Genomic DNA, 71,658 nt, shown 5'->3' with positions numbered 1-71,658 from the left:
CGTCACTTCCGGTCCTCACCGGAAGTGGAGTCGGCGCCATTTTGGAGAAGACCACCGCGGGGAGAAGAAGCCTGCGCTCAGCCGCCTTTCCACGCACGCCTCCAACTCCGGATCGGAGGCGTGCCGGAGTCCGCCCGCACCCACAGACTGCGCTGCACCTCGCTGCATTCACCTTTCCACCGCCGCCGAGTGACCACCCTCCAGTAAGCCTCGGCGGGGGACCTGTGCAGCCACCTGGGGGTACCTGGGACTCCCATTCCCCCCTTTCACCGCGACTCCTGAGCCTCACCGAGACTCACTGGATCCCCCGTCAGGGACAGGAAACCACTGAAGGAGGTGGGGCGTACCGCAAGATTTGAAGTCTGGGTTTCCTGTCCCTGGAGGCGGATCCCTCTCTCTGGTTGGGTGCTGTCGTGGTGAGAGGGGGAAATATGTATTACAACGTAAATCAGGTAAACCTTTCAAAAAGGGAACCCATCTGTGATGTGTCTCGTCAGGTATAGGATAAAATAGGAAGGGAGGCATCAAAGTGCACTATAACGTGTGTCAATGAGAATGAGTATCATTTGAGGCAAGCATGAGCTCCTCCATATGTTGAAGATGAAAGAGTTCCTTGAACCAGACACTGAGGAGGTACTGGGGGACTTCAACTTTAGATTCAAAGCCGAATAAGGCAAGTGAAGGTAGTTGGACAGGAGTGTACCTCTAAAACGAATGGACATGGCACTGACAGATGGTAGCACAGGACAACCAGAGTGCCGGAGGTGGTAAGAATTTTTTTATTTTTTTTTTTAAGGGGGGGGGGGGGCTGTTACCGTCTCGAGCTTGTTGCTAGAAGATCTACCCAAGGACGTATCAAGGAGAGGGTACACCTGGTGATTAAGATCCCTGCAAAGTATCAAGGAGCCTTCAAAAGAAGAAATAGGTCATCTAGGGTACAGACAAAAAAAAAAAAAAAAAAAAAAAAAAGGGCTGTTGAAGTAGGTGTGAAGGGCATAAAAAAAAAAAACTGGCAACTGAAGGGAACAGTTCCAACTTCCCATCTCAGTTGTATCTAGCGTTCGGTTCCAAAACCTTAAAATGTGTAAAGATTTGTAGCTGAAAATAGAGCAACCTTTGGGTTTTAAAGAAAAATAAATAAGGATTTGTAAAACACAATGTTGCTACAGGAACAGAGGTTCACCTATTGTGGGGGGAGAGGAATGAAAGTAATAGCCCTATACTGTGAGCAGAGCTGTGGCCAAATAATGGTTATAGTAGTAGTAAGTGGTAACACAGTTTGAGTAGAGGTTATTGGCCAATGATAGAGCGTGCCTGAAGGCAATGAAAATACTGATATGGGGACTTTAGTATAAAAAAAAAAAAAAAAAAAAAAAAAAAGGCTAAGCCTAGAGGTTAAGTACGCACCAGGAGTCATCTATATAGTTGCGGTCTAGGTATATTAAAAGATTGTACACAAACTCAATGAGAGTAGGGTGTAATACGTAGGGGGATGAAAGAGTCAAGTTCACATATCTAGCAATAAACATATGGGCAGTGCAGCAACATCGATGGGAATATGCTACACCGCCAAATTAGGTATAGTGGGGCATCATTTGTGGTCAAACACTATAGTGCTTATGCCAAAAAGGATACCATTGTATTATAGAGAGTTAGAGCATTCTCTTGTGTGCGACTACTGGGAAAGACCAACACCTGACTGACGCCTTTTAGAAGTAGACAAAATTTCAGGACAAACCTGATTTTAGTATGGATTTGCACCAAGCGTAAAACCATGTTCATGACAATTCCAATAAATAATTTTACAGTTCGTAACCATGGAAGTCTGTATTGCAGCCCTTTACATAAGAGGTGTGCCTGTAAATAGCCACTTGTGGTTTCCAGGTGACAGAATACCAAAAACATAAATGCAACAAAGACAAATCAAATGCTAGAATTTAACTTTTATTTAGATTGCAGTAAATATTAGATACAAATTTATTAACAGATTAATTTATTTTATTTAGACAATCCTTGAATAAATATTAGAAGTTAAATGTCTCCTTCTGCACATTTGGGGCTTGGAACGTGTAGGAGTCTTTAGTAGCTTCTGGTACCAGTACAGCCATGTCATCTACGTCCTGATAAAGGGAAAACAAGCATTTACCATCAAGAACTGCATTCCTATTCTTAAGATAGCAGACAAATCAGCTGTTGCAGGACTGGCATTTCTGACCCAACTAAAAACAGAGCCCCACAAATCCTGTCCAGCATCTTGTTGCATTCGCAAACCATTGATGATAATGACATTTGTGCCCCCTAGGTCAAAATTCAGGGGTTTTAATCACTGCAGCCCAAAGTTGACATGCATTAGACCTAGTACTCCTGTGTTGAGACAGGATCAGAATGTATTTACTGTAAATGTAACGACTTTAAAAGTAGATTTTGGTGCAGAAAACCCAAATACGTTGCTTTGTATTTTTAATTATTAGGGTACAAAAGTTTGGCACGTACCAAGTAGCGTTAAGTTTTATTACATACCTCAACTGAGAAGTATTTCTCAATAAGTGCCAGAGCAGCATGATAAACCATATGGTTGTCATGAGTCTGTAGAGCTTCAATTTTTTCCAGTCCTCCCAACTCCTCTACAACTAGACACAGTTTGTCCAACTCAAGTAGTTTTTCAGCAGCCTGCAATATAAATTTGTTGGTATAAATGAGCAGCAAGTGAAAGTGTGTAAATGCCTCTTGGCAGGTAGAGTATGCCAGTATACTACTAGTTTGTACAAGTCAGAGGATCTCATTAACTTTACATACAACCTTGTTACAACAGCCCACATCAGTCTTGCCAAGTTTGTTTTGGCTCAAGTTCCCGCCACCGTTTTAATCTCTTCAATGATCAGTTATACAATTTTAAATTTAGACTTACCAGAAATATGTTGGAGATGGCATCTAAGATTACCAAGATTGTTTTGCTGTCCTTAACGGTTAGTAGGTTAAGAAGTGGTTCCAGCACTCCACAATGCACCAGCTGTACTACCTGCTCCACAGTGCCCCCACTGGTGTAATTGGTTACTGCCCATACAGCCTCTTTCTGGGCCTTAAAGTCACCCTAAGAACAGAAAACGTCATATAAAACTTTAAATACATTACATTGATGTTCAGTTCTACAAATGTGACCAAACAGCACAGCAGTGTGTGCGCATGTGACAGTCCAGATGCATTACAGTTGATCAAGTAAGGAGTTTCAAGTTTCTATAGTATTCAGGTCACTCTTCACCTTATTAAGAAGTTCCACCAGTGGTGGCAGGAGGCCACAGGTAATAAGTTGTTGAATCTGTGCAGCTGGACCTGCTGCAATGTTACTAAGTGCCCAGGCAGCTTCTCTTTGAACACTTGGCTTTGGATGGCGTAGTAGCTGTGGCAGGATAGAAAGGACTCCGGCATCTATGGCTACCTGGGTCTGTTTGTCTGTTCCAGTGACAATGTTCCCAACAGTACGTAGAGCTGGTGTCTGAGGAGAGTTATGGGAAAAGTAGAGACTCCACTAAAATATGTAATCTTATTCTGCATTGAACTCTACAATGTCTAGAGAAATAAACTGAGCTGTGGCAGTTTGTTAAGGTTGATGCAAATGCAACTAACCCCTCTAACAAATAAGCACAAACCACATGTTAGGACTTGCGAGTCAACATTTTTAAGAACCTAGTAACAAACCTGAGTGATACACTGATCACCGAAATGATGCTGATAAGTATGCATGGGCCATGGGGAGAAGTTACTTGCGGTCTTTAGATTCACTACTACAATTGTGTAGTTCTGTTGCAGTTTTGTCATATTTTTTACTATGCCAAAGCCCTCAATTGTTTAAATGACTAAGTGGACTTGGTATTCACTCACCAAAATGCTGAGCTCTTGACTTTGCATCAATTGTATTAGTCTATCCACAGCTCCAGTCTTTACCACAACATCAATTCTATCATTGGCTCCATCAGTAAGATACGACATTGCCCAACATGTATCTGATAAGATGTCCTTGTCTTCATGGTGCAAGAGCTGTGTAAGTGTTGGCAGGATTTGAAGAACAGCTTGCATAGGTGGGTATGGATTTTTGTTTCGACACAAGTTAGACAGGGTCCATGTGATGTTTCTGAGAAAGCCAATCTGAAATGTGGCAAGAAGTTACTGTAGATTAGAACTAGAGTTCAGATAATAAAAATAAATGGAAATAGTTATGTACAATAAAAGAGGGGGGTGTACCGGAGTTTGTGGTGAAACAAGGGATAAAAGTGGTGGAATCACATTGCAGTTGATCAGTGCATCTCTGTACATGGGACCATCACCTGGAGGGAAAAAAAAAAAAAAAAAAAAAGCAATGATCTACCATCCATATCATGCATGCATGCTAAAACAAAGGGCACTTACTTGTAGATCCAGGCACAGTGAACAAACATTTAAATTTGTCATCTATGGCTTCCTTCCAAAATCAACTCTTAAAGTTACACTAATGAGCCCGAAGGGCTACTGGGGTGGTTCCCATTTCATTTCACAGGCCGTTACACTGTCACCCTTCCCCTCTGCATAACGCAATCTCACTGCAGAGAACGTTTCGGTACGCAGTGGGAAGGGGGTGGCGTCCTTACATATTGTAACAGCCTGTTAATCTATAGCACAGAGGTCTCTGGGAACCACCCTAGTTGGCTTTCAAGCTCATTAGCACAATTCTAAAAGTTGATTTTAGAAGGAGGGAGGCCTTGGATAACAATTAAACTATAAAATCATGACCAAGTCTTAGCCAGATACATTACTCTAGACAAATATTGAGAACCTGATAGTCACATTAATACAATGTTAACTTATTTGTACAAACATGTGAAGTTTATTTTGCTAGCAAGACACCGGAAATACTATGTATATGGTTATGCAGGTACCATGTGGGCCAGGCATTGGTTTTGCCTGGGGAACATATTCAGTTATGTATAAAGCACATTGGTCACAGTTCTTGGTAGAATAATGGACACATTGGAGCATGCTGTTAGCATCACAAAATGGACATGATTCTTCGGTTGGGGTGCTAATGTGCACCTCATGGGAGCAACTATATAGTTTGGCAAACTATATCAAAGAAAAATCAGCCGGTTGCAGTCCTGGTTTTGTCCTACAAATTGGGGCCTTAGGTCAATAGAAATTCAAAAAAAATTTCAGTGGTTTCCTACACCCAACTGAGCAGTGACCAAAGCGTGTGGTAGCTAAACTACTGAAATCCAAATCCATTAACAACAAGGACCGAGCCCTTAGAGGTCTTACTCATCAACTGTACAATTTTGCAACACATTTAGAAAGATTTTGTTTGTAATAAAGGGAAACTACAGGAAAACACACGGTGTACTTTTTCACTAGAGACATTTCAGGTCAAGTCTTACCAGCAATGTTTCCTAAAGCCCATACTGCCTGTTCACTGATCTGCATGTGTGGGGAGGAAATCAGAGAGATGAAGGCAGGAATGGCTCCTCCATCAACCACAGCTTTTGTCTGTTCAGAGGTGCCTGAAGCAATATTAGTTAGTGCCCAAGCAGCTTCAAACTGCAAAGTACTGTTATCATGGTAGCCCAAGAAATCCACCAGCTTGGGTATCAGTCCAGCTTCAATAATGTCATTTAATGGAGGATTCCTTTCCCGAGACAGCATTTTCCTGCAAAATGATAGAAGTCAGACTTTCTAGAGCATTATACAACCACCAAGTTCTTTGCATGTGCATTGATCAAACCAGGACAGATTTATCCTAGCAGACTAAATTTGGATAAAGGACTTTTGCACAGCTTGACCCCCAAGTTTGGCCAATTTTAAGCCTACATATATCCCCCAATATCTAACTGGTAGAGGAAAAAAAAAAAAAACCACACATTTTGTTACCTTGCAGCTTGTGTACATTTTAGTTCAAAATCAGGGTTTCCAGAATTAATTCCTTCTACTATTTCATCCAAAGAAAGAGATGGCAACTGGAAAAAAAAAATATATCCTTATATAGTTATACCAACAACTATTGGTATTAAATAGCAAATAAAGCAAAGCATTGTCACAATTGAAGAGGCGCAACCCTTTTCTTCATAGCTGCCATAGTGCCACCATAAGACCCCAGCTGCTTATTGAGATGAAACCTTGTCGATTGGTTTTTGTACAAATCCACGAAAGAGTGTGCACCCACCCCCAATACCATGTTCATACTAGTGGTCATAACCTCCAATAATGGATGGACTAGTCAATCAATCTCTGGTTCTGCTTGTCACTTTCTAAAGGATTTAGTTTTAACACAAGCCGGTTGTAAGAGGGCTTCTAATCAAAATTCAGTTTTGCAATGTATTCAGAAAAAGGGAAGCTCAAATTTGAACTGGGAAAGTTTTCAAGCAAAGCAGTCTGTGGTATAACAGGAAAAAAAAAAAAACACACACACAAAAACACCACACAATTTAACCACCTGTTGACATCTCTGTTCAGGTGAGAGCGCCTCATCTTCGGGAAATGAAGTCACATTCCTTCGCTTAAGAATCTGCTCATCTTTCTTTGCTTTCCTGAGTTCCACACTGACTTCCACTCTCCGCCGCCTTAGTTCCTGCAACAAAGAGCAAGGAAGTAGAGTTACCAGTGGAAAGAAAAAAAAAAAAAAAAAAATATGTATACTGTGCACAACAGTTGCTAAATTTTTCAGCATGGACTAAAAGGACAGGTCTAGAGATGGTATAATGTCAAAAGGAAATTACAACACATGCCAATACAGTTTAAGTAACCTAGAAAACAGACACACATTTTTTAAAGCAAAAACCTAGAGTGGATTATAAAATAGCCTGCAAGGTCAGGTGGTACTCTTTATTCTCACTACCCCTCTGCGTTTTCACTGTGTTTAAAAGCAGTCCAAGAATGCACCATGTGAAAGCACCCTAATAAGTGTCAGAAAAAGGGGCACAGGGGCTTCTTTGGGTCAAATGTGCCCAAATAGGATTTCTTAGTAGCCTTAGATAATGAGTGTTGGAACAGCATTGAGCTACTTACTGCAGTGTCTTTGCCTTTGTTCTTGAATTTTTTCATGCGATCATCAGCTTCATTTGCAGGAGGCATCTTTATCAGAAAATTGTGCTGAAAAGGAATGTATCAAATCAGAATTTACAAACCAGTTAACTTTGTCAATAAATTAAACTCTAAATTTTGTCACACTTAGCCGAGAATCTGGCCTATACACATCAACCATGTGCAGTTTAAGGAAAAATCATGAGCAGATTGGGAGGGGGAGGGAAGGACAGTTATTTATACCTCTCATCATGGCTTTAAAAAACTGAATGCATAAGGCCTGTGGCACACGTGGCGCTTTGAACCCGTTTTTGGGCCACTTTTAAGCAGTCGTTAAAAAAAAACGCACGCGGTTTTTGAAAACGCATCCGTTTTTGAATGTTTGCAAGCGCAGACAAAGCCGCACCCACCGGGGCGGCCCGCAGCCTGATCGCATCGGAGACAAACCACCGGTGTTTTGTGTTAATTGACTGCAAAACACAGACGGCTCGTTTCCGATCGCAGGCGTTTCCATAAAAACGCCGATGCGATCGGGCCGCAGCCCACCCCGGTGGGTGCGGCTTTGTCTGCGTTTGCAAACGCAGACAAAGCGGCACGTGTGGCATCACCCTAATTGTACCAGAAGGCATATGCGTTTCTATGGGTCTCGCCTTATGTTTCCAAATGTGTGAATGCAGTGGCCTAATGGTTGTATTACACAAGCATTGTACACCACTGCCAACCCTTTTATAATACCAGTTTTTTTGAGTCAAAAAAGTACACTACGATATGGGGGACGCATGTATGGGAGCTTGCGGCCGTACAAACGCCCCACCCTCCCCCATAGATGGCAATGGCTGCACATGCGAAGAAGATAGGACATGTCTTATCTTTCCCCGTGTTACGGCCCATACGCAATTCATTGGGATGGGGGGGTGGAGGGGTTCATTGTACGGCTACAACCGGTCATATGTCATTGTGAATGCAGCATAAGGCCAACACCACCCCAGACATAACCACTGCTCAAGTCCGCAGTAGATATTCCAAAGTTATTCAAGCTAAAACAGACAGGTTTGAAATAAAACTATTAGTTCAAAATCCACAGCACGCATTTTAAACTGCAGGGGATTTTTTTTTTTAGCAACCCATCCAAAATACTCTGAAAACAGAGTATGAATAGCCTCTTGATGATATGCTCTCACTCATGAGGCACACCTGCTATTGACTTCAAAAACTGCATCCGTGGGGACGCATTACATAGAAATGTGACTAAAGGATGTGCCCATACAGCCATTCCAGAACTGTACGGCCAGCAGAGCCGAGAAAACGTCTGCATTACGTTTCTATATAATGCAGGAACTCCCATCCTCTGCACTGTGTGCAGCCCATGGAATTGTGGCACCATACAACACGTAGACAGAGGGTCACATGCAAAAGCCCTTGTCACTGCAGGGTAGTGGCCAACAACTTTTGTAGCTAAGGCGGCACACGTGGCCTTTTGAACCAGTTTTTTTAAGCAGGCCGTTAAAAAACCACATGCATTACAAAACGCGTGCTTTTTTTGAAAACGCATCCGGTTTTGACCCATTTTCATTAAGATAATTGGTTAAACCAGAAGTCGTTTAATGCATGTGTTTAAACTGCTTAAAAACGGCACATGTGCCGCCGGCCTAACCCACCATCTTCAATCTCCTAACAAATCAATATAATACACACTACGTATACATAAACCATCAGGTGACAAGATACAACGCATAACTTATAAACCTGGATTTCTAATTAATGATTCCACAAGTCAGAAAACAAATAGTAAAACATTTTATAGCAATTCAAATAACATTTATTAAAGAAATTCAAAGCTTAATTCCTAATACTATACTTGGCCACAACACATCTTCCAAAATTTGTAGGATAGCTCCCTTACCTACACAGCACAACAGAACTTCGACCAGCAAAAAAAACAAAACAAACCCACAACCTAGCACACCTACCTGGGCCTACGCCTTATATCACCGGGAGGGGTGTGGTTACTGCTCCATGAAAAGAGAGACAAAAAGCTCTGCCAGATATTTCTAGATGTACAATGTGATTCAAATGTACAGTAAAACTCCTATATCCACATCATATTTGCTGTGATGGCATTATTTTATCTTCTTGTAGAAAGTTCTACCTTAACTCTCAGGCTGCATTCACACATTGCAGTTGGATTGTGTTTTGTAAACAATTCAAAACAACGGATGATGGATACCGATCACATGCATTTTGCATACGGTGGCCGCGGTCACACTTTCCGCAAGACTTCCGTTCATAACACAACGCTAGCGACAGGGGGCGGTAGTCGGCCCGAACGCACAAAGTTTCCAGGGAAATGCATGCGATTGGCTTATCAATTGCTAGCGTCGCGTTATGAACGGACGCTTGCGGAACATAGGGCGAGGTCACACGGTGCTTTTTGGTTGTGTTTTCATTGCGTTTTGAAACGCATTACAACGACTGAGATGAGCTGATTTGCCTTAATACATTACTGTTAACATTTGCGTTTACAAAACGCAGTGTAATAGCAATGTTAACACATGCGTTAACAATGCATTTATGTTAGTTTTTGTTAACAAATACATTTACACTGGGGGACATTTACTATGGCGTTTCCGCCAGTTTTGTGGCGCTCTCACCACATGTTCTGCTCTCAGACCTATTTATTAGCTGTCGGGGACAGACAAAATGACTTTTTCCGTCTGCTCCGACTCTTCTCCGAAAAGGGGCGTGGCTTTGGCGGAGTGGAAACTCAGACAGAATTAATATGTGTCACAGCCATTTTTGGGCGCTGTAAACTGGCGGAAAGTAGACCAAAAGAAAACTGGTCTAGCAGGGACTGTTGGACACATTTCTGGTGCTTGGGACAGATTTTGGTCCCAGGGACAGAAAATGGGCTCGGGGACAGAAAATGGTTTCGGGGACAGAAATGTCTCTGCACAGCTCTACAATATTAAATGTGTATCTTCTTTCCGAGAGCAGGTCGGTAACAAAGCCAATGCAGACACCGACACTCTAAGTAAATGTCCCCCACTGTGTTTTGTAAACACACTTGTTAACAGTAATGTAATTAGGCAAATCACCTCATCTCAGCTGTTTAAAAATGCAATGAAAACGCAACCAAAATGCACCTTGTGACCATGACCACAGGGTGCGGTCACATGTCGCGTTTAACGCATGCGTTTAAAAACGCATTGCAACAGCTGAAGAGAGATTTGCCTAATTAAACAACTGTTTTTGATCCGTTTTAATTAAGATAATTGGTAAAATTGGTAAAAAATGCATGCTTTTTTTTAACGGACTGCTTAAAAACAGCCCAAAAACGGGTTGAGAGCGCCATGTGTGGCTTTTGGGTTGGGTTTTAAATGCCTTTTGAAACACATTGCAACAGCTAAAGAGAGGTGATTTGCCTAATTACATTCAGGGCACATTCACACGATGCGTTGCGCTGATCGTTGCGTTTTTGATGCATTCCACTGGCTTCAGCCTTGATTACATGGTAAGGTTACATTGCGTTTCCACTGCATCTGCTAAAACGTGAGGCCGCGGTCACACGATCCGCTAGGCGTCCGTTCATAACGCGACGCTAGCGCACAGGGGGCGGTCCTCGGCCCGAACGCACATGCGTTAACAGGGAAACGCATGCGATCGCCTTATCAATCGCATGCGTTTCCCTGTAAACGCATGTGCGGTCGGGCCGAGGACCGCCCCCTGTGCGCTAGCGTCGCGTTATGAACGGACGCCTAGCGGATCGTGTGACCGCGGCCTAATGTAACCTTTGCTCGTGATCAAGGCTGAAGCCAGTGCAATGCGTCAAAAACGCAATGCACAATGCGACGCAACGTATCGTGTGAATGCGCCCTCAAGCATGCGATGTTAACATTGCGTTTACAATGTTGGCAAATCACCTCTCCTCAGCTGTTAGAATGCGTTTCAAAATGCAATGAAAACACATTGGGGGACATTTGCTATGGTGTTTCCGACAGTTTTGTGGCGCTTTCACCACATGTTCTGCTCTCCGACCTATTTAGTAGCTGGCGGCGCTAGAAAAAATGGCTTCTTCCGGGTGCTCCGACTCTTCTCCGAAAAGGGCTGTGGCTTTGGCGGAGTGGAAACTCAGACACAATTAATTTGTGTCGCAGCCATTTATGGGCGCTGTAAACTGCCGGAAAGTAGACCAAAATAAATTTGGTCTAGCAGGAACACAAAACTGTGATATTGCACTGTTGCCTGTTCTCCCATTGTTGGACACTTTTCTGGTGCTCGGGACAGATTTTGGTCCCAGGGACAGAAAATGGTCTTGGCGCCAAAAATGTATCTGCACCGCTCCACTATATTAAACGTGTATCTTGTTTCCAAGAGCAGGTCGGTAACAAAGCCAATGCAGACACCGACACTTTATGTAAATGTCCCCCAATGTGTGAACGCAGCATAACATGTGAACGAGGCATATGCCCATTCCCATGTGCATTTTGGATGCATTTAAAAACGTCATGTAGTAACACAGCCGCCAGCAACTGCATCAGATTCACTGTCTTGCATGCCAGTCTGACACCAGTGACACACATGACGTTTAGTCCCCCAGACGAAGCCGTTTCCTGGCGAAACACGTGTTGAGGTTGCTGCACAGTACCGACGGTCTGCATGTTATATGCATTGAATATGGTTTCCCTTTATCTATTGTATTATCTTTTGTACTTTGATGCCATAGTAATGCCCTGAACATTTTCAGTGGCATTAATTATATGCCTTACCTTGGGTTGCTTATTACCATTGTTATTTCATAATTACTGAATGTATTTTTTGTGGCACTAGTATGTTATCCTAGGGCAGTGATGGCGAACCTATGGCACGGGTGCCAGAGGTGGCACTCAGAGCCATTTCTGTGGACACTCAGACCATTGCCCCAGGCCAGAGTTCACCAAATAGGACCAAATCCACCAAACCTTCCTGCAGTACCAGGCAACTTAAGAGATGCTGCTTTCAGCACTGTTTTAAAGCGACACTTCATTGTCTGTTTGAAAATGCAGGAAAAGTGAGAAGGTATTAACAGAACTCCATTATCCTTAGAGGTCCTCCTGTTACACCCACCATTCTTCCTCTACAGAGAGACCCTGGAGAGAAGCTGCAAAGAGAGTCTGAATTTGCCCTTCTTATTTCAACTGTATTGGTGGCCTCAGGGGGGCGATATGATTGAAAGATGTAGAAGAACAGGTAGCAATAAGTTACTGCTTAAAATGCCATGTTGGCACTTCACGGTAAATAAGTGGATTTTGGTTGTAGTTTGGGCACTCTGTCTCCAAAAGGTTCGCCATCACTGTCCTAGGGAACCTCTGCTGCTATACCTTCTAGTTAACATTGGGCATTGTGCAATTTTCCTGTGTGTTGCTCCAAATGTTTGTCATTGAATATGTATAAAATAATAAAATGAATTCATGAGGGGGCAGGACTATGAGGCAGCACACTGACATACTAGTATGTGTCCCCTCGGGCAGGATCATTTTAACCACAAAATTTTTTAACCACAAGGTTGTTTACATCAATTACTGGCTTTTGCTTGCATTTTATAGGTGTAGTTTTTGTTGACAAAGACAAAAAAAGTTAAAAAAATTGGGAAAGATGTTCCTGTTCCTCTTCCATTTAAATGCATGTCTTTTCGGTGCAGTCTCGATTTTGTGTTTTTGCTTTAGATTTTTACCATTTTAGAAAATGCACGCACTTTTGATTGTGTTGCATTTTGTGATGCATGTCTCTTTGCATTTCCCTTAAATTTTTCATCAAAGTCCCAACCTTTAAGGCGCGTTCACACGATGCGTTGCGTCACGTTTTTCGATGCGTTTGGCCGGCGCCACGCGTGGCGCTTTTGTCTGCGCTTGCAAACGCAAACGCAGACAAAGTCGCGCCCACTGGGGCGTGCCTCGGCCCGATCGCATCGGCGTTTCTATGGAAACGCCTGCGATCGGGAACGAGCCGCCGGTGTTTCGCGTTAACGCGAAACACCGGCGGCTCGTTCCCGATCGCAGGCGTTTTTGAAAAGACACTCCTGTTCCTGTTACATTGCAAAGCATGTCTTTGCGTTGTCTATGTCTCTATGATGCGTTTTTTGCATTGCGTTGCGTTTTTGTAACACACTGTAACTTATTATTGATGCGTTCTACGTCGCATTTCTCGTTTTGCTGTAAAGCAGAGTGCGGTGGGGACGGAAGTGATTGGCTTCTTTTTGCGGCACTTTAGCCCACAGGATTTGACTTTGATATTTGGAATGTGTGTATGTTCCCTTCTCTGGTGCTGATAAAAATGTCGCCAGCAGCGGCTATGGTAAGTGGGAAAAGGGGTTTTCCCACAAATTAAGTTAGGCCCGATCCACAGGATAGGGCCTAACTTGCTGTTGGTGGTGGTCTCAGTGATGAGACCCCCACAGATCACGAAATCAAGGGGTCCGATGGGGTCCCATGTTGCTCAGTCAGTCTATGAGTGTAATGGAGCAGATGGCTGCGCATGACCATTCTGCACCGTTCATCTTAATGGAGCTGACAGAAATTGCTGAGCACAGCGCTTGGCAATCTCCGTCTGCTCCATATATTGCGGGTGTTTAACCCGTTAAATGCAACGGTAAGTGCAACAGTGGCATTTAAACTGCCCGTAAGGGGTCTCTGACCCACAAAAATGGAGGACAGGTGGCCACAGTATTAGGATGTATTACAGAAGGTCAGGATATGAGGGGGATGGAAAACAAGAGGCCACAATATGTGGGGGGTGAAGGTCAGGGGCCACACCATGTAAGGAGGGGTGGGTGTATGAGTACAGATAGTATTATATATAAGTTTGGGGAGATAAATAAAAGTGGAAAACCAAATGTAAAGGAAGGATAAAATTAAAGAGGGAGTAATATATGGCTCCATAGGAAGGTTGGCCACAGTAAGGATCCTTAAACTATGTGGGAGCCATTAAGATCGATGCTATGCTATGCTTGTGGGTGGGGAAATTGACGAGCAATGGGCATGGTTTAGAAAAAAAGAGAGAGTGACGTTTGGCCCTCTTTCTCTTGCCCAAAAGTTGTGAGGTATGATACTTGAGGCTGGCTAGCTATATACTGGAGCAAGGGTTGGCTATATACTGGGGGCTGGTTGGATGGCTATACAGTGGGGACTGGCTATATAATGGGGCAGCGGCTGCCTATATAATGGGGCAGGGGTGATACTGGGTGATTTTTGTGGGGGATTTTTTACATTTTTATTTTAGACTTTTTTGACTATTGTTTTGTTTTTAATAAAACTTTTTTTTTTGTACATTTCACTTTGTTCCTGCAAGGGGGCACTGACTAAGATCATTTAATCTCTTGTATAATGAACTGCAGTGCAGGCATCTATTAGACCAGGCTGGCGGCTAGTCCTAGGCAACCCTGGGGTCCTTCATTGGACCCTGGGCTGCCTGATACCAGCGACACCCTGCGACCATTGCTGGAGGGTCCCAATTGGTGACATGTTTCGTGTTCAACTGCGGTGTCTAAGGGTGATGACACACATTGGTAAAACGTCAAAGATGTAATCGATTCTTTTTACAGTGTAGACCTGCCAATAGTTTTTCCAATATGTGTACCTTTTGTGGGTTCCGGTAGACACACACCAAAGGATGCTTGGGTAATATACTTTATGAAACAAAATAGATGTCACACAGCAGGATATACCCAATGACCACCAATACAACTTAACTTTTAATATACAGGCAGTCTCCGACTCAGAAATAAACCCTAGTTACAGACGGACCTCTCTGCCCACTGTGACCTCTGGTGAAGCTCTCTGAATGCTTTACTTTAGTCCCAGGCTACAATGATTAGCTGGAAGGTGTCTGTAATGGAGCTTTATTGATAACCCTTGTTCCCATGACAGAACATTTTTTAAAATCTGGCACAAAAAATAATTTTGTGTAGAGCTACAATTATAAAATATACCAGTTCTGACTCATCTACAAATCAATTGTAGCTTTAGCTGGCATTGAGCAAGGGGCGTCCATCCATTGTCACAGCAGTGGGGAGTCTCTGTAAGACTCCCAGACCGGTCATTTAGCCCCATCTTTTACAGGTAAGTACATCAGTTATGCTGATTTCTTGTCACTGAATTCCAAGCATTTATGTTTCTGTTCAGGAGCCCAGGCTTTTGAATTTTTCTTTTCTTACATAACGCACAACTCCCTGAGCAGTAGCTGCTACCGTAGTAGCTATCACAGTGACATACACTATCGCAACACCTTCCTATTACTTGCGCATAGTCTTTAAACCACTGCCGAGCATGCGCAGAAGGTCGCCCTTCTGGGCACACTGCCCCGCCCGGCGTGACGCATGCGCAGTGCTTCTCTCTCATTCTCGACAGTCTCCATTCCATTGCTTGGTTCGCGTTGACTGACCAGAGTCCGCGAATCCTATTCGCCCTGGTAAGTGGCAGAGCGGGCACCGGCACCCGGGGGGACACGGCGGAGGCTGCGGGGGAGTGGTCGCTACAATGATACAAAGCCTGTGCTAATAACTGAGGAGGAGGAAGGGCCGCGGCGGAGCCCATTTCCGGGTTCTTTCAAAATGGACCTGTCATATTATAATCAAGGCAGATGCTGGGGCATAGAATCTTACTGTGGCGGTACCGCAGGTGTGTGTGAAGGAGTGGAGGCGTGGGCCTGGTGATAACGCAATGTACATACAGTATAGAGAGGGCGGGAGTTCTGAGCCTTGTAGTCCTCCAGCCCCTCACCATGATGTATCAGAGGTTTCCTCCTCCATTCCCCATCCTCTATGTCACAGGGGTCTGATATATTCTTCAATGTAAAGGTAAAAGCAGCGCAATACATAAACCGCACGGCCTGAGGGGATCTGCACATTCCTCCTGTGTCTGTACTAGTGGGAGAGCTGACTGTCTGCCCTGTGTGACCACAGCCCAAGGGAACAATCCCTGCCACACACACTGAACGGGCCAGCAATGCTCCATTCATTTTGGGTTCAAGGGACCCCTCATTTCTGCCGTTGGTACCCCATAGCAAGGTATCCCCTATCCTTTGGATAACTTATAAAAAGGGTATTCCAGTCTCATTAAATTAAGTAATCTCTCTACTATGAGCAGCATATAATGTGCCGGGCTTCTTACATCTGCTTCTACATTTATGAACAAATTTGACAACTGGTCATAACCCATGGTCTTATCAGCAGGGAGTGTCCCAACGCTGTGGTTATTGTCTGAAGTAAATGCAAACCGCCAGGATTTACAGGGGGTTTTTTTCCCGTTAACACCAGCCCCATGCCAAGTGGATGTGGAGGGGTGTGAAGAGTGTCAGAGTTAGAGGGTGGAAAACTGGGCATTTATCCAGGGCCCCCTGTCCTAAGGGCCCCCTTACAAATGCACTTTTGTGGGCAGAGGATGTATTGTTCTTTAAATACCCCTTGGTTGATGCTTATCATCTATCTCCTGTCTATATATCTATCTCCTATAATTTGTCTATTTATTATGTATCTATCTCCTATCTATTATCTATCCATCTTCTATCTCGCTATCTATATATAATCTACTTTAGGTTTATGCATCTATAAAACTATCATCTATCTATAAATTTATATTATTTTTCATATTTATCTTCTATCATCAATCCACCTCTCATCTGTCTATCTCCTATAAAGTTCTCATACAGCCCCATATTACAGATACTTACCTACTACGGTTTTTAAAACTACAAAGTGTTATCATTGTGCAGGACTAAAGGAGCCTCTTACTGACTGTGACTGTTCATAAAATAGTTTTATTTTGGTGGCCCACTTTTAGTTTTGCCCAGGAGCAGAAGGGAGTGTTCTTGCCCTGTATCTGCACAATTCTGAGCCAGGCACAGTGATTAGGACAGATAGTGCATCACCTCTACACAGCAGCCTGTAATGCAATGATGATGCCAGCTTATTGACCTTGATCATAGGGGGTGGGGTAACTACAGGGGCTACTGGGCCCAACAGATCCAAAACAGCTTTGCAAATATTCTTATCATTCTAATAGAAAGCAACATACTGCACAGCCGCATAGCAATAACTTCATAGAAATCCTATTTATACGTACCAGTAATTTCACATATACATGGGGTGTGCCTGATAAAACATCTATTTTTATGTCTTTAGTTTTGTAGGTTTCCCCATAGGAAGAAATAAACCAGAATGTCTCTGCACCAGTTCCTGCTTGAACCCATCAGCTGCCATGCTTGGAATAAAGATCGTACTCGTAAGCTGCATCCTCTTGCTTTCTTTCCATGCTTGATGTCTGGAACCATCACCGTGGATTTATATTGCATGAGATTGTATCTGATTTTATGAAGTATTCTGCATGAAAAAGCAAAATGTCTCATAGCATGTTTGGGGGCTTTGTTGAGTATTTTAATATTGTGCATAATAAATTAGTTGGAAACATGCAAGTAGGTAACAAGCATTTATAGGACATGGTAATGTATGTTGCAAGAAGATTACAGTTCAGCGCTGCTGTTCCAGGTAGAAGAAGGGGAGTATGGAGAGGGCTCACAGTCTGGATGCTTTCTTCCATTTTGCAGAGCACCAACCCGTTCAATGCCGGCGACAAAGCTGCCAGAAGCATTTAAATCCTGGTGGTGCATAGGAGCCGCCATCTTCAGATCGCCATCTGATCGTTGTGCCCCATGACTCCAGGGCCTGTCATTTTGTAGAGATCTGTAACCATCTTTACAAAATTGCCTTATACTGCAGTATTGAACTATATGGCAGGGGATGATTAGAACCTCTAAAGTAATGCCTGAAAAAAAAAAAAACCTACAAGTTTGGATCGCCACACTTTTCCTAAAATTTATACAAAAAAATGGGTATCACTGCATCCTAAAAGTCCTGATCTAACAACCTATAAAACAATTATTCACTATGTTGAACCCTGTGGTGGAAAATAGTGGCTACATATCTGAACCGCCACTTTTTTGCCACATTACAACATACAAATAAGAAGTGATCAATAGGTTTGACAGAATATGGTGAAATGAAGTATTTTTTATTTTTTTTTGCAGAAAAGGTTTTAATTTTTAATATCTATTAAATCATAATAAAACCTATACAAATTTGATATCCCTATGATCATACCGAGCCAAAGAATACAATGGCGGTGTCTGCACTGATATCGGGCCATTGCAGGTACGCGATTAAAGACTGACCATGGTCATCTGTTCTTAGGATTGTTGGCAGTGTCAGTGGTCAGATCCCTATCAATTAGGGACCTGATAGCAATTAGAAAATGCTAAATGAGGACAGTAACCATCTTCTAGCCTACTCCGGTCTGCACATGTCTAGCCATAAAAGCATTAACATCTGCTCCTATATTATTTTGATGTGTCAACTGTTTTTTATAATGTGTAATATCCTCCATGTTTGAATGCTCATGGGCTGCTGTGTACTGATTGTTACAGAAATTGCATTAAGTCCTAATAACCATGAGGTACATATCTACAAACAAAATGGGAACCAATGGGTGAAAGTCCATGAATTAAAGGAGCACAACGGACACATTACAGGTAAAATGACTAATGATTATCTGCAAAACTTTAAAAGTATAGTAGGTCACCTTTTAAAAAAAAAAACAACTTGTTTTAGAGGCTTCCATGTCTAACAGTAAGGTAGTTTACATGTGCCATTATTATTTTAAGATTCCTTGGCTAACAACCAATAGTTAATATGTTGGCAAAATTAATTGTGGCTTGGTGTCAGATCCCACAAGTCAAAGTGGTTTCTAGGTATAGAAAATCTATTTATTGTACAAAAGCAGGTGAAGATGAAACCTGCCCCCTGGCCTTAAATATTACAATAATGTCACTAAACCCACCAATCGTTTAACATACAAATGCCCTGTTTCTGAAAGCAAAATTCACAGAAATGTATATACATTTTCACTTAATAATCTGCTTTTAATTTGATTTCTCAAGGCATTGATTGGGCTCCTAAAAGTGATCGTATAGTGACCTGCGGAGCTGATCGTAATGCATATGTGTGGAGCCAGAAGGATGGAGTGTGGAAGCCTACACTTGTTATCCTACGTATTAACCGGGCAGCCACTTTTGTCAAATGGTCTCCATTGGAAAACAAGTTTGCTGTCGGAAGTGGAGCAAGACTGATATCCGTGTGTTACTTTGAGTCAGAAAATGACTGGTTAGTACAACATTTTATCCCTTGAGAAACAACATATTTCTGGACCCTTAAAAGGATATTCCCACAAAGACCAGATTCATAAATGTACTCTGGATAACAAAATAGGGAATTAGAGAATGTGCTGTTATTAACAAAAATACAACATTTAACAGATATAACTCCAACCTGTCTCTACCAGTCCTGGAATACACAATTTCGGTTGACCCTGGTTCCGACCATTAACCATCTTACTTTGGGGTCAGAGAGATGTATTGTTCTTCTATCCGACGCTGCACTGAGCTCTTCTCTGCAGGGCCCCCCACCCTTTCACTCCAAGACCAGCTCACACGCTGGCGTGTGAGGAGAGTAAAGGTACAGCAGCAGAGATGTAGCAGAGCATGTACTATGGATCTCATCATCTCCAATCTGTCTCATCTCTTTTTCTATGTGTCAGATACTAGAATGTCCAGAAGCTAAATGAAAGGGTATATAAAGGGTTCCCTGATAATCTAACCACATCTTCGGCACACTGTATCTCACAGCACTAGAGGAATCATAAATGGTCTGCTTAGAGTCCTTGCACACACTCTGGAATTTTACACTGACCATCCTAGGTAGTCATATGAGTTAAACCGGCAATAAAACTGAGAAAAATTGTAAAGTAAGGGGTTAAACATGACCTTTATTATCACTAGGGGATTGAAATTTGAGAATGTGCTTTCATGGGCAAACCTCTTACAAGGAAATTATCATCAACAGCAAGCATGATAAACCAGGGACACTTATTCATAGAACCAGGCACTGGGACTGTGGTAATCTTTTTATATTTGTTATCCATGCTGTCCTTCCTTCTAAAATGATCTTTTAAAATGATGGTAAATTAGCCTGAGGGGCTCCTGGGGTTGTTACCATAGCCTCTCTGTGTTGCAGCTGTTAGACTGCCTCGTCCTGCTCCCTCAGCAGTTAGGTTTCTGCCTGATGTAATCTAACTCATGCACACACTAATGTTAATAATTTATGGTACTTGCCAAGTAAACTTGTTTTTAAGTGTGTATATTACTGAAATGATATGGAAATAACCTACAGAACTCTGATTGCAAGAGTTTACAATCCATTTATTTTCATATTTCAAAAGCTATAACCTGACAAGAGGGATGGTGGCCTTGCCCTTTGAGATATTTTACATAGTTTCTTACATTCAGTTGATCTATTCATTTATTAAGAAAAAAATTGACTGCTACAGACTCTACATAAGGGCTTGGAGCAACCAGTGTTCAACTGTTCTGGAATACAAAGATCATCAACTTGGATTCAAAGGAAGAGCTGGACACTGAGTTGTCAGACAAGCTCTGTGAATTTTTTAAAAAAAATATACGGAAAAGAATTCTAGTAAAATAATAAATTAGCATTTTAGTAAATAGGCCTTAGATTTTATAAAATAAAAAAACTCTCAAGTGTCCAAAGTATATAAATAAACTTTACATGTATGGTTTCGCTACAGTTAGTAAATACTATTAATTTTAGAGCAAAATACTATTGATAGTTTTCAGAAGTGTGATTTATTTACCTCTAGGTGGGTGAGTAAACACATCAAGAAACCAATCCGTTCCACAGTGCTGAGCCTTGACTGGCACCCCAATAATGTGCTTCTAGCGGCTGGATCCTGTGACTTCAAGACCAGGTATAGTATTCACATAGAAGTAGTCATTTAGTAGGTCAAATTTGAAATGTGCTTGTGCATTGTGTAACATTACCAGAGAGCAATGGTCCAACTTCACAGGATGGGGTAGTTTTAAACACCAGATTTAAAGGGGTATTCAAACAAAGACAGGATTCTTAAATATACTCAGGATAACAAAATAACACAATAAGGTAGAACCAATGGCATACTCCTCTAATCTGTAGCAGGATAACCCTTTTTAGGGCTAACCCTTAAGTCCTCCAAATCTTTTAGGGTGCGGTTACACGTCGCGTTTACTGCATGCATTTAAAACCGCATTGCTACAGCTGAAGGGAGATTTGCCTATATAAACAGCTCTTAACGCTTGCGTTTACAAAACGCATTGATAACGCATGTGTTAACATCACGGTTACCGCGTGCGTTTTGTAAATGCAAGTGTTAACAGCTGTTTAATTGGGCAAATCTCCCTTCAGCTGTAGCAATGCGGTTTTAAATGCATGCAGTAAACGCGACGTGTGACCGCACCCTCAGACTTTTTAATGGCCCTTATATGCAAATTTACTAAAGAGGCTACTGGGGCGTGGAGAACCCAGAGGTCCAGCTTCACAGACGAGTGTGTGCAAGATGTATTAGTAGGTGGATCGCAGGAGGCTAATGGGGCGTAGAGTTAGCAGAGCTGAGAATGTCATCATCTCTGATCTCTTTTTATATGTGTCAGAAACTAAATAAATAAATAATAAATAAAAAAATTAAAATAAACCCTTACCCTGATAATCTAACCACATTGTCACCACACAGAGAACTAGAGGGATCATGAAGTGTCTGCTTACAGAGTCCCCACCAATTTTACGCTGACCATTACTAAGTGATAGGAGCTAAAACAGCAATAAAATTGTTAAGTAAAATGTGTAAACCTCACTGGGGGATTAAAATTTGAAAACTTTCTTTCATGGGCAAACCCCTAAATATTCCCCCATCCAGAAGCAATCTCCGCCTGGTCGGACATGTTTTTCACACAACTGAGTTCTCTAGTTGCGGTCTAAGCTTAAAAACCGTCAGGGAGGGGGAATTTTACATGCCTTCTCCACCAGGGAGTGCATAGTAAATGCCCCTAAATGTGTCCAGTTTTCATCAGCGTTGTTTCCTTTTCTTTATGCTTTGTCTTCATCGTGGATGCACATTGTGTATTGTTTTACAGAGTGTTTTCTGCATACATTAAGGAGGTTGATGAGAAGCCTTCTAGTACACCATGGGGGTCAAAAATGCCTTTTGGTCAGCTAATGTCGGAGTTTGGTGGAGCTTCCAATGGCGGCTGGGTTCACAGCGTCAGTTTTTCTGCCAGTGGAAATCGATTGGCTTGGGTCAGTCATGACAGCATCGTGTCTGTAGTTGATGCATCAAAAAACATGAGGTAAGTGACCTTCTGTAAACTTGTGTCCCAGCCAGAGTTTGTGTATAGTGCTACAGGTAGTACGTTTGTGATTATGCATGAAATACAATTTTCTCCTCATAGAAAATAAAGATGATAAACCATAATACTGTATAATATGATAACTATCTGGTCCTCTGTTTCCAGCCTTTCCCTACTGAAGACTGAGTTCTTGCCTCTGCTGAGTGTGACGTTTGTGTCAGAGAACAGCGTGATAGCAGCTGTAAGTACCTTGTGTGTCTCATATTAGATGGATAGAAATATATCTACTGTGTGCTGTCACAGGAAAGATTTTTATGTTATTCCTTGGAGAAAGAAACATAGAGTGTGAGAAGGAAGTAAAGTTGAGAAATGGAGCTTTTTTTTTTTCTAGGCCCATAACCAAAACTGTCTGTCTGCAGCTTTCTATGGTCCAAACCTTACTATTCAGGCTGATAACAATAAGTTAATCTTTATATAGCGCCATTATAATCTGCAGTGTTGTACAGATCATGGGGTACATATACCAATAAAATAAGACCTTACGGAGTAAAAATATTTCCAGAGGAAATAATAGGACTGAAGACCCTGCTCAAAAAAAAATTACAATCTGAGAAGGAAGGGCTGTGTCATTTTTATGTGAAAAGGGGTCATTTCAAAGTGAGTAAATCTAAGGTAATCAACTGAAGCGGGATTGGCCCTAATGCACATTATTGACTTTATTGTGCAGTGGTCCAGCCCTTCTTTATAAGGAACAATGTATTTATTTGGCTTTTACAAGAGATTAACCCAGATTTTCTATCCTGCAGGGACATGACTGCTGTCCAATGCTTTTTACATATGATGACCAAGGCTCTTTGACATTCGTTTCGAAACTGGATATTCCAAAGCAAAGTACTCAGCGCAATATTTCTGCTATGGAACGCTTTAGAAACATGGATAAGAGAGCAACCACAGAAGACCGCAATACCACCCTGGAGACTCTTCACCAGAATAGCATAACGTAGGTACAAGGGTACTTCAAGGTATAGGGTTTACTATGCGGTGTCATTTCTATGTGAAATGCAATCATTTCAAAGTCAGTCAATCTAAGGTAATCAACTGAACCGGGGTTGGGCCTCATGCACATGACCATATTGGACTCTATTCTGCACCTTGACGGTGCAGTGAGACACAGTGCATGCACCATGTCTCACCGCATTGTGACCATGCCGGACTGCTGGGTAGTTTAAATGAACATCGTTAGGGTGAGCAGCACTCATCCTCTGATGTCCTATAAACGGCAAACAATGGCATACGGCACTAACGGTCATGTGCATGAGGCCTTCGTTTTACAAATTGTGTATTCTAATAAGTGGTAACGCTGCAGGCTTTCAATTGGAAATGTGACAGTGAAAATTAGTTGAATAGCTGATAGTTGCTGTTTGCCAAAGACATCCACACGGCTCTCCAACCAGTAACATTCAGTAATATGTAATGGCTTGTAGGTCAGGTGACCTGCGATTCAGACAGGTCGAAGGGAAGAACCTATTAGGTTATCACCTGTACTAGTCATTCTTGAAAAAAATAGCTCCAATCCTTTTAGTTTCAATTAAAATTTTTGTTATTTTTGTCTCACAGCCAGGTGTCCATTTATGATGGTGATAAATCTGACTGCCGTAAGTTTTGTACTACAGGCATCGATGGTGCTATGACTATTTGGGACTTCAAGGTGAGTTTTAGCATTTTTGCGGTAGTCGTTTAACTACCTCTGATTTACTTGTATACCATAGTACTGTTCTTCTTGTCAGTAGGCTGTATTCTTACACAATTTTGTCACTTGTTTGATAACTTTAAGGACATAGAGGAAAGGCTTTTTCAGAAAATATGTTGCGGTATTTAGGGGGAAATAGAAGAACATGTTACACTTCTCCCTCCAGAGGGCACCATTGTCTTCTTGCATGGCAACCATCCGTTCACGACGGCCTGTTTTGGCCTAGAAGTCACATACAAAATGAATGTGACGTTGTTATCAACAGGATTGGAACGCTGGGGAATTGGGGAATGGAAGCCCTCTGGAGAGGTTAGCACAGCATTTTCTTTTATCCCCGCCCACCACCACCAATGCTGTAAAGCAGGGAAAAAACTTTAGTTATTGTATAAGTATTTCAATTTACTTCAAGTCGTGTATTGTAGAGAGCTGATACTTTAATATTTAACAATAAGCTATGCAATAAACTAATTGTCTTATTATCTATTCTCAAAATTGAAGACCTTGGAGTCTTATATTCAAGGCCTAAGAATTATGTAACTGAAGAACAGCCATTACTAAGCAGCATCAACAAGCATCAGGATCTCCAAGAACATTCAAGAAATGGGAACTTGACCAGACACTTCACCGATCCATCTAACCTGGAGGGGTCTTTCCTATTATTCCAAAAGTAACTGCCAAATTCCTTTATATCCGAGACCTACAGCTTGTCACTGAAAAATATGGATACAAAATAAAATGAAATATGTTCTTAACCTATTGTGACGTGTCATTGTAACACTAATTTGTATGAATTGAATGTCCAACAGTTTCTTTTATCACAAATCAATATCCTCTGCAGCCCCTAGTCCACAATAGGGGCATCACATATAACCATTTGGTAAAAATAATTCAGAAAACAGTTACGCTTAAATATAATCATCTCTGAAATAATATATGTATCAATGATGTATAAATCCAGTGGTGATTGCATGAGCAGGGATAACTACACAAGATTTTGAAGAATTATTATTAATTTATATAGCGCCTACAGATTATGCAGCGCTGCACAAAGCTTGTTGTGGTGCGTGAGAAAGGGTTATCAGCTAAATTATGCTCATAAGGGTTTGTATATGCCCAATGTGGATCCGGACCGGTGGCTCAATGGTGCTCTCAACAAATTTGATCTATTTAGGGAAGGTATGAGCATAGTAGGAGGCAATTTGAATATGTGTCTAAATCCAGTGCTGGATTCCTCAGGCTCCCATCACATGGCATACAAACGACTGAGGACCCTTCGGCGCTATCCAGACTACAACTAGTGGACATTTGGTGGGTACTCTATACATTCTTATCAAAGACACAACAGTCATATAGCCAATGTGAGAAAGTAAGAGGTATTGTGTGGGAAAACCGCTATCTGTCCTACAGGCAGATGAAATACATGTGGTAAAAGCCCTGGGTTTGTCTGCAGTAACCCAAGGGTTAATGCAGACATGATAAGCAGGAATAGTCTGTTTTGTCTGTGTTGGCCTAGCTAACACAGACACATTTGTAATGTCCGTACTGGGCCTGCTTATTATGGAGTAGGGGTAGGCTGGTAGCGGGACTCCTACTCCACCCGGGCTTCGGTCCTGGGCTTTTGTATAGCCCACAGGTGCAGGTCACAGGCTTCGTTAGGGCCTGATTTAATCTGCAGGCCAGAAGCAGTAGGGGAGGCCCTACCTGGAGAGCTGAAAGCGAGATTGCATTCTCACAGCAAAGGTAACTGAGGGTCTCCTGTCTTGCTGCTGGCCAAGAGCGTGTGCCAGGCAGCCTGGTACCCGGATAGCTAGGGTCCGACAATTGTATTAGACAGCGCCTAGCCGGGCAGGAATTACTTTTATAATGTTTTTGCATGTGCCTAAGCCAAGGCTGAATTTGTGTTCTGTTTTGCAAGTGTGAATAAACACTTAAGTTGGACTTTTAAACCTGCGTGTGTCACTGCTTCCTGCACTGCTACCTGTCAACTACCAGAGCAATTCCCCACATATGGTGGAGGATGCGGGCATAGTGCAGTGAAGTATACACTAGTGCATGTCCTGGACAGCACTGAAGCTGCATGCCACGGCCATGGAGGAGTTAATCAAGCAGCTTGTCCAGTCCAACGTGCAGCAGCAAGAGACAAACAGATTGCTGCTCCAGCAGATAACAGCCCTGACCGCTGCTCAGCAAAGGACTGTCCCAGCAATGACGGTGAAGGACGCCAGGAAAGAGGTCCGCAAAGCTATGACCAAGATGACCGCCGAGGATGATGTGGAGGCCTATCTGACAGGCTTTGAGAGGGTGGCCACCCGAGAGAGGTTGCCACAGCAACACTGGGCAGAGGTGTTGGCCCCCTTCCTTGTCGCTGATCCCCAGCAGGCATACTACGACCTGAGAGCGGAGGATGCCCAGGACTACACCAAGGTAAAGGCAGAGATCTTGGCCCGACTAGGAGTGGATCAGCATCTACGCGCTCAAAGAGTGAATAGCTGGAGATACCAGGAGGCGCTACCACCGAGGGGGCAGATGCACCAACTTGTTCACTTGGTCCGCAAGTGGCTTCAGCCGGAGACATCAACCCCAGCCCAGATGGTCGAGAAGGTTGTTTTGGACCGTTTCCTGAGGGCCTTGCCGGGTGAGATCCAACAATGGGTGGGACACGGGGACCCGTCTGATGCCGAGGCACTGGTGGGGTTGGTGGAGAGGTTTTGTGCCACCCAGGCCCTAACAAAGAAAGCCCCTTATACCCAGGCGGGCCCTAAGGCACGGAAGGTCGTGTCACCCACAAATACTTGGCGCAGGGCAACGCCCAATGTCCGGGAAGTACCCCAGGGGAGGAGGAGGGGGGAGGCTCCCACCTGTTGGACCTGCCATGAGCCAGGTCATATTGCAGCCCATTGCCCCAATTCCTCAGAGCCCATGGACTGCAGTTCCGCCAGAAGGGTTTCTCTCTATGCTGCCCCTGTCTACACAGCTACTAGCCCCGACTCTGCTGATGAGCGCCACCTGTGCCGGGTGACAGTGGCAGGGCATCCAGCGTTGGCCCTGCTGGACTCACAGGGCGCACAATTGGAGTCCTGTGTATCCATGGGGACGTAAAGGACTACCCCACCACAGTTATTAACTTCCAGACCTCTTGTGGAGAGACCCTACATGAGGCCGCAGTTGTCAAGAACTTGCCCCATGACCTTATATTGGGACGGGACTTCCCCATGTTCTGGACTCTATGGCGGGGAAACCAAGAGTTGGGGGGTTGTTCTCCTGTGTTGTCTGGTCAGATCTCTGAAGCCGAGCCTGATGACCCAGACTCTGGAGTTCCTGCCGTAGGGGTGACCGCCACAGAAGATACAAGTGTAATGTTTCCCCTAGATGTTATGGCAGGCGAAACTGAGGAGGTAGTGACAGGACCGCAGTTGTCTGATTTGGAGGTATCCCGTGACAACTTTGGTACTGCCCAACTCCAGGACCCCACTCTGGTCCGCGCCAGAGAAAATGTGGTAGAAATTAATGGTGTACCTCAGCACCCAGGTGCTGATAAATTGTTCCCTCGTGTGGTGGTAAATCAGGAGTTATTGTACCGCATTGATAAGGTCCACGGTGAAACCCGGGAGCAGTTAATGGTACCTCAGCCATATCGTCAGATGGTGTTAGACCTTGCACATAAGCATGTGATGGGAGGGCACCTAGGTACCACAAAAACTCTGGAACGCATCTTGCAGCGTTTTTACTGGCCAGGAGTGTATGATAGGGTAAAAAGGTATTGTGAAACTTGCCCTGATTGTCAATTGCATGCTCCCATGGTACACTTTCGAAGTCCGTTGGTACCTCTGCCCATTATTGAGGTACCCTTTGAAAGGGTCGCCATGGATTTGGTCGGTCCTTTAGTTAAATCTGCTCGGGGGCATCAGCATATCCTGGTAGTCATGGACTATGCTACCCGATATCCTGAGGCCATCCCACTGCGGCACACCTCTGCGAAACTAATTGCTAAAGAGTTGTTTGCCATGTTCTGCCGGGTGGGACTTCCCAAGGAGATCCTCACAGATCAGGGGACTCCTTTTATGTCAAAAGTCACCAAGGAGCTATGTCGGCTCTTTAATATTAAACAGTTACGCACCTCTGTGTACCATCCTCAGACGGATGGATTGGTAGAACGGTTCAACAAAACTTTAAAGAGTATGCTAAAAAAGGTGGTAAACAAGGATGGGAAGGACTGGGATGTACTGTTGCCATATTTAATGTTCGCCATCCGAGAGGTCCCACAAGCCTCTACTGGGTTCTCACCGTTTGAGTTAATGTATGGCAGACATCCCAGGGGTCTCCTGGACATAGCCAAGGAGACATGGGAACAAGAGCCCACCCCCCACAAAAGTGTAATAGACCATATCGCAGATATGCAGGACAGGGTGGCAGCCGTCATGCCCGTTGTCAAAGAGCATATGGAGGAGGCACAAAGGACTCAAAGCCGGGTTTATAACAGGTCAGCAAAAGTAAGGAGCTTTAGTCCCGGTGATCGTGTGTTGGTGCTAGTCCCCACTGTAGAAAGTAAGTTTCTCGCTAAATGGCAAGGACCGTATGAGGTTATAGAGAAAATAGGAGAGGTGAACTACAGGATACGTCAGCCCGGACGGAGAAAACCCGAGCAGACTTATCATGTAAATCTGTTGAAGGCCTGGAAAGACAGAGAGAGTCTGCACACAGAGATGGTTCTGGCGAGTCCACCTCCTGCGATACCCTCACCAGCCGCAGATAAGCCTGTGCCGGAGGCAGAACTACGAATAGCCGATACCCTTACCAAAGAGCAACAGCGAGAGGCTCGAGAGTTTGTTGCAAGAAATACAGATGTGTTCTCAGAGTTGCCAGGCTACACATCTGTAATGAAACATGACATTGTCACTGAGCCAGGGGTAAAGGTAAGATTAAGGCCGTACCGAGTCCCTGAAGCTCGTAGACAGGCCATATCAGAGGAGGTTCAGAAGATGCTGAAGCTAGGGGTAATTGAGGAGTCCAAAAGTGAGTGGGCCAGTCCAATTGTTCTAATTCCCAAACCGGATGGGACGTTGCGATTTTGCAACGATTTTAGAAAATTGAATGAGGTGTCTAAGTTTGATGCCTATCCCATGCCCCGGGTGGACGAGCTTATTGAGAGACTAGGGGGAGCTCGGTACTTCACCACATTGGATTTAACTAAAGGATATTGGCAGGTACCCCTGACAGATAGGGCTAAGGAAAAGACGGCCTTTGTTACCCCTGAGGGCCTTTTTCACTATATTGTATTACCGTTTGGGCTTCATGGGGCCCCCGCTACCTTTCAACGGTTAATGGACATAGTGTTAAAGCCACATAGGAGATACGCCTCCGCCTATCTAGATGACATTATCATCTACAGCCAAGACTGGGTGAGTCACTTGGCCAAGGTACAGGCCGTAGTGAACTCTCTAAGGGCAGCGGGCCTGACCGCAAACCCCAAGAAGTGTGCGCTAGGAATGGAGGAGACACACTATTTGGGGTATGTGATCGGACGTGGTATAATTAAACCTCAGGTCAACAAGATTGACGCTATACAGGGTTGGCCTCAACCAGTGAGCACAAAGCAAGTCAGGGCATTCCTGGGCATTGTAGGGTACTACAGACGGTTTATACCAAACTTTGCCACCATGTCCGCTCCCCTGACAGACCTGCTGAAGGGTAAAAGGCCTGTCATGGTGCGATGGAATGAACAAGCAGAAGGTGCTTTTCAGGCATTGAAGTCTGCGTTGTGTGTATCTCCCATCCTCATTACGCCAAACTTCAAGAAAGAGTTTATTGTGCAGACGGATGCGTCAGATGTAGGACTGGGAGCTGTCCTGTCTCAGGAGGTGAATGGAGAAGAACACCCCATTACCTACCTGAGCAGGAAGCTCACGCCAGCAGAGAAAAATTACAGTATCGTAGAGAAGGAATGTCTGGCGATAAAGTGGGCATTAGAGTCCCTACGGTACTACTTGCTGGGACGACGGTTCCGTTTAATAACTGACCACTCTCCTCTCACGTGGATGAGTAGAACTAAGGAGAAGAATGCCAGGGTCACTAGGTGGTTCTTGTCCCTCCAAAATTTCAGCTTTACGGTGGAGCACAGAGCCGGGAAGCTACAGGGCAATGCAGATGCCTTGTCCCGAACGCATTGCTTAATGTCAGGAGTTCGCCCCGGTGGGTCTGAACTGAGGGGGAGGGTATGTGAGAAAGTAAGAGGTATTGTGTGGGAAAACCGCTATCTGTCCTACAGGCAGATGAAATACATGTGGTAAAAGCCCTGGGTTTGTCTGCAGTAACCCAAGGGTTAATGCAGACATGATAAGCAGGAATAGTCTGTTTTGTCTGTGTTGGCCTAGCTAACACAGACACATTTGTAATGTCCGTACTGGGCCTGCTTATTATGGAGTAGGGGTAGGCTGGTAGCGGGACTCCTACTCCACCCGGGCTTCGGTCCTGGGCTTTTGTATAGCCCACAGGTGCAGGTCACAGACTTCGTTAGGGCCTGATTTAATCTGCAGGCCAGAAGCAGTAGGGGAGGCCCTACCTGGAGAGCTGAAAGCGAGATTGCATTCTCACAGCAAAGGTAACTGAGGGTCTCCTGTCTTGCTGCTGGCCAAGAGCGTGTGCCAGGCAGCCTGGTACCCGGATAGCTAGGGTCCGACAATTGTATTAGACAGCGCCTAGCCGGGCAGGAATTACTTTTATAATGTTTTTGCATGTGCCTAAGCCAAGGCTGAATTTGTGTTCTGTTTTGCAAGTGTGAATAAACACTTAAGTTGGACTTTTAAACCTGCGTGTGTCACTGCTTCCTGCACTGCTACCTGTCAACTACCAGAGCAATTCCCCACACCAATTAGACTATTTATTCATTTCACAGGGACATACATCACACCTTTGGACAGCAGAGCTAGGTAGTATTATCCTGTCAGACCATGCCCCAGTATAGATATTCCATCCATCCCTGCTGGGGAATGAAGATGGTCATTTAATCAGACTGTATTCCTGGACCCTAAACATTTTGTTCAGATTAGGAGCGCCATCTACCGGGATTTTCAGAGACATGAGACAACCGACTTGCTCCCTACATTAGTGTGGGAAGTGCACAAAAGTGCCCTGAGAGGAGAAATCATATAAATTTGGTGCATTTGTTAAAAAGCAGCAATCACGATTGCTTGATTCTCTCCTCACAAATCTCTGCTTTGGAGAAAGCACATAAGAAAACCAAGGCTAGAGGCACACATCTCGATTATTCACAAGGAGGGGATGGACCCAGCCTTGTGTGGAAGCTATCCACGGACGTGAAGTGGTGGGCTAAGGCTATGGCGGGTAAAATATGTAAGTTGTTGTCAAAATTAATATCATCAGAACAGACTGGAATTGTGCAGGGGCGACAGGGCTATGAAAACACAAGTAGGGCCATTAGGTTAGTGGAATAACCAAGAGACATCAAACTAACAGTTGGGGACAGATGCTGAAAAAGCATTCGATAGGATCAGCTGGAAGTTCATGAAACAGGTTTTAGAAACGCTCCGATTCCCACCCAACTTTATACAAGGAGTCCTCTCTATACACTACACCAGTGATGGCGAACCTTTTAGAGATCGAGTGCCCAAAATGAGACCCAAAAAACACTAGCTTTTCCCAAAGTGCCAACACAGCAATTTAGGCAGAAACAAATTTATTTCTACCAGAATTTTGGAACTCCAATCCACCCGTCCACACCTTCTAACTCTTCGAACAGGACCAAGCAGCACAGGATAGGTCACTTTAAAATAGCAGGGCACTACTTGGACTGCCTGTAGGAAGATGCCATGTCTGGCAAACTCTGTGCCTGGGAGACAGCCCTTGTGCCCACAGAGAGTCCTCCGAGTGCCATCTCTGGCACCAGTGCCATAGGTTCGCCACCACTGCTCTAGGGCTTCCTCAGAGCGGCTGGGTAAGTCTAGGTTAGCTATAAATTTGTGTATGTTCTCTTCCCATGGTAACGGCATTTTATCAGATAACTTCTATAAATTCTGGTAAATCTCTTGGAAGACGCATGCTATTCTTTTTGTCTCTTGTGTTTTCCTCCCTGGTGTAGTTTCTATTTCTGCAATGTACATTTTTTATTTTTTAACCCAGTAGGAGATCAGCTTGCCACTGTGATCTTCATGCACATAGAACTTACTCCTGGCTGAGAGAACCTGTTTGGCTGCCCATGTGTTCAACATATTTCTAACCTTTTCACTCAAGGCTGCGAGTCTCCAGATCCTCTATAGCACTTTTGGAGACAGAGTGCCCAAGCTACAACCAAAATCTACTTGGTTGTAGCAAAGTGCCAACATGACAATTTAAGCAGTAACTTATTGATTCCTGCTGCATCACAGGTTTAAATCGTATTGGTGGCCTGAGTTCACCAATACAATAGAAAGATGGAGAATTTTGGATTGTAGCTTCCCTGCAGGGTCACCTGAAGAGGAAGAATCAGGAGACCCAGAGCAGGAGCTCAAATGAAAATCCATCTCTATCCAGCCCTTCCCGTGCCTCCTGTAGTACTGGCAGCCAAGGACGTTGCTTTAAAATAGTGCTGAGCATGGTGCGTCCTGGGCTGTATTGGATCACAGGAGAAAGCCTTGAGTCCTAGCTGGCAAACTCTGTGTTGTGGTGAAGGACTGGGTGCCCACAGAAAGGGCTCCGAGTGCCACCTCTGGCACCCGTGCCATAGGTTCGCCACCACTGCACTACACCTACAACGAGAGTTAGGGTCAACGGCACCCTGTCAGAGCCATTTCTTATCACTAATGGTACCCGACGGTGATGCCCACTGTCCCTCTATGTATTCATCTTGACAATGGAGATGCTGCTGAGGTGGATCCAGGCGAAGAGAGAGGTGAAAGGTATTGACATAGGAGGGCACCATCACAAATCTGCAGCATTTTCTGATGATCTTCTGATATTCACCTCCAACTCAGAGACCTCTTTAAAGCCTCTTCTTATTTCACGTGCGGTGGCTCCAGATCCGCAACAGCCCTGTGTGCACGGCCTGGCCGGCGCACAGCTGTGATGTCAGCAGTGGAAGAAAGATGAGGCGCTGAACGCGGACCTGGAGCCGGCACCGCGCACATGAAGATAGAAGAGAAGCCGCCCGGTGCGTCAGAATGATGAGCACTCAGTTTTGTTTTTTTATATACCTGAGTATAAGCCGAGTGGGGAATTTTCAGCACAAAAATTGTGCTGAAAAACTCGGCTTATACTCAAGTCTATATGGTACTCGTAAATGCAAAAAAACTTGTTAACTACAATGTACTGAATGTCTGCTTTATGTTGACATGGTTTTTTATGTGTCATCTCATTTTTGTAGGATGGAATGAGGTTTACAACTTTGGATGCGATTTTTCACATTTGGTTTCAGTGGTACCATTTTGGCGCACATAACTTTTTTATTTACTTTTTGGATCATCTTTGTGAAGGGATTTTATGAAAAATTTACATTTTTACCAATTTTTCCGGTTTCGTTTTTACAGTGTTCTATGTTTTTAATCTAATGTACAGATAGTTATGGATGCTGCGATACCAAATATGTGGGGGGGTTTCACTTTATTAGATGTGTATAGGAAATGTTGGTGTTTAACCCCTTAAGGACGGAGGGTTTTTCGGCTCATTTCTCGCTCTCCAACTTCAAAAATAAATAACTTTTTCATTTTTACGTGTACAGACCTGTGTGAGGGCTTATTTTGTGTGTAACAAATTTTACTTTCCCATAATGTTATTTATTTTAACATGCCGTGTACTGCGAAGCTGAAAAAAAATTCCAAATTTGGAAAAATTGAAAAAAAACCGCACGTGCGTCACGTTCTTGTGGGCTCAGTTTTTACGACTTTCACTCTTCGCTTCAAATAACATGCCTACTTTATTCTTTGGTTCGGTGCGATCGCGGTGATACCAAATTTATATAGGTTTTATTGTGTTTTAATACATTTTCAAAAATTAAAAGAATGTGTACAAAAACGAAAAAAAATTTTTTGCCATCTTCTGACGCTAATACCTTTTTCATACTTTGGCGCACGGAGATGTGTGAGATGTGTGAGGCGACGTTTCATTGCTACCATTTTGAGGTCTGTGCGACATTTTGATCATTTTTTATTTCATTTTTTATGTTATGTAAAAAGGTGTAAAAGTCGCATTTCGGACATTTGGGCGCCATTTCCCGCCTCGGAGATCACCGCCGTCTGTAACCGTTTTTATATTTTGATAGATCGGGCATTTTGGGACGCGGCGATACCTAATATGTTTGTGATTTTTACTGTTTATTATGTTTTATATCCGTTCTAGGGAAAGGGGGGTGATTTGAACTTTTAATATTTTATTAATTTTTTTTATTTTTTAAACTTTTTTTAAAAAAATTTTTTTCACTATCTTTTAGTCCATCTAGGGTACATTAACCCTAGATGGTCAGATCGCTGCTACCATATACTGCAATACTTCTGTATTGCAATATATGGCATTTTTGCAGCACATTCATTACAATGAGCCACTGGCTCATTGTAACGAATCTGCAGCTGCCAGATAGCCTCGTGTCAAAAGAAGACCCGAGGCTACCATGGCAACCGATCGCCGCCCCCCGATGACGTTTGGGGGCGTGGCGATCGAAAAAAAGATGGCGTCTTTTAAATGCCGCCGGCGACTTTGCCGGCGGCAACGGGGGGGTTAGCACCGACCTCGGTTATTAGCGGTGGGGGTTTTATGCATTATGCAAAAACCCCCACCTTTGTATGAAGAGGACTCAGCCCGTGAGCCCTCTTCATAAATCCCTCATACCTCTGCGCCGTAGAGCTACGGCGCAGAGCGTTAAGGGGTTAAGGGACTTTTCCTTTAATTATTTATGTAACCAAAAAACCCACCCAATTGCGGGTGTTACAGGTGAGTGTCAGCTGTAATATACAGCTGACACCCGCAGCTTCTGGCACATACATTCAGGAGGTGGTGCCAGAAGCTGGACGTAGTAGTAAGTCACATTGCGGGAAGTCCTTGATGACCATGACGTACTACTATGTCAAATGTCAAGAAGGGATTAAACAGGTTTTTCTGAAGACTAATGCACCCTGGTTTCTGTAAATATCCATAGTCGCTGGTGACTGGTTCATTCAGCATTATTTGTTTAATTATTTTATCTCTTAAAGAATGGTTATACCACTGTACAAGTCGCCTTTCTCATTCGTATGCAATCATATGACTATTATTACTATGTGATATTTTGATTTATGTACCTCATGATCTGTAAAGCGCTGCGGAATATGATGGCACTATATGAATAAAGATTTATTTATTATTTCCTTTATTTTATCCAAACTGCAGACCCAGGCAGGAATAGGACCTGGGCTGAGTTTTGCGGCCAGGCTAATCGGCTCATGCTCGGGGATGTGAACACCCTGTCCTTGTGAGAGCCCTTTGAAATACATTTGTCCGTGGGCTATTCATTGAATTGCTTTCAAACTTGCGTTTTTCATGCACGCTTTCTGTGCGTGCTTTTGACGTGCAGAACTTGCATTGAAATCATTGGGTTTTTTCAGACTTGGATTTTTTTCATGCACACATGCGTGGTTTTTTTTAACGCATGTTTAAACCTCAGCATGGGGAAAAACGCACCATACAAGTCTATGGAGATGCATCAAAAATGCATTACACTCTGAGACACATGCAAGTCCAATGCAAGTGCAATGCGTTTTTCACTGATCAATTGCCATAGAAAAGATAGAGCTCAGTCCTGAGTCTTGTTCACGCCCGTTATCTGCGCATGAAAAACGCATCAAAAATGCATTGGAAACACTGAAAAATGCATGTGAAAAACTGAGACACTGAACAAACTCTGACTGAAAACTGATTGAAATCTGATGTAAAATGTCAGTTTTTCACTGACCAAACCCTGATCAGAATCTGACATGTTCTGCAACACAATTGTGAAATAGGCCTAAGATGAATTCACACAGCAGTATTTTTGCCAAAATATTGACAAAATATATCTGCAGGAAACTAGCCTAAGACCTCATTTACAAAGCCGTTCTTTTCTTGGCATACGGTGCAGTGCGCCATATATCCCTATGGCGAAGGGTGGGGGTGTGCCTATGTCCTAGGTATCCCTAGAAAGTATATGTGTAAGTCACTGCCTGACTGGAAGCAGGGTCTTCCGGGGGATGACCTAATATGTCAAGCCATGGTCCCTATATCTTTTTAAATTTAGCAAAACCATTTCATTTAAAGGGAACCTGTCACCAGGAGACCCATTTTTAGCACTCCCCCAGTCCCCACAGAGCATAGTACATACACTGCCAAAGTGTTTTTGCCTAAAAAATAGGTTTTACAGAAAAAAAAAGATATGTTTTATTGTACCTTTCATTAGCATCTGCTGTGTGACTAGGCAGTTGGCAATTGGGAGGGGCTGGAAAGGAGCAGTTCCCCCCCACCCTTGGGAAACATGTGACCTTTTCAAATATATGAATAACTCCCAACACTCGGGATTGGCTGTAGAGGAGCAGGGGGCGTTGCTAAGCCCAGTGATGGGTGTTTTCATATAAGTGAAAAGGTCACATGGAGTAGCAGTTTCCCAAGGGTGGGGGGGGGGACTTTCCAGTCCCTCCCAATAGGCAACTGCCTAGTCACACAGCAGATGCTAATGAAAGGTACAATATAACTTATCTTTTTTTCTGTAAAACCAATTTTTTATACAAAAACACTTTGGCAGTGTATGTACTATGCTCTGTGGGGACTGGGGGAGTGCTAAAATGGCTCTCCTGGTGACAGGTTCCCTCTAAGTAGGTTCCATGTTCCAGTCTAATTACCGTATATGGTTCATTACAGAATGTGAAAAAGATCTAATCTAGTGTGACAATATCCTTTTACAAGCCTGATACAATTCCCATTGAATTCTCAGCAGGCTCAGCAGACAAAGCTGTGGTTCAGTGTCAAGTTAGATCTGAAATACAGGTTGCAGAAGACAAAGAACTTCACGTCAGTGTTTGCCAAGTTTCCTACATTCCCAAAGCACATGCCCCAGATGGGAATCATTCATACCACACCAAACATAAATAGCAATACCAAGGTTCTATCACCTCTATATATGAAACATAGATGGGATAAATTTCTTCAAAGAAGAAAGGTCATATGCTTGTTACTTGCCTAAGTGCATGGAGACCCTAAAAATGGCTCAATTTTGAGCCCAACCTATTTGCCCTGACCATAGTTTAGGGCTACATGATATATTATTGTACTTTACAGAATTTTATTTTTTATCAAATTCGGATTCAAGTCCCATGAAACATATGGGAAGTGAAAAAAACAACCACATATAAGTAAAGTTTTCTTTGCTGAAAAATGCTAAAGTTCTGCATGTTGTATCTTGTGATTTAGATGCACCTCGGAACTCCTCTGGGTAATAATACATTTGAGTTATCGAAAGATAATACCCAGCATAATTCCTGGTATAAGTGAGAGTTGTGCCTCTTAGTTTAACTATCAAAGATTAGTGGAATACTTGATTTGCTCTGATTTTATTATTGATACTAAGCATTTTGATCTATGCACATGAAAGTGCATATAATGTGCATTTTAGAAGTCAAAAATCATGGCAAAATAAAGTAGACAAATATTCAAGAATAGTTATTAATTTTTTTAATGAATGTTTAATTACTTGTTCATTTTAGGGTCATAAGATAAAGAAAAGCAGAATTATTTTATATTTCAAATATGCACCAAACACATCAACCTAAATGTATTACTAACATAAAGAACAATATATTGTGTAAAAATCCATCATGATGAACCAGGGACACTTACTCATAGATCCAGGCACTGTGACTGTGATAATATTCTTAGATTTGTTATTTACAGCCTCTTCACTTCTAAAATTAACTTTTATATGTTCTCTGGCTTTACAACAGGAGCACGTCTCACCCACCCCCTGCTCCCTCGGCACGTCCAACTCCCTCTACCTGCTGTAATCTTATGGCAGTGGCACACAATGGGACGGGAGAAGTGCCCTCTGCACAGTGTACTAGCCTGTGAAACCAAGGCCTTCACTAGGAATTTCTAGGGACCCCTGACTGCAAATTTTAGGGCACCCGTTCCTCTGTGATAATGAGCTAGAAGTGCTATGTGAGGGCCCAGCCAGATCCACTCCATGTTGTATCTTCAGGCAGGACCGCCATCAGGACTCCAGTCATGGGCGTAGAGAACCGTAGAGAGGGCACTGCTTGGTGGAGCAGCATTCAGCAGGACACTTTCTCTGATCTCCTTCTATACCAAGCACAGCCTGCTGCATACTGCCCGACACTATGGAGGAATCACTGACAGGACTCATCTCCTCTCTGAGCTTACGCACTACCTCCACGGATCTGCTGAGGAGTATCACCTAAAGAGATTCATGAGGTGGGAAATATTTATATCTCCTGTCAGTGCTCTGGATCATTTTTGATAAATTTACTGCCCACAGTATTTCCAGGAGCTCAGGACCTGCAGCATTGGCTATGTTGGTGCTGGTGACGTATAATGTGGGTGCTGGGTTGGCTGAGGCTAGTAAATCTATTACAACAATGTAGACCCCAATGTAATATTCTATTTCTTCCCCTCCCACATCCTTCCTGTTCCTAACCCTCCCTCTCTGACGTCTGCTCACCGCGCAGCAAACCTTTGCACATGTGTAGTGAGCCCTACATCCTTGCGCCCGCGCAGTAAGGTGCTCGGCATCTCAAAGCGAACTGCGCAAGTGCAGCCTCTCTGCGCTTACCGACTTGGCAAAGCTAAATGCGCAGGAGCGAGGGTGTAGAGCTGACGGCACAAGGGGGGAGTATGCTGCGCGGGGAGCCGACGTCAGAGAGGGAGGGTTAGGAGCTGAAAGGATGTGGATTTGGAAATAAAATATTAACGAGCGGGGGGATGAGCGTAGTGATATGCTAATTGACAGGTGAACGTTAGATTTGAAGAGGCGTCACCACTAGACTTGGCCAGTGGCGTAACTAGAAGCTGATGGGCCCCAGTGCAAAGTCTGTGCCTGGCCCCCGACTATAATGTTTGGTTTATAGTAATATTCTTCTCATATTGGAAAGTGACACCATAAGGGCCACCTAAACCTCTTGGGCCCAGGTGTGATCACAACGTCTGCACCCCCTATAGTTACGGCCTTGGACTTGACCAAGACTTGTTGGCAGGCAACCAGGCAAGCTTTATCAGGGAATATTGCACAAACAGCGGGGAGGAGAGTTGTGAATCTAACAGTTATGTAATGTACTATGCAGTGCATTTTTGGCAAAATTAAGAATTTTTTTGTACATTTTTGTAAATGTTTAAAAACATTATAAAACCTATATAAATGTGTTATCCCTGTGATCGCACCGACCCAAAGAATAAAGTAGACATGTCATTTGGGGAGCACAGTGAAAGCCGTAAAATTCAAGCCCACAAGGAAATGGGGCAAATGCACTTTTTCACTAATTTCACTGCATTTGGATTTTTTCCCCGCTTCCCAGTACATGGCATGGAATTTTAAATACCATCACCATAAAGAAAAAAAAAGTTCTTACACAGCTCTCTATATGGAAAAATAGCCATACATTAATCAAGTTCACAGCTGCACCACTTTAAGAAGCTTAGTTTGGGTGCTCGCCCTTCTCAGTGGTTTGACACTCCACCTCTTCATACATAAAAGTAAAAAAATAGGCTGCACACCACAATATAAAGGAGAGTGGGTACTTTATTCACCAAAGTGCTACGTTTCGGATCCTCTTCAGAATCCTTTCTCAAGCCCTGAAGAGGATTCTGAAGAGGATCCGAAATGTAGCACTTGTGTGAATGAAGTACCCACTCTTTTTTACATTGTGGTGTGCAGCCTATTTTTTTACTTTTATATATGGAAAAATAAATACGTTTTGAAGGTGGGGAGTGAAATATGGAAACGCAAAAGCGAAAAAGGGGTTGAAGTTGATTTTAGAAGAGAGGAGGCCATGGATAACAAATATAAGAATATTCCGACTGTCACAGTGCCCGGATCTAAGTGGAAGTATCCCTGGTTTGTGATGGGAGATTTCCTTTAACATTCTTCACATCTTTAATATATTTCACATGACTGATGAAAATCTCTGAGCAAATCAGAAAATCCCTTTTTGATGAATATACCCATCCTCACACAATATAATATTGTACCATGCACATTTAAAGGTGATTGAAGAACATTAGCTGTATTTTGGAGAAGGCCTAACGGATATTTCCTTATACAGGCGGTCCTTTACTTAAGAACACTCGACTTACATACGACCCCTAGTTACAAACAGACCTCTGAATTTTGGTAATTTATTGTACTTTAGTCCTAGGCTGCAATAATCAGCTATAACAGTTATCACAGGTGTCTGTAATGAAGCTTTATTGTTAATCCTGATTCTTATGCCAACCCAACATTTTTAAAAATCCAATTGTCACAGAGACCAAAAAAGTTCTGGCTGGAGCTACAATGATAAAATATACAGTTCCGACTTACATACAAATTCAACTTAAGAACAAACTTACAGAACCTATCTTGTATGCAACCCGGGGACTGCCTGTATTATATTAAAGATTGCTAGACAGATTCAGCTGCTGACGAAAGAACACTTGAAGTTCTTTCCAGACAGAATTTTCAGCTTCGCAGTGAGGGATCATCTCTCCACCCCATATGATTGGTATATTGTGACCACGTAAATTTGAGGCCCAACAAAAAGGAAATCCTGGAGGTTCTATTAGATGACCGGCTCCAGGATAGGAGATCATTCTTCCCTTGTTTTGTCCATTTTTCCTCATTCTATATGAAGCCACTGCAGCAAAATATTTACTGTTGTAATATTGATCAGCTTCCCCAGCCACAAAAAGTATGCTCCCCTGTGCCTTCTCTACTGGAATAAGAGAAGAAGGACATTCCTGATAAAACCCAGCAGTTTTTAGGAGACCTTCTGAAGTAATCACCATCTTTTCCTGTGTGTAAGGTGTTCCTTTAATAAGAACTTTACCCTTATGGTAAATACTGCCACCAAATACATTGCAGGTTCCATTAATGCTGACCGTAGCCCCTACTTGTGGTAAATAGGAAGCCAACACCAGGGCAATCTCTGCTCCTTTTGAGACACCCAGAACTCCAACTTTTGGCTTTGAAACCTAAAATAAAATAACAATAATAACAATAATAATAATCAGGCATATGTAATTCATGTTGCTGTTTTACAGTTTTAAAGTTTTCCTACCAACAAAAGTTAGGCCCTATCCACAGAGTTCACAAAAACAGGTCTGATGGGGTCCCATGTACCAACGTCGGACCCCTAGTCGCTTCGTCAGACTAATGGAGTGGACGGGCGCGCATGACCGTTCTGCTCCATTAATTTCTATGGAGCTGACGGAAGTTGCCGAGAGCTGCGCTCACCGATCTCCGTCAGCTCCATAGAGATTAATGGAGCAGTACGGTCATGCGCAGCTGTCTGCTCCATTAGTCTGACGGAGCGACAAGGGGTCTGACTGACCCCTTGTTTTTGTGATCTGTGGGGGCCTCATCATTGAGACCTCCACTGATCAGCAAGTTAGGCCCTACCCCGTGGATAGTGCCTAACATTTGTTCGTGGGAACACCCCATTAAGGTTAAGGCTTTAAAAAATTTTTGGCAAGATCACAAGTCTACTCCTGACAATAGGTCATAAATATGAAAATCCCTTTAACCCTTTCATGCATGCCACAGGCTATAAATGTCCTACCTCCACATACCTGCTGCAGATTGCATGTGCATAGACGTCATGGCAGTGGCACAAGTCACACCGCTATATAATCTGAACACAGTTATGGTGTAATTTTAATGAGGAGAATCTCCCCTTGAACAACAAAATTGTGTTTGTAGGTCAGAATTGCTTTTTTTTTTTTTAATGTACAGATCCCACTCCCAACTATAACTTTTAACTATGGATATCTCTGGTTGTGTGACACCTAGAAACACAATCTCCTCTTTAAAATGACCTCAGAAATGTGTTACACGGTTAAAACAATATAGCCATTTGAATTCTCCCCCATCCTGGCCTGTCAGCTGAAGGCAGAATGGAGAAGGAGATGCAGGGAGACAAGACATTACTGAGGGGTTTTCAGAAGTACATGCACACTGTGCAATGGTCGCTGAACCTGACAGATTGATAACGTAAGGATTTTTAACATTTTGGTAAAAGATTATTGAATCTTACTGCTTATTGAAAAAAAAACACATATAAACATATTTTTTTCACATTTTTAGTTATTTGCCAATTCTATAAAAGAAAAACAGGTAATTAACAGCCAAAACCTTGATTGTCTATATTTTGTGATACTGTACCTTGGGATGTTTTAGAAGAAGATCTATAGCTTCTTCAAAATATTCCAGATGTAATTTTTGAAAAGATCGTGGTAGATCTGAGTAACCAAAATATGCCAGAGCAAGAACCACAAATCCACGACTAGCCAGGAGACTAGCTCGGTATTCAGTGAGACCTCCAGCTCCACCAGACAGGTCAATGACACCAGGGTATGATCCTTTTCCTTCTACAGTATGAGATTGTAAAAGAGCAAGGTAAAATTGGAAAATTAGCAAATAAGCAAATAATGGCATTAGAAAACCATTGATTATTTATATCAATTTGTTATGGTATTTAGCCTATTTATTCTTATGTGTATGTTCTTAATTGTAATAATACATCTATTAATTTTTGATGATCTGAGCTATTTTAATGAAATTTATAGGTGTTAACACTGTGTGAACATGAATTCAGAATGGTTATGAGTTATGAGGGTTTACGCCAAGTTCATTAGAAAGAGCGGGACTTATTTTGCCATTGAAAAAAATTAAATTCCCAGGAACACTGTTGTTACTATGTGCGGCAGAGTTCTTCTGCAGCCTTTGAATCCATAGCATGTTAAATCTTTGTACACGATAGGACATACACTTCCTGCTGGATTCACATTCAATATACCACTTCAAAAACTGCATCAAAATTGAAAGATGTTGCTTGTGTTCATGATGTAATGGCAATCATCTCTGAGGCTTTTTCTGTGAGTTTGCTGTGGTCTCAAAGCTACTGGGAGGAGACGTGGTGCCCATGTCTTACAGCTCCCCTTCCTTCAGCTTGGAGCTATGTAATGTGACAGCTCGGTGCACTTCGACCCCTCCGTCGAGAAAGTTGGAATTTGGAGGGGTTTTCAGTAGATTAGGAAGGAATGTCTGGAGGATAATAAAAGCCAAAAGAAGGAGACAAGGGAGTACTTTGCTCTGATATTAAAAAGTTTCTTGGACTCCATTCCACTATTGATTTTTGCAAAGCTTCTTTAAAAATTATTGACCGTTCAAGTCCAAAGTAAAATATACAGGACAGCAGAAGGAAAATCTTACCTCTCTTGCTACCTTGTAAGGCAGCCCACTTACCCTCAAGCATGACCTTCAGGAAGCCTAACATGATGCGGTACTAAGGCCAAACCAGTATATCTATTCCAGAAAGAAAAGGTAGACAGCGCTGTTTCGATGTGGTTGCATCTTTCAGTACAGTTTGGGGAACTGGTTTAGCTGAGTGACAGGCTCTCCATGGGGGTACTTGAAAGGATATATGCATTCATATGAGTGTTAATTTTTTTTCCCCCTATATAAACAGGTTTAAAAGCCATTGGGGAGATTTATCAGTTGTAATCTGCTTGCTTTTTGACAGTAAAAAGGTCTTTTTTTAATTTTGTTTTCAAAAACCCACAGGCTGACGAAAAAGAGACCTTCGAAACGTGTAGGAGATTCGTCCATTGAGGTATTCCGTAGGAAGGTGATGTCACTGGACTTTCGTTTGGACTGCTCACTGAGTTTTTGCCATTGGCCAGAGCACACTCCACATTCTATTGCTAGCTCCAAGGATCCATTTTGCCAATCAGTCTTGATTATACCTATTGCCTAGCATTCTGTCAACGTGTAACTTTAGCCATCTCCCCGATGTATGTGAGAAATGTGCAACTTTTTTACATAATTGCTTTTTATGTGACATTTTGAAAAAAAAAAGTCTCAAAACCCTTGCATAGAAGAACATTACTGCCAGATTTATTGAAGAAAATCTACTGCCAGGATGAAGGATTGTAAACCAAGAACACTTACATGCTGGTGGGTGCCCCCTCTGGCAGGATCTGCCCCTATTTTAGCTTCTTGAACCCTTGGTTTTTTTGTTTTATTTTAAGTTTTTAAACATTGGGGCCCATTTACTAAGGGTCCGAATGCCGCACTTTTGCGGCATATTGCGAATATTTCCGTTTTGCGGCGAATTGCCCCGGGATTTTGGCGCACGTGATTGGATTGTGGCACATTAGCGACGGCTTTCACGCAACAAAAATCGGGGATGCGCAGCCGTCGGACAACCCGACGGATTTGGAAAAACCACGGAATTTAAAAATTATTTGTGTCGCAAGATCACGCACTTACATGCACCAGGAAGAAGAAGGTGAACTCCGTCAGACCTCGGCGCTGCAGCGACACCTGCTGTATATCGGGCGCACGACCTTAGTGAATCCCGGCAGACCCGAATCCTCGCCAACGCGCCGCTGGATCGCGACTGGACCGAGTAAGTAAACGTAAGTAAAAGTAAACGTGCCCCTTTATGTACCTGAGCCCAAGGGGCTCCAGTATCCATTAGCCTAGAACCCCTTAGACTCATTTGCATAATTTTTAAATCCATATTTGTAAAAACAATGTCTTAAGAAGCTAAAGGAAGAGCAGATCTTGACAGAGGTGGCACACACCTTCATGTAGGTGTGCTTGAGTTACAATCCTTCATCCTAGTGGTAGATGTCCTTTAAAGTGACAAAAATGATAAATCTCACAGAATTTAAAAAGGCTTCAGATGTCTACCAAATGATAAAGTTCCCCCAATGAGTAAGAAATATGAGACACTTGGACCCAAATAGATATTTTCTGCACGTTAAAATCACCTGTAGGATGAAATAAAGTGCCTCGAATTCTCCCTTCTCGGATCTGAATTTTTTGAATTCCTGGAGCCATATGCCATCGTATACATGTCTTGGTGAGGGAAGGCTGTGGATCAGGAGATAATCCTATTGACACGCTATCAAACAGGTCCACAGTGTACTGAAATGGGTTATTTTCAACATCTTTTTTAACAGGACTTTGAAATGGTTTTAGAGGTTTTAAGGACCAAACCAGACCCATAGGATGTATGCCTTGGTAGGTTCCTCCTATTGCGGCTGTTTTATCTAAGCTGATCTCTCCTATATTGTCAGCTTCATAAAATGCCCGTGACTGAAAGAGCTGATCCTTGTCATCCTTGAGGGTTAATCGAATAGTCACTTTTTGGTAGGGTTGAAGACCTGTGACCTTAATTTGCATAGGTTCGTCAGCCAATCCCTTCTCAGGGACTACAGTGAGGTTGGCCATGTCTGGAAATGTACCTTTTAAAAGAGAAAACAAAGTTAAAAATAAAGACCATATACTTAAAATACACAGGCATTTTAGTTGTTGTATAGATTGTAAAATACATGATCATATTTCCTTTTGAATTCAAATTAGCAGCATCTAAGATAACAATATGATGTCCAAGCCAAAAAATAACATTTATTGACATTGGTTACTGGGTGGGGCTGTTTAACTTTAGCAGCCATTTGTTACTTCAGGGTGTTAGTAAGACTATAGGGTGCGTTCACACAATGCGTTGAGTCGCGTTTTTTGATGCATTTTTAAAGGCTTCAGTGGTGATCACATGCTGCGGTAGCATTGCATTCCCAATGCATTTGCTAAAACACAATGTAACCCCAGCATGTGATCAAGGCTGAAGCCTTCGGAATGCGATGCAACGCATCGTGTGAACGCTCCCTAGCACTCAGCAAGGATGCCCATGATAAATTACACAATTTCAAAAAACATGTCTGGAACACAACATAGACCATTTAGAACAGTGTTCCTTAACCTTTTTGTGTGGCCCACAAATACTCAATATCTAACCTCATCCCATATAATGTCCCCCTGTCTCCCCCTCTATAATGCTGCTTTTTCTGCTTATTTAATGTCTTGATAAGAAGACGGCTACAGAAAAGGGGACATTATAACACCCCTTTCTCCATAGCAACCCCCCGCCCCATAACTATAGTGTCTCCTTGTCTTTCAATGAAATGTCCACAGCTGCGCCCTCTTAACGCAAGGTCCCCATGAGCCCTCCACCATTAATGAAATACCCTCAACATTGCTCCCCACCCCATAAAATGATGCCTCCCTTTATGAAATTCCCCCCACATATAGTGTCCCCAGCAGTGCTCCCCCATCATATAATGTGCAGAGCAGTGCTCCCCCATCATATAATGTCCCCAGCAGTGCTCCCCCATTATATAATGTCCACAGCAGTGCTCCCCGTCATATAATGTCCACAGCAGTGCTCCCCAATCATATAATGTCCACAGTAGTGCTCCCCCCCCCACCCAATGAAATGTCCACAGCAATGGCCCCATAAAAATAATAAAGACAACACTTACCTCGGGCGCTCCTCTTCACTCCGAGGCTCTGACATCATCTCCTCTCAGGTTCCAAACAGAGGCACATCTCTTCTGACGTGTCTCTGCCCAGAACCTGAGGGGAGGGGGGGTATTCGGAGCTGCGGGGTGAAGAGGAGCACTGGAGGAAAGTACCGATTATTTCCCCCAAAAATTAAAGTTTTGGTCCTTGATAAAGCTGCTGGCAATGTATTTTGCCATGTGGGTTGTTTGAGTCGCATGAAAAGTTGCAAAAAAACCCAACAAAAGTTGCATTGTAGATCAGAGGGGATCATGAATCTAGTCCTATTGTGCAAACTAGTCTATGGAAAAAAATTAATTTGGCACAAGCAGGATCTATGTCAAAGTGACTTTGCACTGTCCTATGTTCATTTGGCACAAGTTACAACACAGAATTTGTACCACAAAGGTAGACAAAAACCCCAATGATAAATCCCCCATTGCTTCTTCTATACTGCTTGGAAATATATTAGTTATGATATAACAGATGGAGACCTAAATTGTGTATTTTGGACAATTATTGTAATTTTATCACTTATGCTGCTAGACATCACTCAAGAACATCTCTCACATCCAATCCTTCCTCAACCCAGAGTCTACAACTGCTAGTTTGAGCACTTATCTCCCGCTTGGACTACTGCAATAGCCTCCTCTGTGTTCTCCCAGCTATCTCTCTAATGCCGCACCTGTCTACCCTTAACTCTGCTGCTAATCCCTCCCCAGCCTAAGGCTGGCGCCACACGCAGCGCTTTGTCTGCGCTTGCAAACGCAGACAAAGTCGCGGGCCTCGGCCTGATCGCATCGGCGTTTCTATGGAAACGCCTGCAATCGGGAACGAGCCGCCGGTGTTTTGCGTTAATGTAACGCAAAACACCAGCGGCTTGTTCCCGATCGCAGGCGTTTCCATTGAGGCCCGCCCCGGTTGGCGCGACTTTGTCTGCGTTTGCAAGCGCAGACAAAGCGCTAGGTGTGGCGCCAGCCTTATTCAGAAGGATATCCCCTGGGAATGGACAAAAGAAACCAGGAAAGTGAAGTAGTATTTTCTAGATCAAGAAGTGGGGTACAATATGATGCTTCCGAAAAAGAGCCTTGGAGCCATAAAAACACAGGCTCATGAGCCAGCTACATTGTCAATCAGAGCACGAACACCAACAGAGCAGATACATACTCAGACTGAGGAGAAATGACTAGTCATGGTATTTACACTGAAGACATTTCACCAGAACAGCTGTGACTAAACATGAGCCTTTGATGACCATGATAAAGAAACCACTGTTGCAGTCCAGGGAAAGACTTAGGCCCCTTCTCCACTGGCGTTTTTCACGCGCGAGTTCTGCGCGTGCATTTGACGCTCAGAACTCGCATTGCACTCTGTCCCATTGTATTCAATGGGTCTTTCTCCATTTGCGTGGTTTTCAACGCGCGTGCTTGCGTTCGTTTGCACGCGCGTCAAAATCGCAGCATGCTCTATTTTTGCGATTCACGCGCATTTTTCACGCCCCATTCAAGTCTATGGGGACGTATCAAAAACGCATTGCACTCGCAAACATTGCAAGTGCAATGCGAGTGCAATGCGTTTTAAACGTAAGGGTTGCTAGGTGACCAGTATAACAGTATTTCCCCTGCTCGCGAACGATCATTTAATTAAAAAAACACAATGAAGAACAGTGAAGAATAGAATAAAAACAGTGAACACAGTGAACACAGTGAACACAGGATCATTTAAGATAAAAACACAGTGCAGAACACAGTGCAGAATAGATTACAGATGTTCGGCACATCTGCTTACTTGTCGGGAGATACGCGCGGAGCGGTGCGAACAAAATAGCATGTGAAGAACAATATATATGTGTGAAGAAGACATTGCAGATGTATGGAAACATCTGCAATGTGTTCTTTACACACATATATATTGTTCTTCACATGCTATTTTGTTCGCACCGCTCCGCGCGTATCTCCCGACAAGTAAGCAGATGTGCCGAACATCTGTAATCTATTCTGCACTGTGTTCTGCACTGTGTTTTTATCTTAAATGATCCTGTGTTCACTGTGTTCACTGTTTTTATTCTATTCTTCACTGTTCTTCACATCTGCAAACTTGTCGGGAGATAATATACGCGCGCGGAACAGTGAAGAATAGATCGCAGATGTTTGCAACTTATCAGAAGACATTATTTTTCAATTAAATAAAACATTTTATTCCCGAACCTTGGTCCCTTTGAAAAAGTCCCATTGACTTAAAAAAACGCGCGTGAAAAACGCACCGAAAACGCAAAAAAACGCGAACAAAAATGAAACAAAAACGCAGCAAAAACGTCAGTTTTTCACGCATTGCACCCTGACGTGAAACGCAACGCTAGTGTGCAAGAGGCCTTACTGCCTGCATATACTCTAAACAGAGCTTACCATAAATAACGTGTATGTATAGTATCTAACCATTAGCGTGGATTGGTGCTTGGTGCAATTTCCCCATTTATACTTCCAATTTTCATACCTGTTGTGGCAGGGTGGCTGCCACTAGAGAAGCTTTTGGGCATAAAATGTGCATTTTGCCTTATGAAAAGCTGAGTAGAAGACAGACCTGGAAAAGTTGGGTCTGTCTAATTAAGTTGATTAGTTTTCAGCTGGAGGGGCTGCACTAATACATGGGGCAGACTTCACACTGGGCTCCACCCTGGGGAAGAGACAGGCTACGGCAAAGGCCTGTGGAGCGGTGGCAGTGAACTGTTACTGTGTTTTTGGGGTGGCTGGCAGTAGGCCAGCACCTGGTGAGGTAGGGAACCTCGATGTTTAGTTAGTGCCGGAGAGGCTTAGGTATTATTTTTATGTTTTGAGTTTGTGTACTGCCAAATAAAGCTGGCTGAGGCCAGTCTTAACCTTACTCACATTGTGTGAATTCCCTGTGTGTGCTGGTCGTCTGCTTAGGAGACGACGATCCCGGAGCTAATCCCTTACATATGGTGGAGGATGCGGGCATGAAAATCAGCACACACAGCGAGATTTAAAGGGCCAGTAACCCTCATGTGAGAGACTGTTGTTCCTGCTGCTGGAGGCGCTGTGGTCACGGGAAGATTTGTCTTGGTGTGAGAGATATACAGAGACTGCTTGTTTGCTGTGGGAGTAATCACCATGGGTCCGATGGATGAGTTCCAGAGACGCTGGCGGCAGATGATGTGGGAGGACCTTGGAATGACAGAAGCCATTCGGGTTATGGAGACCCCAAATGCCAAGCCGAGCGGATCCCAGCCGATGGTTCGAGATGTCTGTGATCGGTCTGCAGTTCCTGAGGAGAGGTTGCTATGTGCCGTTGCCGGGGGCAACCGACGGGAGCAGCCTTGCAGATGTCTACGGATGAACCGGTGTGTGGCGGAATGTCCTGCGGCCAAGTGGCCACGTGTTGCAGCGTGTATGCAGCAGCGCAAAGATGTGGTTGCTAGGGGCAACCAACGGCGACAGCATGCGGCTGTGCCATGTGAGGTCAGTGCACCTCATTGTCCTCTGGTCAGGAGACCAGAGAAGTTGCCAGTCAAGACCTGTGAGATGATAGTGGGTGGAATCCCGCTGATGGTGGAACTGGACTGTTCTCAGGATGTCTCCAGAGTTAATCCGGACATCTTATTGTTCCTGAAGTACCAGCCAGGGAAGGGTAAGACTGTCTGGATTGACTTTGAAAGTGATATTGCGATTGTGACACATAAGCTGGAGATTTGTGCAGATCTGGAGGTGGAGTTCATCCTGGGGAAAAGCTTCCCTTTTTTCTGGGACTTGTGGGAAAGTATTCCAAGTAGTGGGAATAGCTGCTTTTCCTGGGAGACCCCTCTGACATCGGGTACAGTCCCAATCTCCCCAAAGGACGATCTGGAGAAGTCTCAGCGACCTGAGGTGATGGTGGGTGGAGTCTCAACAGGTTGCAGTCTGAACTGTGACCAAGGGGTCTTGATCCCACAGAAGGAGACTCTGCCACTGAGACTGATAAAGTCTGATGGACTATGTGATGATGATAATATTTGTGATGCCTTAATTTCTGAAGTTAAACCAGAAAAGTGTAATGTTGTGCATAATCTGCCTCTAACCTGTGATTATAGTGTTAACTGTGATTATATGACACTACCTGTAACATGTGACAATTCTGCAATGCCGATAACATCTGATAGCGTTACAATGTCTGTTCAGAATTATGCAGAGTGTGAACTAGGTGCAGCCCTAGATACTGAGAGAGTTAGCTCAGAGGTGCCCCTAGAGGTTGTGAGTTGTAATGACACAGGTAGCGAGCCTGAGATGTGTAATGTAGCTAATGGCAGTTCAGATAGGGATACCGCCATAGCAAGGGCAGGTGAAGATAATGAGATCCTGATTGTTAGTGGTTTCCCTTCAGCCCAGAGTTACACAAACAGTGAGTGTGAACAGAGCCCTAGAGAAGCAGCTACTCGCTCAGAACCTGCAGGAGGTGAGGATAGCCTGTGTCAGTCACCTGTGGAGGAGTCTCACATCAGTGTTCAGGAAATGTCAGGGGGAGACCAGACATCTGATACACCTGAGGCTTCTGAGGAGATTGATGTACTGAGTTCGTGTGTGAACAAGGCCAGAAGAAGCATCAATAAACTGAAGCGTCATGTGAATACTGGTTTACGGAATAACTGGTATAAATGCTACAATTGTCACGTGTCTTATAGAAGAAAAGATGACCTAAAGAGACATATATTACAGAAACATGAGTTGAAGATTGATATCTCGTACTGTCCTTTCTGTGATACAGTGTTTGCAAAGAAAAGTGAATGGGAGGTTCACATGTGTACGTGTTCGGGGAACAAAAGAAAGTGCCAAAATGGTGATGCCGACCTCCAGGTGTGTTCTGTCGGGATGTGGCACCAGAAGTGTCCTAGGAAGGAGACCAGGCGTAAACCAGACCCCTGTACACCTGCTGATGAACCGCAGAATACGCATGATGGCGTGCTGACTGAAATTGTGTGTGAACAGGGTGGAAGCGCCACTCTTAATCATACACCTACGGATGAGGGGACCCCAGATCCCCAGAAGGTGGTGGAACATGTGATGCACCAGCCCTTTGGTAGTTCTGCCTGCAGTGTGGTGAGTGCAGTCTACAACTCTGTGAGGGAAGGTCGCCCATGCATCCGCAGTGATCGGGATGTTGCTGAGAAGGAGGAGAAGCCCTTGACTGACGTTACAGTGACTGGATCAAGGCCTCTCATAGGCATTCTGGAGCCACCGGTTGCCACAAGTAATGACTTTGCTTGCAAAGGTTTGGGGAAACAGGAGTCCAACCTGGCTTTTCTTCAGCAGCCAACTGGAAAAGCCGTATTGAAGACAAATACAGTGACTGGTGCCCGAGACACTGTTACAGGTGCGATGTCCGGTATATTGGGCTGGGAAGCTGGTGCAGGACAAGGCGGTGTGGGTGTGACTAAGTCTGTAGTCTCAACCGTGATGGCCACCCAAGTGGGATCGCTTATAACCAGTAGTCTGAATACAGTCTTGGGAAAATCCAAAGAATGGGTTGATGGTTACCTCCCGAAGACAGGTGAAGAGCTGTCTCAGCCTGCTGAACCTGTGGAGGTTGAAGTGGCGCCAAGTCTACAACAAAGGGACCAGCCGAGTTGCTGTGTACGTGTGGAAGCTCTGTCGTCTTGTCTCTGTCATAGTGCATGCCAGCATTCTCTGGGCAAGTGGAGGAATACCCAGATGGGCCCTACAGAGACTCCAGCACAGCTGCACCCAAAGGTAGATCTGCCTGATCATCTGAAGAGCGAAAGTGAAGATGGTCTGGATGGTGAGAAGTGCCTTGAAGATATACCGGGTGATGACTGCAGTGGATGTGAGGAGACTGTGTCTGATATAATGTCAACAGAGCCCTCGAAATTCCTACACAGGAAAGACTCGGTGAAGACTGAGGTGTTGGCCAGCAAGGCGTATGAAGGACTGACCGAGGAAGAGGTCAGCCAGGAACCTAGTGCAAGCCATGAAGAGCTTAAGGCTGCCATTGTGGAAAGTCCATGCCAGGACTTGGGTCCGAAGTGTTAGCTGGAAGTGATGAGGATGATGCTGATGTTGATATGAGTTTCGCCAACACCGAGAGCGGAGGTTGTGACCTCAGAGGTAGCAAGCGCACAGCTTTGCAGACATGTGACCAGAAGCTCACCAATGTGAATCGTGCCCTGGTTCTGAACGGTAATGCCCCCTTCAATGACAAAGGAGGTGCCGAAGCTGAAGACTGGAAAACGGGCAAACCCGTGCGTGTCGTGTGCAATGCTAAGGGGAATAAGCACAGTGCATATGCCTCAGTGGATGGTAACCGGTGTGACGGCATCCACAAGGTGATGAAGAGATGGGGCCTAACCATGCCAAGCCCTGAGGGGTATGTGGAGTCTCCAGTAAAAGGCAAGAGAAAGAGGAGAAGAAAATCTATCATTGTTAATAGAGACATGATTGAAGATGATCAGTTGTGTGAAGGAAGAGATGCTGGGACTAATTTTGAGCTGTCTGTGTCTCCTGCAGTTAAGGAAAAAAGCTGTCATTTTCCAGGTATAGAAGATGTAGTAGATAGTAGGGTCTCTACAGTGCTTCTAGGAACCGTAGGGATTAGACCCCAATATAGGAGCTTTGACCCCGGAGGGAGAATTAAGCTTATTGATCAGGCCTACGGCCTTGATCACAGGGGGAGGATATGTGGCAGGGTGGCTGCCACTAGAGAAGCTTTTGGGCATAAAATGTGCATTTTGCCTTATGAAAAGCTGAGTAGAAGACAGACCTGGAAAAGTTGGGTCTGTCTAATTAAGTTGATTAGTTTTCAGCTGGAGGGGCTGCACTAATACATGGGGCAGACTTCACACTGGGCTCCACCCTGGGGAAGAGACAGGCTACGGCAAAGGCCTGTGGAGCGGTGGCAGTGAACTGTTACTGTGTTTTTGGGGTGGCTGGCAGTAGGCCAGCACCTGGTGAGGTAGGGAACCTCGATGTTTAGTTAGTGCCGGAGAGGCTTAGGTATTATTTTTATGTTTTGAGTTTGTGTACTGCCAAATAAAGCTGGCTGAGGCCAGTCTTAACCTTACTCACATTGTGTGAATTCCCTGTGTGTGCTGGTCGTCTGCTTAGGAGACGACGATCCCGGAGCTAATCCCTTACACTGTATATCACCTGAGCACATTCATTGCTAGTTTTGATTCAATGTCGGGGTTAAGGTAGTGCTGAGTTATTACCATTGCTGTTCCCCTGATTTAGTTGTCTTGTCTGCAGTGGCCTAACGATCGCGACCTGGCCCGGACCTGGCATGGGCCGGTATCTGTTGGGCAGCAGGAGTGGTCGCAAGAGAGTGGATTGGGAACCAATTCTATGTGTGTCATTGAGACAGCATTGATTCATCCCTGCACTCTGCCTGTGTTCACTATAGTATTGTACTGGGGTGGGGATGTACACTCACCGGCCACTTTATTAGGTACACCATGCTAGTAACAGGTTGGACCCCCTTTTGCCTTCAGAACTGCCTGAATTCTTCGTGGCATAGATTCAACAAGGTGCTGGAAGCATTCCTCAGAGATTTTGGTCCATATTGACATGATGGCATCACACAGTTGCCGCAGATTTATCGGCTGCACATCCATGATGCGAATCTCCCGTTCCACCACATCCCAAAGATGCTCTATTGGATTGAGATCTGGTGACTGTGGAGGCCATCGAACTCATTGTCATGTTCAAGAAACCAGTCTGAGATGATTCCAGCTTTATGACATGGTGCATTATCCTGCTGAAAGTAGCCATCAGATGTTGGGTACATTGTGGTCATAAAGGGATGGACATGGTCAGCAACAATACTCAGGTAGGCTGTGGCGTTGCAACAATGCTCAATTGGTACCAAGGGGCCCAAAGAGTGCCAAGAAAATATCCCCACACCATGACACCACTACCACCAGCCTGAACCGTTGATACAAGGCAGGATGGATCCATGCTTTCATGTTGTTGACGCCAAATTCTGACCCTACCATCCAAATGTCGCAGCAGAAATCGAGACTCATCAGACCAGGCAACGTTTTTCCAATCTTCTACTGTCCAATTTCGATGAGCAAATTGTAGCCTCAGTTTCCTGTTCTTAGCTGAAAGGAGTGGCACCTGGTGTGGTCTTCTGCTGCTGTAGCCCATCTGTGCGTGAAAATCCCAGTAGATCAGCAATTTCTGAAATACTCAGACCAGCCCTTCTGGCACCAACAACCATGCCACGTTCAAAGGCACTCAAATCACCTTTCTTCCCCATACTGATGTTCGGTTTGAACTGCAGGAGATTGTCTTGACCATGTCTACATGCCTAAATGCACTGAGTTGCCGCTATGTGATTGGCTGATTAGAAATTAAGTGTTAACGAGCAGTTGGACAGGTGTACCTAATAAAGTGGCCGGTGAGTGTATATTTATGTGCACCTGTAGACCCTTCTGGTCTGTGTATAGACTGGCCCCGGACACATTATACCCCCGGGTGTAATCTGTGTTATGTCCACACATTGGGGCTTATTTACTAAAGGTCCCACGGCTGCATTTTCATCAGGTTTTCCGTCATTTTTTGGGATTGCGCCGCTGAGACAGGTATTTAGAAGGCGATTGTGTCGCATGCAATCGGATTGTGTTGCAAATCGGTGGGCGGGCCGCCGGATGATCCGACAGATTCTGATTTAACTTTGAAATTATGTCGCAAGCCAAGCACTTACATGCACCCGGAGGCAGATGGTGAACTCCGGTGGACCTGAGCGGGGGAGCGACACATGCAGGATATCGGGCGCAGGATCTACGTTAAACGCCCCAGACTGCATGAACGTCGGACACTCCAGACCTCGTGAACTCCAGCGGCCGGATAAGTAAATGTGCCCCATTGTGTTTACGTTGCATTAACATTGCGTTGGTTTAAACCACATTTCTGTAAAAGCAATGTGAACGTAAGCGCTATGTGAACGCAATATTATCCTGCATTGACACACTTTTCATTTACAGCAAATTTACTTTGTGTTAACATCACATTAATGGAAACCATGTTTATGTAAATGCCATTTGAACATGTTTACACCGCATTTATGTAAACTAAATGTCAATGTGATGTTTGCACCGTGGCAATAATTTCACAGCGTTTACACAAACGCAATTTGGGATGTTAGGCTACGATTACACGTTGTGTTTACATAGTGCTAACATTGCACTGATTTAAACACAATGCGAACACCATGTTTACACCACATGTCCATAAACAAGGACAATTATCTTGTTTCTAAGGGACAAAATGGTGACATTTATGAGAAATTCTTCACACAGGGACTTTTTTTTTTAAAATAAAATGTAATTGAAAAAAGGTCTATATATGTGAGTGCCAAGATTTTTTTTTAAAGAATGCAGGAGTGGAGAAAAAAATAAGAGGGGGAGCAGCTTCTCATTATATGTTCTCACCATTAGGATGTGTACCTGCTACAAAACTGCATCAGAAAACCTCAATATGGGAATGAAGTCTGACAGTGATGGTTATGTGTTTGGAAACATATAGGTTTCTCACGTGACTTACCAGAGCTGGATCCCATATAAAATGTAGAAAAATTAAGTAATTCTTGTATATCATACTGTTACTGATGGCCTTAAAGGACATCAACCACCAGGGTGAAGTATTGCAAACCAAGCACACTGACATGTTGGTGTGTGCCGCTCTTGCAGGAACCACTCTTCTTTTAGCTTGATCTGTTTTTTTTTTTTCTTTTTTTTTTTAAAGGCTTTTAAAATTATGTAAATTCCTGAGGGGCTCCGGGCGCTGGTGTTAATGGAGCCTGAATGAATCCTCAGGCTCATTTGTATGATTTGTAAAGTCTTTTTTTTTCTTAAAAACTAGGATATAGAATGGATCCTGCCAGAGGGGGCAAACGCTAGTATGTCAGTGTGCTTGGTTTACAATCCTTGCTCCTGATGGTAGATGTCCTTAATGGAGAAGGCAGAAGCAGTTTAGTATTGCTTCTGCCTTTTCCTTTGTCACTTCATAGCACTGAAGTAGCACTATGCAGACAATGCAGGAGCTGTGCGCTGCCGCCAACTCTTTAAAACCGGTGGTCACAAGACTGCCGGCTCTGAACCAGTTACACAGCACTGCTGGGTCTAATCAGACCCAGTACTGCCTTACCCCTGACATTTGCCCCCGTAGGGGGTCCTTTTTTTCTTTTTTGTCCTTACAAGTTTTCCACTGTAACTGGGGTATCTAAGAGGCCCAGTTACAGGAAAAACCAGCCAGCAGAGACGTGGCCATGCAATGTGCCAGCTGGTGCATACTAAGATTTGGTCATAGTGTGCTCCAGCCAGAAGAGCGCAAGGCTGCGGCTCTGCCAGCTGTTACAGTAGACAGAAGAAAGAAGAGGAGCCGTGGTGACGGGAGCATCGGGGAGAAGACAGAAGAAGAGCCGCGCCGGCATATGAGAGCCGCACTGAGCATTGGCGACGCTGGAAGGTGAGTATGTAAGTTTATTTATTTATGTGCTGAGCCAAATGGGGGCTAGATACTAAAGGGGACAGGCTATATACTACTGGGGGCTGCCAGGCTATATACTGGGAGGCTGTGACCAATGCATTTCCCACCCTTAGCTTATACTCGAGTCAATAGGTATTCCCAGGTTTTGATGGTAAAATTAGGGTCCTCGGCTTATACTCGAGTATATACAGTACTTGAATATTTCCCAATAATTTTTTTTTTAAATCCCCTGTTAAATTATAAAGAACCCTGGACTGTACACATTCTATATCAAAACAAATTAAGGGAATTCATTTATAATTGTTTATTTTGAGTTAGGATGTTCTACATATATTACAAAAAGTCTTTTTTTTTTTTTCAACGTTTTGTATCTTTAACCCCCAAACAAACTAAAAAATGAAAAAATATTGAAAGGATTTTTTTAGCTTGCTATTTCTGTCACGTAAAAGCTGCAAAAATGTTTAAGGTAGCATGGAAAAAAAGTTATGTCCCTTAAAAACCAGTATGTACGAAAATTCACTGAAAATGCCCTTATCATTATAGCCTTTTCAGGCTTGGTCAAGGGGTTAAGGAATGTTAGAATCTATTTAGATAAAAGTCTCCATCTAAAAATTATCATTCTTTGAGGGTCCCAGGTGGACAGTTTGATCAGGCCTTTCTGATTCCCCAGGTGCCAGCCTTAAAACGTCATGTAATGTATTAAGTTCTGATTTCTTTATCCCTTTTTATTGTACCAAACAGGTTTTTTTTGCATGGTATGTTTATGTCTTTTTAATGTATCACCCTTTTTGTATTAATTCCACTTCTAACCCTTATTTGTACACATTGTTCTTTTGAGATTAAACTTCCATTTAATAAGAGCCTTCTTGTGTTCTAACGGTTCCATAACTCTGAGGAGACGTTACCTACATTAATTGTTTAATTTGTGACTGATATTATGTTGGTGCATAGAATAATCTGGGTGTCTCGTCAGCCTATATATGACGAGTGGTGGCAGCGGAACGCACTCAGGTTCTTGGGTGGAGAGCTGTCAGAGCACAGTCCATTGAGACCCAGCAGGCTCCCTTCATGAACCTAAATCCAGTCAGTGAGCAGCCAGGTTGCTGACAATCACATTTACATAAATGCAATGTTAACACCATCCCCCTTATAGAAGAGGGCAGTACACAGTGTGGATGGATGGGCCGTATGTGGGAGCCATTAGTGTAGGCAGTGTGGGTGAACTAAAGGGTAAGGTTAGGATCATATTAAAGGCTTAAAAAATTTCAGTGTTCAACAACTTCCATCCCTCTTTAGAATTCAGAACTTTTGTGTACATTTATACTATGGCAAGGGACTGGGGTAGATAAGTATGGTTGCCTCTGTGGCCCTTTGAACCAGTGGTGGATTGAGAATACTACAGGCAATCTATATCTATAACAGGCAAAACATGTTTTGGAAGTAAACAATGAAAAAACATGGTGCTTGTTACCCATCACTGGTCTAATTGGTGTACTTAAAAGATTTCTGGTCACTTTGACACTATTCCAGGCTAAAAGGACATTAACATTTGCTTTTTCTCATATTTATATTACATGTACAGAGGGTGTAAAGTTCAAAGAGCATCTTTTATATACATCCATACACAGAACAACACAAATACAACTGCATGTCTAGATATGATCTATGATAACAGTCTGTAAATGTTTATTCATAATGTAAGATAATCAGCCCTTGACAAGAGTACAGTTGACCATACACCAAAGATTAAAGATGGTCAAATCTACTTAACATCTGCCAATAGGGGAAGAGTCCTCACACATTTTGACAAGCCTAATCCTTTTGATGTGCATACATATGGAGAGGTCAGATGGGGTAGCTGTTCTGCAAAGAATTGCTATATATACTGCTTAAAGGGAACCTATCAGCAGAAACTGAACTCATAAACCACTACCAGTATGTCATCAAGCTTCTTCCATGTCATGTTTCTTTCATGTCCCAGTGTGATGGCTTCATTCAGAAATTTAACTTTGAAGTGAGATATAAAATAGTTGTTTAAAGTCATGGAGGTGGAGAGTTTAGCTCTGCAGTCAAGCTCTCACCTGGACCATGAAAGAACCATTATCTGGAAAGTGTTCATCTGCCTTACAGCATACTGCTATTGGTTTATTTGGTCAATTTCTGCTGACAGAATTCAGCATATTCTCTATGATATAATATTCTTCAAAATAAAAAAAAAGTTTCCTAAAATTACATTTGTACATTGAAAATCCTTACAAAAGATGGCGGTACATCATATTTGTTACTAATTAAAGATCATTAAAGAAAAGTTATAAATATATTCAATTTTCACATACATTACATTTTCAATAGTCTAGGATACTGCCCTTTTAAAGGTTAATCTTTAATTTTTTTTGCAGATAATACCTAAAAAGCTGAAAAGAATGATAAATCCTACATTCAGCAGTGAGATATGGAATCAGTTTTTTGCCAGCTGTCAGATCCCTGAACCGCACAAAAACATTGCATGCCCTGTAACCAGTAAAAAAACAACCACGCCTTACATGAAACATTAATTCACGGCAAGTACAAAGCCACAATACAACTTACTGTACTTACTAATCTCTGGCAGAGTCCACACCAACTCTCAGCTCTGTTACAGTCTCGACAAGATATTAAATAATGTTATGTACTCACAAGTTACCTCCCACTAGATAACAGAGGTCAGAGTACAATACCTAACCTTATACTTTGCTATAAGTATCAAGTTACAATCATTCTACATATCTGTGCTGTTATTTATGCAAATCTGTTATTTTTAGTGTGATTAAAATAATAATTTTGCAAATGGAGTTGCTTTTTATTTATTATCCACTACATCTACAGCAATACAGATTTACCAAGTTCAGAATGAGGCTAAGTTCACACTACTCCCAGATTTATGTGATTTATCTCTATTAAAAAAAACAAAACAAAAAAAACCCAGATGATTAATAAACGGAAATAAACTGAAGACATGTCAGGTACATGACATGACAATTATCGCTCTAAATCTCATGTTTATCATTTCCTCTATCCACCTGTATTCCTCTACTATCTTTAAATCTAAAAAAAAACAAAAAGATTTTTCATCTGCACCAGTCGGGTGCCCAACCCGAAAATTCGTTAGATCCTTTTACATAAATATCAAAAAAATGGTGGCACACCAAAAATGATGAAAAAAGGAATAACTATATTTGTACTGTGGGAATAAAGTAATTCCTTTTTTCACTATTTTTGATGTGTCACCATTTTATTTATATCTATCTACTTGCAGTCCAAGCAGCGCTATCTGAGAAAGGCTCAGAGATGGAGCAGAAATGTTGCGGTAACATTCAAGTATGGACTTGTTTGGGGTGCTGCTGTTCTCTTCATTTAGCCATATATCTATCTATCTGACAAGAGTGTGTGCTAACACCCCACAGATGTTACGGCTACACACAACCCACACTATCATCTAAATTTGCAATCAGTCTATCTGTACTGTTCAAAAAAATAAAGGGAACACTTAAACAACACAATATAACTCCAAGTAAATCAAACTTTCCACTTAGGAAGCAACACTGATTGACAATCAATTTCACAGGCAATTAGCAAGACACATTCAATAAAGGAGTGGTTCTGCAGTTGGGGACCACAGATTACTTCTCAGTACTGATGTGGCTTTCTGGCTGATGTTTTGGTCAATTTTGAATGTTGATGGTGCTTTCACACTTGTGGTGGCATGAGACAGACTGTACAACCCACACAAGTGGGTTCAGGTAGTGCAGCTCAACCAGGATGGGACATCAGTGCGAGCTGTGGCCAGGTTTGCCGTGTCTGTCAGCGTAGTGTCCAGTGGCTGGAGGTGCTACTAGGAGACGTGGAGGGGGCCGTAGGAGGACAGCAACCCAGCAGCAGGACCGCTACCCCCAGCTTTGTGCAAGGAGGAACAGGAGGAGCACTGCCAGAGCCCTACAAAATGACCTTCTGCCGCCACAAATGTTCACGTGTCTGCACAAACTGTTAGAAACAGACTCCATGAGAATGGTATGAGGGCTCGACATCCAGACATGGGGGTTGTGCTGACAGCCCAACACCGTGCCGGATGCTTGGCATTTGCCAGAGAACACCAGGATTGGCTAATTCACCACTGGCGCCCTCTTCACAGATAAAAGCAGGCTCACACTGAGCACATGTGACAGAGGTGACAGAGTCTGGATACGCTGGAGAGCGATCTGCTGTCTGCAACATCCTTCAGCATGACTGGTTTGTCAGTGAATCAGTAATGGTGTGGGGTGGCATTTCTTTGGTGCAGTTGGCTCGACTTCCTAATGCAGGACAATGGTAGACCTCATGTGGCTGGAGTGTTCCAGCAGTTCCTGTGAAATGCAGGCAATGAAGCTATGGACTGGCTCTTTCCCCAGAGCATGGAGCATATCTGGGGCATCATGTCTCGCTCCATCAAACCACTGCACCACTGACTGTCCAGGAGTTGGTGGATGCTTTTGTCCAGGTCTGGCAGGAGATCCCTCTGGAGACCATCCGCAAACTCAACAGAAGCATGCCGATGTTGTAGGGAGGTCATACAGGCACATGGAGGCCACACACAATACTGAGCCTAATTATTGAGGGAAACACAAATCCAGGCCTCTATCAGTTTATATATTTGATTTCCATTGGTGATTTTTTTATGAGTTTGTTGTCAGCTCATTCAACTTTCTACAGAACAAGGTATTCAATGAGAATATTTCATTTATCCAGATCTAGGATGTGTTCTTTGAGTGTTCCCTTTATTTTTTGAGCAGTGTATAATAAGTGACAGCCAGCATGGGTTTACTAAGGATAGACGTTGTCAGATTAACCTGATCTGCTTTTGTGACAAGGTGAGCAGATGCATGTACAGAGGAGCACCTGGGGATATTGTGTTTTTGGACTTTTTACAAGCATTCTATACTGTCCCTCATAGACGCATGATGGTCTATTGATCCAGTAGGAATCATTTGCAGTTGGATTAAAAGCTGGCTAAAGGATTGTAATCAGAGAGTTGTGGTCAATGATTTCCCTCTACAGGCTACATTTACACAAACATATGCCTACCAAGGAAGGCCGCACTGGAGAGGAGGAGGGGTGACATCTCCCCTCTCCATTGAATATAATGCCGCACGGCCAAAGATGTAGCTGCAAAAAGGTAGAGCGTGCTCTAAAACGGTTCTATTGCTGTCTATAGGGGACGTATGTGCGGCCGTACATACGTCCCCCTCACAGTCATGTGAATGTAGCCTAAAGCCAGGAAGATTTTGATGTATCAAAAGTGGTATGGGATAGGAAGGGGCATGGAAGGCACAGCCTCACCTGGAAAATGGCGTCCAGTTCCAGACACCAATCCATAAAAAAAGATGGCCTGGAGCTGCAAACCAAGTTTGTAGGAGATTGATAAGACACTGGGGCTCATGTATCATTTGTTTTCTTTTGCCTCGTTTTAAATCGTTTTAAAGTTAGCTGAAGTCCTTATTCTTAGCAGCGCTATGTGTCTTTATCAATTTGCCGTTGTGATGCATGTTTTCTTTCTTCTTTGTCTCTTTTTTAAGGGCATGTATGGAACTAAGCATGGGTCAGTTGTACTTCATGTTGCCCCCCCCCAAAAAAAAATCTCTAAAATTTTCAAAAGATGCCAAAAAGAAAAAAAAAACTAAGTCAAAATAAAGATACACATCCCCCACTAAGTGAGAAAAAGCAATTAACATATACCAAGCTTTCCTCATGTCAAAGGCAAGGGGCTGTGAGAATTTTGGAACCCTACTTAGAAATTTCCATATAGAAAGTCATTCTTTAGGGGAGTCACTAGCGAATCGGTTGAGTATTTCTGCTTTCCCAGACTTATAACATCATATAATATATTAATTTCTAGTTGTATTTCACTAAATTTATTGTTTTTTTTGCACTGTATAACTGTACTTGGTTGTCATACAAAAGGGTGACACAGAGTTGTTTGTAAGCACTGTGTTTTCTTATATTAAAACTTCACTTTTTTTTTTATATAATTGTGTTTTTATTATTATTTTTCAGAAATATTTAACAAACAAGTTATCATGTACAAATATCACATAAAAACTTTCCAATAATAAAATAATTAAAAGACAAAAGAGAAGGGATCCATTTCCCCGTGGAGTATCAGCAGTGTAAATATCCTGTTTGCGTATCATAATGCAAAATCCAGCAGTAACATATGCCTACTATATTAAAACAAATACCAAAGATGGCATCATATCAATGCTGAGCCATTCTGAAGAGGTTGGGAAAAAGGGTACGGACAAAGACAAAGTCATTCATACTCACAACGACAACAATTACCACTTGGGAAGACACTAAAAGGATGGCCCTGTCACTCTCCTCCTCTTGCTCGTTCCTCAATCCAGTAGCGGTCCCATCGATCCCAGGTTTTGTCAAACTGTGGAATACGATTGTTCAGGGAAGCGGTCAGATATTCCATACTGCGAGTTTCTCTAACCCTAGAGAGAAGATCCATTCGGGAGGGGGGGGCTTGTCTCTTCCAAAACTGCGCTATCAGACATCTCGCAGCTGTGAGAATGTGTAAGCTCAGTTTTGTGGTTGCCTTGGCCATGGGGTGTGGAGAGACGTTCAGCAAGTGAAATAATGGGGAGAGTGGGATATCCACCTCTACGACCTCCCGAAGGAGAGTCTTTACTGCCTGCCAAAAAGGCTGCAACAATGGGCACGTCCAGAAGATGTGTTGAAGAGTACCTCCAACTGAGCCACATCGCCAGCAAGTATCTGGTGTGTCTGGGAATAATCTGTGTAGCAAGGATGGGGTATGATACCACTGCATCAGCAGTTTGTACTGGTTCTCCTTATGTGTAGCACACAGGGAGGTCTTAGCCGCCCTATGCCAAATCAGACGCCAAGTGTCCTGAGATATCGGCCCCCCCACTATGCTCTCCCACTTGGCCATATACGGGTGTGCAATGAGCTCGTCTGGGCTGGGATGGAGTAGTATCATGTAGATATCTGATATGAGTCCAGATGTTTGGGTCGCAGTTTTGCAGATGTGTTCAAACGTAGTGGGTGCCGAGACTGTCTCAGCACTGTCCAGGGATTGTAAAAAGTGTCTAATTCGAATGTAGTGAAAATTGGCCGCCTGTGGGAGATGGAATTTATCCTGTAGGGCTGCAAAGGGCAAGATCTTCCTATCGCGGTAATCCACAATATCTGCAAATCTGAATAAACCCTTCTCATGCCAGGGTTTAATTTCCTGCCCAGCCCCAGCTTGTTGCATGAGGGGAGTATGTAAAAAGGATTGCATAGGGGAGCACTTGGACACCAATGGGAACCTGGCCAAACAGGCCCTCCATAACTTAATCGTGAATGAGATAGGGCCTAGTTGGGAATCGGGCAGCGCAGGCGCCTCTTTGGGCCAAAGGTAGGAGTTAGGATGAAAAGGGGCCAGCCACAGTTTCTCTATCTCCATCCACTTAGAGAATGCCAGTAGGGTGGACCATGCAGGAATGCGTCTCAGGTGTGTTGCCCAGTAGTATTTGGTTATGTCCGGCACCGATAGGCCGCCCCTGGATTTGTGAGAGAGTAGAACAGACCTGGAAACTCTGTGTCTCTTTTTCGCCCAGATAAAGTGCAATATTGATGCTTGCAGGGATCTCAGAGCGCCCAACGGCACCGCTACTGGCAAGGTTTCAAAAAGGTACAGCAGCTTAGGCAGAATAGTCATTTTGACCGCTGCTATCCTGCCAAAAAGAGAGAGGGGGAGACTGTTCCAGTTATTAAGTAGAGTCCTTATTTCCTGAAAACTACCAGGAAAATTCTGCCCATACAGTGTATTGTAAGAGGGGGTCAGGAGTATCCCCAGGTACTTGATAGTGTCTGCTTTCCAGTTATATCTGAATGTGCCCTTCAATTGGTCTACCAGCGGTTGGGTAAAATTGAGGGGCAATGCCTCCGTCTTTGAGGTGTTCACTTTATAGCCCGAGAGACGGCCATATTGTTGTAGCCTCGCTTGTAGGTTGGGTAGGGAGATTAGGGGCTGAGTGATGGTGAGCAAGATATCATCTGCGAACAACGACAATTTAAATTCCTTGTCTCTAACCATAACGCCATGGATATTGGGGTCTAGACGGATAATGGAGGCCAAGGGTTCAATGCAAAGAATAAAGAGGAGGGGAGAGAGTGGACAACCCTGACGTGTACCATTCTTGATCCGCAGAGGTGGGGAGGACGCGTGTGGGAGCTTAATTTCTGCTGTGGGATTTGAATATAACTCCCTCAGAGCCTGGAGAAAGGGACCTTTTATTCCTATGTGTTCCAGGACTTGAAACATAAAGGGCCAGCTGAGGCGATCAAACGCCTTCTCTGCGTCTAAACTGAGAATTAGGGCCTGATCTTTTTGCTTATTAATTACATCGATAAGATCAATTGTTCTCCTCGTGTTGTCGCCACCTTGTCGTCCAGGTACAAAGCCCACCTGGTCCTTATGGATTACCTGAGGAATCCACTGAATCAGGCGATTGGCCAGCAGTTTTGTGAATATTTTTAGGTCTGCGTTTAGAAGTGCAATGGGCCTATAATTAGCACAATCGGTTGCATCTTTCCCAGGCTTGGGGATAAGGGTGATATAGGAATGGGTGAAAGTTGTAGGCATGGGTTCACCTTGTAAGAACGCGTTAAACACTTTTGTCATATGTGGCAGCACCACAAGGGAGAAGGTCTGATAGTAAAGATATGTGAGTCCATCTGGGCCCGGAGATTTCCCATTTGGCATTTCTTTGATCACCTCCTCTATCTCATCCGACGTTAACTCTGAGTTGAGCGTCTCGATGGCCTCTGAGGGGAGTCCTGGTAGGGAGCAGGAGCTCAGGAAGTCCGAGAGCAGCGTTTTTCTAAGGCCCTCATCAAGGGGTAGAGTATTTGGCAGGGAATACAGTTTGGCATAAAATTCTTGGAAGCGAGAGGCAATCGCTCTCGGGTCATGTAATAGATTTCCCCGGGGATCCCGTATAACATGGGGAGTTTGGTGCTCCCTCCTCTCTCTCAATTGTCTCGCTAGGAGAGAATGGTGCTTATTGGCCTGTTCGTAATACCGTTGCCTAGTAAACACTAGTAATTTCTCTACCTCTTGAGTCTGAACCTCTCGCAACTGCTCCCTAACCTCAATTAACTGTTGGAGTCTCCTCCTAGTGGGTTTGGCTAATAGGGCTGCCTCTTGTTTACCAATCTCCTTTCTCAATTCCTTTTCCAGATGGACCCTGTTTCTTTTCAATCTAGTTCCCTGTTCTATACAATGGCCTCTGAAGACCGCCTTGTGAGCTTCCCATATCATAGGGATAGAGGGGATTGAATCCTCATTAAGCTGAAAATATTCCCGTAGTGCTCCATTTAACTCCTCCTTGATCTGGGGTTTCTTAAGAAGGGATTCATTTAAACGCCAATGACATGCCCTCGTTGTGGTATGGCCCTCACTAAGCTGTAATAGAACTGGCGCATGGTCTGACCACGATATGTCTCCCACCTCTGCGGAATGCATCATTCGCAAGAATTGGATGTCTCCAAACCAGTAATCTATACGGGTATGGGTGCCATGTGGTGCAGAGTAGAAAGTAAATGAGCGGTCGCCCGGGTTGCCCACTCTCCACAAATCATATAAAGCAAACCTCCTGATGACTCTACGGAAAGCCGCTGAAATAGTGCTCTGTGATCTAGTGGCGGGATTGGGATCGATAGCCAGCCGGTCCATATTTTCTGAGAAGATTACATTGAAGTCCCCTCCTATCAGTAGGGGTGCTGCTGGGAGTCTGGCTATTTTATTCAGGACCTTGGTAATGAAGCGGACCTGCGATGAATTGGGGGCGTAAATATTGCATAAAATCACAGGCAAGCCGAACATTTTGCCCTGAATAATGAGAAAGCGGCCCATGGGATCCGCAGTTACTGTCTCAGGCACTATGGGGCACGAGGTGGAGAACAGGATCGCCACTCCTGCTTTTTTGTTCTCTGTAGATGCCATATAAGATACCGGGTAAAGGTGCTTAGCAAAATTAAAGTTCCCCGTCGTATCATAGTGTGTCTCCTGCAAGAACACCACATCTGCTCTACTCCTCTTTAGCTCATTAAGCGTGAGACGTCGCTTGCGAGCTGAGTTGAGTCCCTTTACATTGAGTGTCAAAAGCTGAACCATGGTGAGTTAGCTAACCAATACTCTTGGGCAAGATACACTGTCTCCCCTGAATAGGATGTAACTGGACAAGTTCTGTGTTAGGAGGGGGGGGAGGGAGGTAGGAGAGGCTAAGTGTGGCCTTTTCTCCCTAAGGCCCTAGAGTGACTGTACTAAAGGGTGTCAGTGTACAGAAGCCTAGAGCGTCAGAGAAACCCGTAGAGGCAACAGGGGGGGGCGACAGGGGAAAGGACAAACCTTGCACTCCACAAGACAAACAGTCAAGACAGATAAAAAAGAAAAAACAGTAATAAGAAAACAAGGATAAATTCCTAATACTATAACCAGGGAGAGGAGAATCTCCTGGCCCTAGTGCAGGTCTATTCAGCTGGTCTACCCCTAAAATGGGGGAGTATAGTCAGCTGAACCGGTTTCACCACCTCCTGTATCAACCCTATGCCAGGGTCAGAGGGCGGGATCCGGAGAAGACCCACTTGGTGGGGAAAAACGTGGCAATAGAACCTAATAGAGGAAAAAAGAAAAAAGCATCAAGTGTAGTTCTACACAAAAATAGAAACTGAGATATAACTCTAACTATCGAGACACTAACCCCGGTGCCCTTGTGCAAATTACATCTGAATTCACAAAAGAGGGGAAGGGTACCCCAAATCAATGCAAATATGGGCAAACATAAGACCCCTTTCAAACAAGTATAATAACTATAAAGGATATATGTTCAGCAGATGTTCCTCTCTAATCATAAGAGTCCTGGGATGGAGCTCTGGTTCGCGGCCTTCGTCTCTTCTGTTGCAGCTGGGTCTTATTCTGCGTTTGTCGCATCTGGGGGGAAAGGTCCCCCCAGTCGTCCAGTCGTGGAGTCGGGATGTTCCAGATGTCGCAGAATTCCTGCAGCTCCTCTATCGTTGAGAGCGTCGCCGTTATTCCATCTTTAGTGGCCGACAGGGCAAAAGGAAAGTTCCAGCGATAGGAAATGTCGTGTTGACGTAAAATGTCCAGCAGCGGCCGTAAAATCCGTCTCTTCTGAAGGGTGATCCCAGAGAGATCCTGATAAAGCTGTATGGTATCCCCATTGAAAGCAAAATTCTTTTTCTTCCGCGCCGCAAACATGAGGCGCTCCTTTAATTCAAAGTCATGTACACAGCAGACCACGTCCCTCGGATTTCCTCCCATTACTTTAGGCCTCAATGCTCTATGAGCTCTGTCAAGCTTTACTTGCGTTTCCGGCTCCCCCAATAGTGTCGAGAAAAGCGTTTGAAGTGTGGCACGGACATCTTCTTTACCTTCAACCTCCGATAGGCCCCTCACCCTTATATTATTACGCCTTCCTCTATTGTCGAGGTCTTCCAGGTGTCTGGCCATGTCTTGTAGTGTGACAGAATGGGAGTGCAGGGTATGTTGCGTATGTGCAATCTGGCGCCTTGAGTCCGCCTGTCCAGCTTCTAGGTGGTCAATTTTCTGCGTCATGCCCTGTATGTCACGCCGTATCTCCGAAATTTCAGATCTGAAAGCCTCCTTCACTTCAGCAATTAAAGATTTAAAGTCCTCTTTGGTAGGGAGATTCTGAAGATGAGCGTGCCAGAGTGGTTCTGATACCGGTGGTCTATTGGCCGCCATTTCGTCTGTGCCGAAGTTCTCAGGCGATGACGCCCATTCTGGGGAAGGTGCAGCGTAGCGGGCAAGAGTAGGGGTTGCACTTAGCTCATCTTCCGTAGCTTGGGACCGGAGGATAAACGGGATTCCAGGAACAAATTCCCCAGGCTGTGGGAGTTGGGGGGATCTCAGTGGGATGTTCTCAAGATGCCGCCCCTGTCCTTCGCTTTCAAACTGACCCTCATCCATAGGGTTGTGTTGTTCTTCAGAGGTCTGCAGATGTTGCAGGTTAGGCTGTTTCAGATGGAGGGGCGACCCCCCCTCAGTGTGGGGTGGGCTGCCTTTCTGGTCAGGATTCTGCAGAGGTGCCCCTTTAGTCTGGCGCTGCTGCGCTGCTGCATTCTGGCGCTTCTGCGCCGCTTCATTCTGGCGCTGCTGCGCCTCTTCATTCTGGCGCTGCTGCGCCGCTTCATTCTGGCGCTGCTGCGCCGCTGCAGTCTGGCGCTGCTGCGCTGTTTCATTCTGGCGCTGCTGCGCCGCTTCATTCTGGCGCTGCTGCGCCACTTTATTCTGGCGCTGCTGCGCCTCAGGAGATCCGCGCTGTCTGTCTGGCTGCGTGCCAGAATGGCGGCTCGGCGCGGCCTGAGAGGCCCGGACTAGGTCGCCGCGGGCCACGTGTGGAGGCGGCGCGGCGGTGGATACCGCGGATCCCCGCTTACCCGCTGCAGGCGTGGGTGCCATGGTGAGGGTGTCTGTCGGCTGTGGCTGGTTCCTCGGCAGGCCGTCGGTTCTCTGGGCAGCACGTGGTCCTGTGCTAGCTGCTGCAGAAGAGCGGAGGAAAAAGCGGGTGAGTGGTATTTCGCCCCCCCGTTTCGCGTTCTGGGGTCCTGAGGTCTTTACTCCCCTTCTGGGGGTCTTTTTAGCTTTAGGGGCCAGGGTAGGTCCCCTCCTTTAGGGTGAAATAGGCACCGGGGCTGCAGAGCTGTCTCAATGTGCTGCCATCAGGCTCAGGGTCTAGCCACGCCCCCCTTAAAACTTCACTTTAATAAGAGCTTTCTTGTGGTCTAACAATTCCCGTAAGGGTTCTTTCACATTAGTTGGTGTTCCGTATTTAAACAGATCAGTTTTGTCTGAGTGTTCACAAAAAAAAACAACAAAAAAACAGAAGGTAGAATATTGCTTTTAAAACATCAGACGTAGCTTTTTTTAAAGAAAAAACCCAACATAACAGATGTTGCTTTCTTTTCCTTTTCTACTGCCTTCCACATCAGTGAAATGAATCGGAAATGTATCTACGGACAACGGATCAGTAGAAATACAAGCCAATGTTACTAATTAAGCAATCAATTTAGTGTAAGGGTGCGTTTTCAGTCAGTTTAAAAACGGTCCAAAACCGCCCCGTATGGCAGCACCCGAAGAGTGTTTTCATTTTTTTTTTTTCACTGAAACCATTTTGGCTTATGGATACATACAGATTGAAGCCGGGAAGCAAAAAAAACAACTGCTTTTTCACCGAACTTACTGACATTCTTTTCCATTGCATTTTTCACACTTCTTTTTGTGTTCCCTAACAGGGAAAAAATTATTAATGTGTTCTAAACTGATCAGTGAAGAAATTTTTTTTTTAAATTTCCCTTGAATCTGTTCCCGGATTGGACATATTACTTTTTCAACTGTATTAACGGGGTAATTCAGAAGGGCAATAATAAAATTTGGAGCACAGGATAGATATTGCATTAGTAGAATAGTCGTGTACCATTATTAATAGAAGCACTGAGCTGATATAATGAATAATGCTGGACGCCTCTATATGTGAACTAGTAAGGCTGGGAGACCAAAACATTAACACATGGGCTTTACTTGTACGACAGAGCAGAAGAGGAGCAGAGTAATCTTACAACTGTCCCCATCTAGACTGCTGTGAATTATCCATCAAGCATGTACTGTAATACTCAATATGACATGTGCTACATAGATGGGTCACAAACCATTGGATAATACCAATGATGAACATATCCATTAATAACATCATCTCTGAAGGGAAAGAGTATTGTAATAAGACACAATTGGCTACAGCTTTCATCCCAGAGAACAAAAGCACCAGAAAATTGAAATGAAGCAGCTTGAACCTTAGGGTGAAGACACACGTGGCGTTTTTAGGCCGTTTTTGGGCAGTTTTTAGTTTTAGTTTTTAGTGCGTTTTCAGATCGTAAAAAACGTTTTTGACAGGTTTGACCAATTATCTTAACGCACCTTAGGGCGATGCCACACGTGGCGTTTTAAGACCGTTTTGGGGCCATTTTTAGTTAGTGCGTTTTCACATTGTTAAAAACGCATGTGTTAAAAACGCATCCGGTTTTTAAAAACGCACAAGTTTTTAAAAATCGGATGCGTTTTTTACGATGTGAAAACGCACTAACTAAAAACGCCCTAAAGACGCCATGTGTGGCATCACCCTTAATCGTCATGTAGTCCAGGAGAGCTCAAAGGCCCTAATACTCACTAGTGGAAATTAATGGTTATTGCCAACTAAAAGGGAAGCTATTACAGGAATAACAAGCCTAATTACACATTACCATAGCATGACAGCGGCTTCACATTGAGTTCAGTGAAAAAAAACATTTTGGCTTATGGACACATACAGATTGGTTTTCTATTTCCCAGTGATTTTTTTTTTTACTGATGGCTTACTGACCCATTCCTTTCAACGGGGTTGTAAAAAAACTGTGTGAAACAGCCCATTGAAAAGGATGGGTGAAATCAGACAGTGACAAAACTAAAGCCAGAA

At 43.8% G+C, this 71,658-nt stretch overlaps 3 protein-coding genes across 3 annotated transcripts; 1 reads left to right on the top strand and 2 right to left on the bottom strand.

Annotated features, from left to right (window-relative positions):
* Window positions 1–1,928: 1,928 nt before the first annotated feature.
* KPNA7 (karyopherin subunit alpha 7) lies at window positions 1,929–9,000 on the bottom strand. The gene is made up of 11 exons (XM_072120830.1): window positions 8,945–9,000; window positions 7,027–7,110; window positions 6,455–6,589; window positions 5,893–5,978; window positions 5,403–5,671; window positions 4,240–4,322; window positions 3,880–4,143; window positions 3,260–3,493; window positions 2,909–3,091; window positions 2,521–2,670; window positions 1,929–2,120 (listed from the first exon to the last, which is right to left on the bottom strand). Exons 2-11 carry the CDS (start codon window positions 7,090–7,092, stop codon window positions 2,025–2,027), a joined length of 1,566 nt encoding a protein of 521 aa, XP_071976931.1. The 5' UTR covers window positions 7,093–7,110; window positions 8,945–9,000; the 3' UTR covers window positions 1,929–2,024.
* A 6,331-nt stretch (window positions 9,001–15,331) lies between these two features.
* On the top strand, window positions 15,332–24,801 carry ARPC1A (actin related protein 2/3 complex subunit 1A). The gene is made up of 10 exons (XM_072120829.1): window positions 15,332–15,483; window positions 17,195–17,294; window positions 18,493–18,597; window positions 19,006–19,228; window positions 20,781–20,888; window positions 22,087–22,299; window positions 22,465–22,540; window positions 23,106–23,299; window positions 23,917–24,007; window positions 24,548–24,801. The coding sequence occupies exons 2-10, from the start codon at window positions 17,231–17,233 to the stop codon at window positions 24,584–24,586; spliced, it is 1,113 nt and encodes a 370-aa protein (XP_071976930.1). The 5' UTR covers window positions 15,332–15,483; window positions 17,195–17,230; the 3' UTR covers window positions 24,587–24,801.
* A 15,142-nt stretch (window positions 24,802–39,943) lies between these two features.
* LOC140076235 (acyl-coenzyme A amino acid N-acyltransferase 2-like) lies at window positions 39,944–59,733 on the bottom strand. Its single transcript, XM_072122751.1, has 4 exons — window positions 59,681–59,733; window positions 45,020–45,496; window positions 42,405–42,610; window positions 39,944–41,215 (listed from the first exon to the last, which is right to left on the bottom strand). Exons 2-4 carry the CDS (start codon window positions 45,480–45,482, stop codon window positions 40,637–40,639), a joined length of 1,248 nt encoding a protein of 415 aa, XP_071978852.1. The 5' UTR covers window positions 45,483–45,496; window positions 59,681–59,733; the 3' UTR covers window positions 39,944–40,636.
* Window positions 59,734–71,658: the final 11,925 nt, after the last annotated feature.

This window comes from Engystomops pustulosus, chromosome 8, assembly GCF_040894005.1.
Source record: "Engystomops pustulosus chromosome 8, aEngPut4.maternal, whole genome shotgun sequence".
In the NCBI taxonomy this organism is placed as follows: Eukaryota; Metazoa; Chordata; class Amphibia; order Anura; family Leptodactylidae; genus Engystomops; species Engystomops pustulosus.
This window is presented reverse-complemented; position numbering and strand designations above follow the sequence as displayed.

What these genes read in the sequence shown, in the direction of transcription:
- KPNA7 (XM_072120830.1), bottom strand. Translation starts at nt 7,092, where the DNA reads ATGCCTCCTGCAAATGAAGCTGATGATCGCATGAAAAAATTCAAGAAC. An exon ending in TGGTGGAACTTCTTAATAAG is followed by an intron (nt 3,092 to 3,259) that starts GTGAAGAGTGAC and finishes TTCTGTTCTTAG; the next exon opens with GGTGACTTTAAGGCCCAGAA. An exon ending in CCATCTCCAACATATTTCTG is followed by an intron (nt 2,671 to 2,908) that starts GTAAGTCTAAAT and finishes TTTATATTGCAG; the next exon opens with GCTGCTGAAAAACTACTTGA.
- ARPC1A (XM_072120829.1), top strand. Translation starts at nt 17,231, where the DNA reads ATGTCTCTGCACCAGTTCCTGCTTGAACCCATCAGCTGCCATGCTTGG. An exon ending in TTTGAGTCAGAAAATGACTG is followed by an intron (nt 19,229 to 20,780) that starts GTTAGTACAACA and finishes ATTTACCTCTAG; the next exon opens with GTGGGTGAGTAAACACATCA. An exon ending in CTTCACCAGAATAGCATAAC is followed by an intron (nt 23,300 to 23,916) that starts GTAGGTACAAGG and finishes TTTGTCTCACAG; the next exon opens with CCAGGTGTCCATTTATGATG.
- LOC140076235 (XM_072122751.1), bottom strand. Translation starts at nt 45,482, where the DNA reads ATGGCCAACCTCACTGTAGTCCCTGAGAAGGGATTGGCTGACGAACCT. An exon ending in CACTTTATTTCATCCTACAG is followed by an intron (nt 42,611 to 45,019) that starts GTGATTTTAACG and finishes CTCATACTGTAG; the next exon opens with AAGGAAAAGGATCATACCCT. An exon ending in TTCTTCTAAAACATCCCAAG is followed by an intron (nt 41,216 to 42,404) that starts GTACAGTATCAC and finishes ATTTTATTTTAG; the next exon opens with GTTTCAAAGCCAAAAGTTGG.